We start from the raw sequence: 66419 nt of genomic DNA, 5'->3' as shown, positions 1-66419 counted from the left end.
CCCAGCCCTGCCGGTGCCCCTCACTCCCGACCCGCAGCCCCTGCTAGCCCGGCCCTGGGCTCCCCCCAGCCCCGCCGGTGCCCCTCACTCCCGACCCGCAGCCCCTGCCAGCCCGGCCCTGGGCCCCCCAGCTCTGTCGGTGCCCCTCACTCCCGACCCGCAGCCCCTGCCAGCCCAGCCCTGCCCCCCGCAGCCCCGCCGGTGCCCCTCACTCCCGACCCGCAGCCCCTGCCAGCCCAGCCCTGCCCCCCCCAGCCCCACCGGTGCCCCTCACTCCCGACCCGCAGCCCCTGCCAGCCCAGCCCTGCCCCCCCCAGCCCTGCCGGTGCCCCTCACTCCCGACCCGCAGCCCCTGCCAGCCCAGCCCTGCCCCCCGCAGCCCCGCCGGTGCCCCTCACTCCCGACCTGCAGCCCCTGCCAGCCCAGCCCTGCCCCCCCGGGGCTACATTAGACGGCGGGGCGGGGCGGGGCGGGGCCGGGGCAAACCCAAGAGTCCATCGCACCCTGTCCCCGGCGGGCAGAGCGCTCGGCCTCTCCTCCCCCACGGACCCCCCCGTCGCTGTCACTCACGGCGCAGCAGCCAATGGGAGCCGCGCAGGGGCCGCCCTGAGCCCGCCCCCGCCCCTGCAGCTGCGAGTGCAGCCGGCCGGAGCAATGCGGCAAAGCCGGGGGTGGGGGCGACAAGACCCCCCCGGGCTCCAGCCACGGACCCCCCCCAATCCGGCCCCCCGGTTCCAGCCACGGAGCCCCCCAGTCCGGACCCCTGGATCCAGCCATGGACCCCCCCCAATCCGGCCCCCCGGTTCCAGCCACGGAGCCCCCCAATCCGGACCCCTGGATCCAGCCATGGACCCCCCCAAATCCGGCCCCCCGGTTCCAGCCACGGAGCCCCCCAATCCGGACCCCTGGATCCAGCCATGGACCCCCCCCAATCCGGCCCCCCGGTTCCAGCCACGGAGCCCCCCAATCCGGACCCCTGGATCCAGCCATGGACCCCCCCCAATCCGGCCCCCCGGTTCCAGCCACGGAGCCCCCCAATCCGGACCCCTGGATCCAGCCACGGACCCCCCCAAATCCGGCCCCCCCGGTTCCAGCCACGGACCCCCCCAATCCGGACCCCTGGATCCAGCCACGGACCCCCATCCGGCCCCAGGATCCAGCCTCCGCCCCCCCAAATCCGGGCCCCAAATCCAGCCTTGGACCCCAAACAACCTCCTGGGTCCATCCTCTGCCTCCAGCATCCAGCCCCCCACCAAGATCCAGCCCCTGGCCCCCAAACCAACCCACTGCCCCCCACAATCCAACCAGTGACCCCCCAAGTGCCATCCTGTGCATCGCAATATCCATCCATCCATCCACGGCCACCACAGCCCACGCCCTGCACTCAGACTGCTCTGGCCCTGAGGCCCCCGGTCCATCCGTCCGCTGCCCATCCACTGAGCCAGCCACCTCCTGATCCCCAGACACCCCCTCATCTATCTATCTATCTATCCTCAGAAATATTCCTCTATCCATCCATCCACCCCAATGCTTTCAACACCCTACATCCATCCATCCACGGCCACCACAGCCCACGCCCTGCACTCAGACTCCTCTGGCCCTGAGGCCCCCGGTCCATCCGTCCGCTGCCCACCCACTGAGCCAGCCACCTCCTGATCCCCAGACACCCCCCATCTATCTATCTATCTATCCTCAGAAATATTCCTCTATCCATCCATCCACCCCAATACTTTCAACACCCTACATCCATCCATCATTTAGAGAGTCCAGTGGAGGGCAACGAGAAGAATTAGGGGGCTGGAGCACACGACTTATGAGGAGAGGCTGAGGGAACTGGGATTGTTTAGTCTGCGGAAGAGAAGAATGAGGGGGGATTTGATAGCTGCTTTCAAATACCTGAGAGGGGGTTCCAAAGAGGATGGATCTAGACTGTTCTCAGTGGTAGCAGATGACAGAACGAGGAGTAATGGTCTCAAGTTGCAGTGGGGGAGGTTTAGGTTGGATATTAGGAAAAACTTTTTCACTAGGAGGGTGGTGAAGCCCTGGAATGGGTTCCCTAGGGGGGTGGTGGAATCTCCTTCCTTAGAAGTTTTTAAGGTCAGGCTTGACAAAGCCCTGGCTGGGATGATTTAATTGGGGATCGTTCCTGCTTTGAGCAGCGGGTGGGATTCGATGACCTCCTGAGGTCCCTTCCAGCCCTGATAGTCTATGAGTCTATGATTCTATGATTTATGCATCTAACTCCTAAATAATCCTCCATCCATCCATCCACCTGCATACTTATCTGTCTGTTGATCTATCTGACTTTCTAGTGCTCATGCATACCTCTCTATCCATCCGTCCATCCAAGCCCATAAATTCCTATCTATGCATCCACTCATAGATCTGTTCCCACCCACTCTCCTGCATCTATCCATCCATCCATCTACCCCATATCCATCCATCTATCTCTTCCCATCCATCCATCCATCATCCATCTAACTGCTAAATACTGCTCCCTCCATCCACGGCCACCAAGCTGACCCATCCATCCTGCCTAAGTACACCCTATTTACCGTTCTATCCCACCGTCTCCACCTCTCTCCCCACCCAATATACCGCTCTTTATTTATCCCTCCAGCCATCCCAGCCCAACAATTCCCAACTCATCCATTCACCCCCACACCTCTATCCGTCCATCAATCCAAATATACCCCTTCCTCCCTCCCTCATCTGTGTACCCTCATACTTAACTCCACCTCCATCCATCCCCCCATATTGCTATCCACCCATCCCCCATACCTCTATCCATCCATCCATCCATCTATCCATCCATCCATCCACCCATCCACTGACACCATACTTATCCATCCATCCATCCCCCATACCTCTATCCATCCATCCATCCCCTGATCCCTCTACCCATCCATCCCCTCATTGCCCCATACCTCTAACCATCCATCCATCCATCCACCCATCCACTGACACCATACTTATCCATCCAGCCCCCATCCATCCATCCATCCATCCATCCATCCACTGACACCATACTTATCCATCCAGCCCCCATCCATCCATCCATCCATCCATCCATTGACACCATACTTATCCATCCATCCATCCCCCATACCTCTATCCATCCATCCATCCCCTGATCCCTCTACCCATCCATCCCCTCATTGCCCCATACCTCTAACCATCCATCCATCCATCCACCCATCCACTGACACCATACTTATCCATCCATCCATCCATCCATCCATCCATCCATCCATCCATCCATCCATCCATCCACTGACACCATACTTATCCATCCAGCCCCCATCCATCCATCCATCCATCGACACCATACTTATCCATCCATCCATCCCCCATACCTCTATCCATCCATCCATCCCCTGATCCCTCTATCCATCCATCCCCTCATTGCCCCATACCTCTATCCATCCATCCATCCCCACACCTGTATCCATCCATCTCTCCATACCTCTATCAACCCATCCCTCCCTCCCTCCATTCCAGGGATTCTCTGAGCCCAGTGGCCAGAAAACAATGGGGTCTCATTTTGTGGCAGGCCCCCAGAGCCCTCTCCCCTCTCTGTGGCTTGCACTGGGGGTGTCGGGCTGAAGCAGACCCCCCACCCTCACTGACTGCAGGAGGCTTGTGCTGCAGTGGGGGTGGGGCGGGGAGACCCTCGCTGGCTAGGAAACACCGCTGCCCCCCCCCGGTTCTCTGCAGCTCCCCCCCCCGCACGGGCCAGGTGAGCCCCCCCCCCGAGGGTGTCTCTGTCCCCTTGACACCCCGGCCGGCTTTGCCAATAATGCTCCGCGAACGACCCCACTGCGCGGGGGGTGGGGGGGGCCGCTGGCAGAGCTGGGCGCTGCGGGAGGGTGCGTGTGGGGGGGAATGACATGCAAGGGGGAGCAGGTTGGGAGAATTATGAACTGCGGGTGGGGGGGGGTCAATGCAACCTGCCGACCCTTGCAACAAGGGGTTTCTGTCCACCCCCCCGTCAATAATCGCTCCCCCCACACATTCCTCCCTGCTCTGCCCCCCCCAGCCCCCTCCTGCAGGCAGCTCTGCAGTGAACAGCCCATCCCCCCCAATACACAGCATCTCTGCACCGGACACGGAATATGGGCGCTGCGGGGGGGGATTTTCTCCACCGTCCCCCCCTCCAGCCCCTGCAGATCCATCCATCCTGCCAAGCGAGGGGGGTCCCCAATCCGGGACCCCCCCCAATCGCATCCGAGAGAAGCATCGAGAGCTGGCTACTTACCAGGCCATGCTGCAGCCGGCGCGGGGCGGGGGGGCGGGGGGGACGCTCCCGGCTTCCCCACGGCCGTGGGGCGGGGTCCTGTGTGGGGCCGAGGGCGCGGCAGGCTCCGGGATCCCCGCCTGGCTTTACATGGTGCAGCGATGGTGCGGTCCCCGGGGCTGGTCCAGATGCTGAGGCGGAGATGGGGGGGGCGGGGGGGCGGGGGGAGGAGCAGGTGACAGCGGCAGCGGAGAGGCCCGGTGCTTCCTCCTCCCCCCGCCCCACCCAGAAGGGGTCCCCGTCCCCCCCCGGAAAGAGAGGGTAGGGACCCCCCAGGCACTCCCGGCGCTGGGCCGGGGGCGGGGGGGCGATGGGAGGAAGGATGCTGCAGGAGGACTGGAGGCATCGCCCCCCCCGACAGCAAAATAGCGCCCCCTAGTGTCCGACACTGACCGCCAGGGCAGCCCCCCATCAGCCTGGGACCCAGGGGACCCCCCATTAACCTGGGACCCGGGGGACCCCCCCATCAGCCTGGGACCCAGGGCCCCCCCATTAACCTGGGAGTCAGGGGGCCCCCCATCAACCTGAGACCCAGGGGCCCCCATCAGCCTGGGTCCCAGGAGCCCCCCATTAACCTGAAACCTAGGGGCCCCCATTAACCTGAGACCCAGGGGACCCCCCATTAACCTGGGAGTCAGGGGGCCCCCCATCAGCCTGGGACCCAGGGCCCCCCCATTAACCTGGGAGTCAGGGGGTCCCCCATCAACCTGAGACCCAGGGGCCCCCATCAGCCTGGGTCCCAGGGGCCCCCCATTAACCTGGGACCCAGGGGACCCCCCATCAGCCTGGGTCCCAGGGGCCCCCATTAACCTGGGACCCAGGGGACTCCCCATCAGCCTGGGACCCAGGGGCCCCCCATTAACCTGGGACCCAGGGGACCCCCCCTTCACCATGTCAAGCGCGGCGAGCTCCCCGCTCTGGAGAAAGAAGGGGCCTTGGGGCACCCCAGAGACGGACACAAGGACGGGAGCAGAGGCCTCCGTGAGCGGCAGCCCCGCCTGGGACGGGGGACGGGGCAGGGGGAGCAGAGGGGGCAGATCCTGAAGGGGGGAAGGAGGGAAATGAAGGTGGGAGGCGGATAGGAACTGGGAAGGGACCATGGGGCAGGACAGGTGTCGACGTATGGACAGACAGACAGGGGTGTGTGCGGCTAGAGAGCGATCGGGATAGGGGACAAATGGAGGGAGGGAAACAGGGCTGTGGGGGGAAGGACGGATGGGCGGAGGGGGGATGGAGGGATGGAGGGAGGGATACAGGGCTGTGGGGGGAAGGACAGATGGGCGGAGGGGGGATGGAGGGATGGAGGGAGGGATACAGGGCCCTGTGGGGATGGAGGGATGGAGGGAGGGATACAGGGCTGTGGAGGGAAGGACAGATGGGCGGAGAGGGGATGGAGGGAGGGATACAGGGCTGTGGGGGATGGAGGGATGGAGGGAGGGATACAGGGCTGTGGAGGGAAGGACGGATGGGCAGAGGGGGGATGGAGGGATGGAGGGAGGGATACAGGGCTGTGGGGGGAAGGACGGATGGGCGGAGGGGGGATGGAGGGATGGAGGGAAGGAGACAGGGCTGTGGGGGGATGGACGGATGGGCGGAGTGGGGATGGAGGGAAGGATACAGGCCTGTGGGGGGATGTAGGGATGGATACAGGGTTGTGGGGGATGGAGGGATGGAGGAAGAGATACAGGGCTGTGGGGGGATGGAGGGATGGAGGGAGGGATACAGGGCTGTGGAGGGAAGGACAGATGGGCGGAGAGGGGATGGAGGGAGGGATACAGGGCTGTGGGGGGATGGAGGGAAGGAGACAGGGCTGTGGGGGGATGGAGGGATGGAGGGAGGGATACAGGGCTGTGGAGGGAAGGACGGATGGGCAGAGGGGGGATGGAGGGATGGAGGGAGGGATACAGGGCTGTGGGGGATGGGGGGATGGAGGGATGGAGGGAAGGAGACAGGGCTGTGGGGGGATGGAGGGAAGGAGACAGGGCTGTGGGGGGATGGACGGATGGGCGGAGGGTGGATGGAGGGATGGAGGGAAGGATACAGGCCTGTAGGGGGATGGAGGGATGGATACAGGGCTGTGGGGGATGGAGGGATGGAGGGAGGGATACAGGGCTGTGGGGGGAAGGACGGATGGGCAGAGGGGGGATGGAGGGATGGAGTGAAGGAGACAGGGTTGTGGGAGGATGGAGGGAGGGATACAGGGCTGTGGGGGGATGGGGGGATGGAGGGATGGAGGGAAGGAGACAGGGCTCTGGGGGGATGGAGGGATGGGCGGAGGGGGGATGGAGGGATGGAGGGAAGGATACAGGCCTGTGGGGGGATGGAGGGATGGATTCAGGGTTGTGGGGGCTGGAGGGAGAGATACAGGGCTATGGGGGGATGGAGGGATGGAGGGAGGGATACAGGGTTGTGGGGGATGGTGGGATGGAGGGAGGGATACAGGGCTGTGGAGGGAAGGACGGATGGGCGGAGGGGGGATGGAGGGATGGAGGGAAGGATACAGGGCTGTGGGGGGATGGAGGGAGGGATACAGGGTTGTGGGGGATGGAGAGATGGAGGAAGAGATACAGGGCTGTGGGGTGATGGAGGGATGGAGGGAGGGATACAGGGCTGTGGAGGGAAGGACGGATGGGCGGAGGGGGGATGGAGGGAGGGATACAGGGCTGTGGGGGGATGGAGGGAAGGAGACAGGGCTGTGGGGGGATGGAGGGATGGAGGGATGGAGACAGGACTGTGGGGGGAAAGACGGATGGGCGGAGCGGGGATGGATACCAGGGTCGGGCTGAGCCGTCCATGGCTCCAGGCCGTCTCCTGGCACCGGGCTGGGTCCGGGCCGGGTGCAGAGGCCCGAGGAGCCGGGTTCTGTGGGTCCTGGGGCCGGAGCCAGGTTCTCCCAGCCTGGGGCGCAGGCGGGGCCGGGGCCGGAGCCGTCCAGCTGAGCAGCCACGGGGCTGGGCGGGGGGCGCTGTTCCCTGGCAGGCAGGGACGGGCTGTGAGGAGTGGGATGGGGGCTCTGTGGGGGGCTCTGTAGGGGGTTCCGTGGGGGGCTCCCTGGGGTGGGGGGCTCGGGGAGGCACTGTGGGGCGTGGGGCTCGGGGGCAGTCTCTCTCTCTTTCTTCTGGTCCCAAACCCCGGCACCCGGCTCCATCTGCCCTTCGCGCTGGTTGCAATTTCGATGCTCGGTTCCCCCATCCCAGCGCCCAGGCCCCCCATCCTGGAAAAGTGGGGGGCTGGATGCCATCCATGGAGACCTGCCCCAGCCGGCCTGGCCCGCCCTGGGGCCGGGAGGGAGCCGCACCCCCCCAGAGAGGCCAGGCCCCTGCCCCACTCCCTGCCCCCCAAGCCGGCCAGTCCCACCCTGGGTCCAGGGGGGGAGGCGTGCCCCCCAGAGGGGCCAGGCCCCTGCCCCCTCCCGCAGACCCGGCCACGCCATGCAGGGGCGCAACAGAATCCGACGCTAAATAACTTTTATTCGCCGCTGTTCTCGGCGTGTCTCTTGCACACTTTACACACACAGTCACTACCGCCGGGGGGGGGCTGCCGGGGGGGGCAGCTCGGGGTGCCGGGGGGGTGAACTCTGAGGATGGCAGGGAGGTGCTGGGCACCCCATCCCACAGGTACCCGGCCGTCCGGACCCCATCCTGGGGGGCGCCCCCTCTCCATGGCCCGGCAGGCCCTGGCCACCGCTGCCCCAGCCTGAGGGAATCGGGCCTTGACATGGCTGGATCAGGGCCCCAGCTGGAAGAAGGGAAAACCCAGGAGGCCGAAAGTTGGTGCAAAGCAGGAAGTTTCCTGTCCCCGCGGGTCTTTGAAGAAGCAGGGCTGTAAATCCGCCCCCCCCCCCCCCAGCAACAGCTGCCCCCCATGAGTTCCGCGGCCACCCCCGTGGGGGCCATTTGGGGCGGGGGGCCAGCGGTGCTCTGCTCTCACAGGGGGCTTGCGAGGTGAGCGCTGCGGAATCGCACAGGAAACGTTTGTATTAATTCGTGCAGAACGGAGCGAGCTTTGTGTGCAGAGGGTTTGCCACATGGGGGCCGGGGGATTCTTTTGCACCAGCTTTGCACGATCTCCTCTTGTCTTTTCCACGTTTTTGCCTTTGCCAGATTTTCACAAGCCGCTTTGCGCATTTTGCACGATCGGCGGCCCTGTTTTCTGCAATATTTTCAGTGACTGTTTGCGACGTTTGGGCCAGAATTTGCCATTATGTTTCTTGTCAATGGTTACAGGCTGGTTTTAATATTTATTTCACCAGCTGTTTTCCGGTTTCTTCATGACTTTTGGGGGTGCCATTTTGTGCAGATCTTTGAGAGTTGGTGCAAGTTTGAAAATATTTTTAAAACCAATGTTTGCCCTTTTCTCTGTGACATTCTTGGGTTTTATCGCCAAGTTGTCACTGGTTTGCAAAACTGTCGAGCATTTTCACACACATGCATTCACTGCATTCAAGACTTTCTTCAAGCCATTTGCCATTTCCTGCGTGACAGCGTGAGCCATTCCCCCTTTCTCATCCAAATTTCTTCGTTTTCTTTTGCAATTTTTCCAATGACTTTTTTGCAAAGTACTTTTGTACTTTACTGCAAAATTTAATTTTTCGGAGGTAAAATTTTCTTGGATTTTCACTCACAATTACAGGGGGGTTGGTCTGGTTCTTGTAGCGAAGCTCATGCATGTGTACGCAAATGTCCGATGCACTTTTTGCACTTTTCTTCCTGACTTTCCTTTTTTTCAATCTTTTCATGCAAACGTGGCAGGACCTCTTTTGCAAAATTGTTACAATTTCCTCCATGACGCTTTTAGGGCAAAATATTCATGCAAATGTGTGTCCCCAAAATGTGCAATATTCTCCGTGGCTTTGGTGCGCCAGTTTCCTGGCCGCTTCTCGGCAATTTGCAAGGAAGTCAGCCAGGAAAATTCCCCTGCAGGCTGGTGAAGGGCTTTGGGTTTTGTTGCGACAATTGTGACAAATTTTCTCCATTTTTCACCCTCCATTTTCTCCCTGATGGTTTCAAGATTTTCTTTGTCAATTGGTTTGCAATTCTCTTGCAAGATTTTGTCACCTGCGGGGGCTTCCCCCGCCCCCGCCCAACTTGCAAAATTGTAACTGGTTTGGGGCCAAACCCTCAACCTTCCCATCCCGTTTGCATGACTTGGGGGGCAAGCGGTCCCGGGGGTGCTTGGGGCGGGGGGAGTTGGGGAACTTTCCAAGGATTGGCAGTAAGATCCCAGTGGCTCCGATCCTGCCGTGCTTTGAAACTACATGGCCGGGTCCCCACCTGCCCCCCAGCCCTCTGTGGGTTGAGTCGATGCCAACGGGACAATGCAGAGTCGCTGTGGGTGGGAGCTGAGTTAGAGCCGCTCCCCGTGGCACGGAGCCCCCCAGCATGGCAGGTAATGGGGCCACAGTGCTGGACCCAACAGGCCTCTGGTTTCCCCACTCCCTGCACCCCCAGGCCCCCTGCAGCCCCCTTCTATTCCCCCTACAGGTCCCCCAGCCCCCCTCCCCACTGCACCCCCACCCTGTCCCCCTCCCCACTGCACCCCCACCCTGTCCCCCTCCCCAGCCCCCTTATTTCTTGTAGTTGCCGAACTGGAGGGCCAGGCGGCCGGTGACGCAGCGGAAGGTGGCCGGCTGCACCTCCCAGTAGGGGACCGGGTTCCCGAAGAGGCTGATTCCACTGTAATAGGCTCGCTTCACCCCGAACCCCACGGGGCAGAAATCGTTCACCCCCACCTGCGTGATGTCATTGGCGTGCAGGTATACCACCTGGGGGGAGGGGAGACGGGGGGGTCAGGCAGCACCCCCAGGCCCCCCACCCATCACCCCCCCAGACTCCCTATCACAGCCCCCAGACCCCCATCATACCCCCAAACCCCCATCACAGCCCCCCAGCACCCCCGTCTCATCACAGACCCCCATCATATCCCCCCAGACCCCCATCACAGCCCCCCAGCACCCCTGTCTCATCACAGACCCACAGACCCCCATCACAGCCCCCCAGAACACCCCAACCCTCCCAGCCCTACTCCCCAGAACCCCCAGCCCCCTCAACCCCTCACAACCCCTCAGATTCCCCCCACAGCCCCCCAAAACCACAGAGCCCCCCCCATAAACCCTCTAATGCCCACCTGGGGCAAGGGATAGTGGGGGCTGAATAGGAGAGTTTAGCCAGCCCCCCTCAGAGCCCGCAAACCCCCCATCAGAGGGAGCGAGGAGGGGTTCATGGGGGGGCTCCCCCAGGCTTGTGGGAAGGGAGAGGGAGATTTTCCCATAAGCCCCCCCGTGTCGTTCCCACCTGCAGGAAGCGGAGGCCGGGCAGCCCGGGGGGCACGCGGGAGAGCCGGTTGTGGTCAAGGTGCAGCTCCCGGAGCGCCGGGACGAAGGTCAGGCTCCTGTTCTCGATCATCCGCATGGCATTGTGCCCCAGGCCCAGCCTGCGGGAGAGTGGGGCATGGACGGACGGACGGACGGAGCGGGGGGTGCCTGCGGGCTGGGGGCTGGGCAGAGGGGTGGGGTATCTACGGGGTGGGCAGAGGGGGTGGGGTACCTGGGATGTGGGGGGTCGGGTGGACGCAGACGAGTCACCTCACTTCATGCCGTGGGGCTCTGTGGCTCCCTCTAATGACTGGACCATGTGAAGTTACCTGGCCAGCTTCCCGTAGCGGATCAGGGGGGGCCGGGGGCCGTTGGGGGGCTGGGGGCAGTTACCTGGCCAGCTTCCCGTAGCGGATTGGGGGGGCCGGGGGCCGTTGGGGGGCCGGGGGCAGTTACCTGGCCAGCTTCCCGTAGCGGATCGGGGGGCCGGGACAGTTGGGGGGCTGGGGCCATTGGGCCGGGGCCGTTACCTGGCCAGCTTCCCGTAGCGGATCAGGTCTTCCTGCTCAATGGCCTGGATTTTGTTGTGGTCCAGATGCAGCTCGTTCAGGGTCTCGGGCAGGTCTGGGGGGCAGAGAAGGGGATCAGGGGCTGGGAGCCGGGGCAGGTGACGTGCACGGCCGACTCAGGAGGATCCCAAGGGTGGGGGAGTGGGGGGAGCTGGGTTCGATCGGGGGGGATTGCTGGGGGGCCACGGTGCAGGGGGGCTCCGAGGCCCTGACCTCCAGCTCTCCCCACCCTCCAGGCAGAGTGGTGAGGGGTCTCAGCACTCCGGGGAGTGGGGGGTCCCGGCCAGAGTGGGGTGTCTCTGGACCGCGGAGTGGGGGGTCCCAGCCATGGAGGGGGCGGCACAGGGGGTCCCCAGACACCATGGGGCCAGCCAGCGGGCTGGGGGGCCGTGTGGGGGTCTGGGGGGTCACCTTTGGGGATCCCCGTCAGCTTGGCCTCTGAGATGCGCAGGTAATTCAGCTTCAGGCCGTCGAAGGCGCCGGGTTCGAATCCGCTGTTCTCCAAGGGGTTGCCCCCCATCTCTGGGGGCAGAGAGACCGGAATCACTCACAGCTCATCCAGCCCGGGGGAACTCTCCCCCCATGGTCAGGGCCAGGTGCTGGGGGGCACCAGGGGGTGGGCAGTGGGGCAGGGGGTGCTCTCCCCAGGCTGTCGGGGCGGGCGCTGGGGGGATGGGCAGCAGGGCAGAGGGTGCTGGCGATCAGGATTGGGCCCCTGGGGGGCTGGCAGGCGGGATGCTGGCGTGATGGACCCATGGGGGGCTGGGAGGCAGGATGCCAGGCTGATGGGCACATGGGGGGGCGGGATGCTGGGGTAGCTGGGCCCCTGGCAGGATGGTGGGGTGACAGGCCCATGGGGGGCTGGCAGGCAGGATGCCGGGGCGATGGGCTGGGAGGCGGGATGCCGGGATAGATGAGCTGGCACGTGGGATGCCAGGGGATGGGCCGCTAGCAGGCGGGATGCCAGGGTGATGGGCTGGCAGGCGGGATGCCGGCGTAGATGGGCCCCTGGCAGGCAGGATGCCGGGGCGATGGGCTGGCAGGCGGGATGCCGGGGTAGATGGACCCCTGGCAGGCCGGAGGTTGGGGCGATGGGCTGGCAGGCGGGATGCCGGGGTAGATGGGCCCCGGCAGGCGGGATGCCGGGGCGATGGGCTGGCAGGCGGGATGCCGGGGTAGATGGGCCCCGGGCAGCCCGGAGGTCGGGGCGATGGGCTGGCAGGCGGGATGCTGGGGTAGATGGGCCCCGGCAGGCGGGATGCCGGGGCGATGGGCTGGGAGGCGGGATGCCGGGATAGATGAGCTGGCACGTGGGATGCCAGGGGATGGGCCGCTAGCAGGCGGGATGCCAGGGTGATGGGCTGGGAGGTGGGATGCCGGGGTAGATGGGCCCCTGGCAGGCAGGATGCCAGGGTAGATGAGCTGGGAGGTGGGATGCCAGGGTGATGGGCTGGCAGGCAGGATGCCGGGGTAGATGGGCCCCTGGCAGGCGGGATGCCGGGGCGATGGGCTGGCAGGCGGGATGCCGGGGTAGATGGACCCCTGGCAGGCCGGAGGTTGGGGCGATGGGCTGGCAGGCGGGATGCCAGGGTAGATGGGCCCCGGCAGGCGGGATGCCGGGGCGATGGGCTGGCAGGCGGGATGCCGGGGTAGATGGGCCCCGGGCAGCCCGGAGGTTGGGGCGATGGGCTGGCAGGCGGGATGCTGGGGTAGATGGGCCCCGGCAGGCGGGATGCCGGGGCGATGGGCTGGGAGGCGGGATGCCGGGATAGATGAGCTGGCACGTGGGATGCCAGGGGATGGGCCGCTAGCAGGCGGGATGCCAGGGTGATGGGCTGGGAGGTGGGATGCCGGGGTAGATGGGCCCCTGGCAGGCAGGATGCCAGGGTAGATGAGCTGGGAGGTGGGATGCCAGGGTGATGGGCTGGCAGGCAGGATGCCGGGGTAGATGGGCCCCTGGCAGGCGGGATGCCGGGGCGATGGGCTGGCAGGCGGGATGCCGGGGTAGATGGACCCCTGGCAGGCCGGAGGTTGGGGCGATGGGCTGGCAGGCGGGATGCCGGGGTAGATGAGCTGGCACGTGGGATGCCAGGGGATGGGCCGCTAGCAGGCGGGATGCCAGGGTGATGGGCTGGGAGGTGGGATGCCAGGGCGATGGGCTGGCAGGCAGGATGCCGGGGTAGATGGGCCCCGGCAGGCGGGATGCTGGGGCGATGGGCTGGGAGGCGGGATGCCGGGATAGATGAGCTGGCACGTGGGATGCCAGGGGATGGGCCGCTAGCAGGCGGGATGCCAGGGTGATGGGCTGGGAGGTGGGATGCCGGGGTAGATGGGCCCCTGGCAGGCAGGATGCCAGGGTAGATGAGCTGGGAGGTGGGATGCCAGGGTGATGGGCTGGCAGGCAGGATGCCGGGGTAGATGGGCCCCTGGCAGGCCGGAGGTTGGGGTGATGGGCTGGCAGGCGGGATGCCGGGGTAGATGGGCCCCTGGCAGGCGGGATGCCGGGGCGATGGGCTGGCAGGCGGGATGCCGGGGTAGATGGACCCCTGGCAGGCCGGAGGTCGGGGCGATGGGCTGGCAGGCGGGATGCCGGGGTAGATGGGCCCCGGCAGGCGGGATGCCGGGGCGATGGGCTGGCAGGCGGGATGCCGGGGTAGATGGGCCCCGGGCAGCCCGGAGGTCGGGGCGATGGGCCCGGCAGCCCCGTCTCACCGATGCAGTTCATGTTGTTGAGCCCCTTGAAGACGTCCTTGGGCACCTTGCGGATCTTGTTGTCGTGGATGCGCAGCTCGACCAGGGAGGGCGGCAGGTTGGGCGGGATCTCGGCCAGCTGGTTCTTGGAGATGTAGAGCTTCTGCAGCCGGTGCAGGGGGCTGAAGGCCTTTTCGTGCACCCGCGAGATCTTGTTGTTCACCAGCACCAGGGCCTGCGGGTGGAGGAGCACAAGGGTGACCAAGCCAGCAGGGGCTGCAGTACCAGCCTCTCCCAGCAGGGGGTGCTGCGAGAGTCACAGAGTGCTGGGGGGGCGGGGCAGGGGTACGCTGTCGATGCCAGGGGGCGCTGCGGGGCAGGGCAGGGCCGGGCCGTGGGGGCAGGGGGGGCGCTGAGGGCAGGGCTGGGCTGTGGGGAGGCGGGGGGGGCGCTGGGGGGCCGGGCCGGGCGGGGGGGGCGCTGGGGGGCCGGGCCGGGCCGTGGGGGCAGGGGGGGGCGCTGTGGGGCAGGGCCGGGCCATGGGGGCAGGGGGGGCGCTGAGGGCAGGGCTGGGCTGTGGGGAGGCGGGGGGGGCGCTGGGGGGCCGGGCCGGGCCGTGGGGGCAGGGGGGGCGCTGGGGGGCAGGGCCGGGCCGTGGGGGCAGGGGGGGGCGCTGTGGGGCAGGGCCGGGCCATGGGGGCAGGGGGGGGCGCTGGGGGGCCGGGCCGGGCCGTGGGGGGCGCTGGGGGGCCGGGCTGGGCCGTGGGGGGCGCTGTGGGGCAGGGCCGGGCCGTGGGGGTGGGGGGGGCGCTGGGGGGCCGGGCTGGGCCGTGGGGAGGCGGGGGGGGCGCTGGGGGGCCGGGCCGGGCCGTGGGGGCGGGGGGGGCGCTGGGGGGCCGGGCCGGGCCGTGGGGAGGCGGGGGGGGCGCTGGGGGGCCGGGCCGTGGGGGCGGGGGGGGCGCTGGGGGGCCGGGCCGGGCCGTGGGGGGCGCTGGGGGGCCGGGCCGGGCCGTGGGGAGGCGGGGGGGGCGCTGGGGGGCCGGGCCGGGCCGTGGGGAGGCGGGGGGGGCGCTGGGGGGCCGGGCCGTGGGGGCGGGGGGGGCGCTGGGGGGCCGGGCCCCGGGGGACGCACGTAGAGTTCCTGCAACCCCTCGAAGTCGTCGCGTCGCAGCTCCGTGAGCCGGTTGTTCTGCAGATCCAGCAGCCTCGTGTCGGGGGCGATGTCCTTGGGCACCGAGCTCAGGCCTGGGGGGAGACGGGGGGTGAGGCGGGTTCCCCCGCGAACCGGGGCTCCGAGACGCCCCTGCAGGGGGGAGCCCCACCGTCCCCGTGGAGAACCCAGGAGTCCTCGCCCCGGGGCCCCCCGCCCCCCCCCGCTGCGGGGCGGGAACCCCGGCGTCCGGCGTACCCAGGTCGGAGCACTGCACCACCCGCAGGTGGCAGCGGCAGCCGAAGGGGCACAGGCCCCCGTAGGCAGGGACGACGTCCTCGAAGTCGGGGGCCCCCGAGGTGGGGAAGACGCCCGAGGCCTCCTCCTCGTCCCGCTGCGCGGCCCCCTCGTCCATGGCGAAGTCCCAGAAGGCCGGCTGCTCGAAGGGCCGCGCCCGCACCAGGCCCAGCAGGGCGGCCAGCAGCAGTGTGCGCAGCATGGCGGGGCTGGGGGCGAGAGGGGGCACGGGGTTAGGGGCGGCCTGGGCGCGGGGGCTGCTGATACGGGACCCGGGCTGCGGCTGGCTCTGGGGTGGAGCAGGGGGCAGCCCCGCGGGGCCCTGCGCCCAGCAGGCAAAGGGTCCCTGGGGTGAGCCGGGGCCGGGCCACGACCCCACCGCTGCGGCCGGGAGAAAACAAGCTCCACAATGACAGGCCGGACTCCGGGGCCACAATTAGAGACTCCACAAGGGACCAGCCCCGAGCGCCGGGGCGGCTGGCAGGGCTCTGAACAGCCGCCCACAGACCCCACTGCCGGGGGGAGAGATGGGGGGCGGGGGGCGGCTGGCACGGCTCTGAACAGCCGCCCGCAGACCCCACTGCCGGGGGGAGAGATGGGGGGCGGGGGGCGGCTGGAACGGCTCTGAAGAGCCGCCCACAGACCCCACTGCCGGGGGGAGAGATGGGGGGCGGGGGGCGGCTGGCACGGCTCTGAACAGCCGCCCACAGACCCCACTGCCGGGGGGAGAGATGGGGGGCGGGGGGCGGCTGGCACGGCTCTGAACAGCCGCCCGCAGACCCCACTGCGGGGGGGAGAGATGGGGGGCGGGGGGCGGCTGGCACGGCTCTGAAGAGCCGCCCACAGACCCCACTGCCGGGGGGAGAGATGGGGGGCGGGGGGCGGCTGGCACGGCTCTGAACAGCCGCCCGCAGACCCCACTACCGGGGGGAGAGATGGGGGGCGGGGGGCGGCTGGCACGGCTCTGAACAGCCGCCCACAGACCCCACTGCCGGGGGGAGAGATGGGGGGCGGGGGGCGGCTGGCACGGCTCTGAAGAGCCGCCCACAGACCCCACTGCCGGGGGGAGAGATGGGGGGCGGGGGGCGACTGGCACGGCTCTGAAGAGCCGCCCACAGACCCCACTGCCGGGGGGAGAGATGGGGGGCGGGGGGTGGCTGGCACGGCTTTGAAGAGCCGCCCACAGACCCCACTGCCGGGGGGAGAGATGGGGGGCGGGGGGCGGCTGGCATGGCTCTGAACAGCCGCCCACAGACCCCACTGCCGGGGGGAGAGATGGGGGGGCGGCTGGCACGGCTCTGAACAGCCTCCCACAGACCCCACTGCCGGGGGGAGAGATGGGGGGCGGGGGGCGGCTGGCACAGCTCTGAACAGCCGCCCCCAGACCCCACTGCCGGGGGGAGAGATGGGGGGGCCGGGGGCGGCTGGCACGGCTCTGAACAGCCGCCCACAGACCCCACTGCCGGGGGGACAGATAGGAGGGGCGAACAGAGGGGGAGAAAGCTGGCTACAGGGGGTGCAGGGACCAGACCCCCCCCCCAAATCCTCACCCGCGGCCCCAGCACTGAGTCCCCCACCCTGGAGCCCAGTCAGCTCTGGGAGGGGAGGGGGTCTGGTGGGTCAGAGTGTGCGGGGGGCTGGTAGCCAGGACTCCTGGGTTCTGTCCTGAGAAGTGGGGTTCATCCCCCCACCATTCTGTGCCTCAGTTTCCCCCGCCATCTGGGAGTGAGAGGGGGCTGTGTCTGGGCCAAGGGGAGGGGGCCGCTGGCCGGGCAGACGCCAGTGGGGAGCGGTTACCTTGGGAAGGGAGCCGGGCATGACACCACCTGCCCATTGCCTCGCTTTTTCCATGCCCCCCCTGCCACCCGGCCGCGGCCACGGAGGGGTTCCCAGGCAGGGTTATGGGGGGGCACAGCCCCAGGAAGGCCAAAGGGCAAAGCAGAGACAGTGCCCCCTGCCGAGCCCCCCACAGCATGGCGCCCCCCACGCCCGGCCCTGGCTGCCGGGGAGAGCCTGGCTCCCTTCTGCCCAGGCCGAGCTCCCCACGGCTCTGGCTGTTTGTTGGCTTTGACTCGGTGCCGGGGCTGGGGGGGACTCAACTCACGTTCCATGGGGCAGCAGAGGGGAGCGGGGGGCAGGAGGCACGATTCAGGCCCAGCCCCAGAGCGCAGCAATCAGGGCAGGGCCCGGTTCAGAGCTCAGCTCCCCCAGGGCCAATCCGGAGTCACTCCTGATTGCGCTGGGGGCAGGACCGGTTCTGCTGCTCTGTACGTCCGGAGGATCCTGTCCCAGTCCAGCAGCTCGGGCCAGGACTCAGCCCCGGCACCAGCTCCAGCTCCGGGGATGCAGCCAGCAATTACAGCCGGCTGCTGTCCCCGGCCAAACCCATGCGGCCCCCCCAGCTCCATGGCCCCCCCCGGTGCCCACAATAGAGCCTTTGTCCCCGCAGCCGAGGCGTGTTTGCGCTCAGCGGCCGGAGCGGAATAAGGGGGTCACGCCTAGGGGTTTGGAACCGGCGCGGGGCTGGGGCCGAGCCAGGGACTGGGCTGGGCCCAGCAGACCACAGAGTTACTGCCACGGGGCAGGGGGGGAGGCGGGGGAGACAGGGCCTGTGCCCACGGGGGGGCGCTGGCTCCCATCCAGCCCCAGGGTCGCGGTCTGGGAGGGTCACTCAACTGACTGCAGGGGGTCAAGGCTGGATCCTGATTTCAATAACAGAACCCAGGTGTCCGGGCTCCCAGCCCCTTGCTCTGACCCACCAGACCCCCCTCCCCTCCCAGATCCGGAGAGAGAACCCAGGAGTCCTGGCCTCCCACCTCTAACCACCAGCCCCCACTCCCCTCCCAGAGCTGGGGAGAGAACCCAGGCGTCCTGGCTCCCAGCCCCCCTTGCTCTAACCCACCAGCCCCCACTCCCCTCCCAGAGCTGGGGAGAGAACCCAGGCGTCCTGGCTCCCAGCCCCCCCCCCCGACTGAGATCAGGGCCCCGTTGCGCAGGGCGCTGCACCGACCCCCGGGGGAGACATCCCCATCCTGAGAGCTGAACGGGCAAACGCAGGGTCATTGTCCGCAGTTCCCAGCTGCAAGCACCATGTGACAGCACCAAGGAGCCTGGGCTGGCGCCGGGAAGGGAACCCAGGCGTCCTGGTCGGGCGTGGAGAACAGATTCATCCTGGGTTCGACGCCGGGTACAGGGCCAGGGCTGCCGGCCCAGCAGATGCCACCTCACCAGCCCTTCTGCCAAGGTCTCCTGGAGGCTGTCGCTGGAGTGGGGCTCCATGGGCATGTCTATAGCCATTGGGAAAGGGATGGAGCAGCAGGGAACCCAGGAGTTCGGGAGTGCCCAGCACATGGGCTGCCTGGGAACACTCCTTAGCACAAGCCCTGCCAGGACTCCTGGGTTCTCCCTTGGCTCTGGGAGGGGAGGGCGGTCTAGTGGTCAGAGCAGGGGGCTGGGAGCCAGGACTCCTGGGTTCTCTCCCCAGCTCTAAGATCTAGGAAGGGGGCTGACTCGGGCGCACACCGATCCTGTGACTCGATTGGTTGGTCTCTGCTTGAAGCCAACCAAAGGGCTGCAAATGGAACCCAGGAGTCCTGGCTCCCCCACACCCCCTGCCCCACTCTAACCACCGGACCCCACTCTCGTGAGAGAACCAAGGCAGCCTGTGATTAAACCTTCCTTGCTGCCCCCCTGAAATGTCCCCTCCGGTGCCCCCAGCTCCGGGGGCCAGCAGGGACTGGGGGCCACGCAGCCTCAGCACTCGCCACCTCCAGCCCCGGCGTCTCCGCTCCACCAGGCCTCTGCCAGCCGTTGGGTTCCCACGTGGCACCGTACCCTGATGCCACTGGGTGGTGGGTGGCCCAGGCAGCCCCCCTCTCCAGTAGCCAGGACTCCTGGGTTCTCTGTCCAGCTCTGGGAGGGGAGCGGGGTCTGGTGGTTAGAGCGGGGGGGGGCCTGGGAGCCAGGACTCCTGGGTTCTCTGCCTGGCTCTAGGAGGGGAGCGGGGTCTAGTGGTTAGAGCGGGGGGGGCTGGGAGCCAGGACTCCTGGGTTCTCTGCCCGGCTCTGGGAGGGGAGCGGGGTCTGGTGGTTACAGCGGGAACCTGGGAGCCAGGACTCCTGGGTTCTGTGCTGCAGTGGGGTGACTCCGGATGACCAGCGCTGGATCTGGGATGTGATCCACCCTCTCCGGTCCAGAAAGCATCAGTCCAAGACAGCTTGTTTGCCGGCTGGGAATCCCTCCCGCTCGTTCCCCTGAGCGCCAGGGACAGAGGAAAAACCGACAGATCCTGTTTTCCATCCCCTCGGCGCCTGCCAAGACAAGCCAAGCTGGGAGCGCAGAACATGGGGCACAGAGGGGAACGTACAACCCCAAGGCAACAGTGCAAGAAGCCAGGAGTCCAGGGAGCTGCTCTGTGAGGGAATCACCCCCCTGCACTGAGGCTACAGCCCCCACCCCGCACCAAAAAAACAACAGAACCCAGGAAACCAATACCAGGGAATTTCCCCCCATGAATGGGGGCTGACGCCCCAGAAAAATAGAACCCAGGAGTCCTGGGACCTGATGCTGGAGGAATCTCTCCCACTGGATTGCGGCTGCCCCCCTGCCCCAATACAGAACCCAAAAGTCCGAGGAAGATGTCTGTTTTGGGACAGGTGAGGAGCCCCTACTCCACCCTCCCCAAAAAAATAGAACCCAGGAGTCCTGGAAGCTGATGCAGAGGGAATTCCACCCCCACCATGGGAGATATGCCCCCCCTAGAACCCAGGAGTCCAGTGAGCTGATGTGGGGAGGTCTATCTGCTTTGGGAGTGCTCCGTGCCCCGAAAAGTCACTCCAGCTTGCTGGGTCCAAAGCCGCCCCTGTCAGCGCCAGAGCCCTACCTTCGGGGGGATTCAGGTGGGGAATGCGGCCGTTCCCGGGGGTGTCTGCTCGTCTCCCCTTCCCGCAGGCTGGGAGCAGGACAGGACAGGGCGGGCAGCGCTGTGGGTCTGGCTGGGTGGATTCACTCCCTGGGAGCTGGATGCCGGATGCGCACACACAAGCCAGGCCCACATCTGGATCCCATCAGCCACCTGCCAAAAAGCCAGAGGCCGGGAAAGTCAAACCCACACAGAGATGGGGGGGCGCTGTGGGGCAGGAGGAGCTGGGGGGATTCTAATCCCCATTTGGGGCAGCATGGGATCTATGGGGGGGGCAAAGAGCTGGGGGGGAGACCTTGTATAGATGCAGCTAGGGTGTCTGGGGGGGTAGGGATGGACAGAGGGGTAGACGGAGGGGGGGTGTGTTTGATGAAGTGGGAACGTTCTTAATGTTTTCTCTGAATACTGGGTGGGTGCCTCAGTTTCCCCTATGCGTTTCTTAAGTATCTAGGTGGGGGAATAGAGGGCCCGTGTGATGCCGTCTGCACAGAGAATGGCTGACAGCCTGTCTCCTGGGCCCCCCTCTGCAAAGGTGCCGACTGAAGGGTGTGACAAAGTGCGAATGTTCTCTCTGAATGCTGGGTGGGTGCCTCAGTTTCCCTGGCGTTTCTCAAGTATCCAGGTGGAGGATCAGGGGGGTGATGGTCACAGAGCCCTGGGGGCAGCGTGATGGGGTCTGCACAGAGGATGGCTGACACCCCGTCCCCTGCAAGGTGCCGACTGAAGGGGCTGGGGAACAAAGAGACCAGGTGGCTCCTGGGCCGGGAAAGGGTCAAAGGCCAGAGGAGGGAGAGAGAGTTTCAGTTTGGGGCTGGCTGGGGAAATGTGGGGAGGCCCAGATGGGGCTCTGGCCTCCCTGCCCCCCAAGACGGACCCGGCTGAGGGGTCCTGGTCTCTGCACCTACAAGCTCTGTGTTAGACCCTGTTCCTGTCGTCTAATAAACCTTCTGTTTCCCCAGTGGGCTGAGAGTCCCATCTGACTGCGGAGTTGGGGGGCAGGGCCCTCTGGGCCCCCCCAGGACCCCACCCGGGGGGAACACGCTGCGGGAAGCGCACAGTGGGGCAGGGGAGCCTGGAGGCTTCAGGGCCAGACCCAGGACGGTGGAAGCTGGGGCAGCGTCTTGCCCTGGGGACAGTCGGTGCTGAGAGAGGAGGGTCCCCAGAGTCCTGCCCGGCTTCGCGGGGAGCAGGTCAGAGCATGGCCCAGGGACCCCATGACAGGATGGAGAGACGGATGGATGGAAGGGCGGGGGATGGACAGACAGATGGAGGGGGTGACGATGAGAGGGGTTCTCTTGGTTTTGTCAGTGGTTTGCACGCCGAGGGGATGACTCAGTTTCCCTGGGTGTTACGGGTTTAACGAGGGGGTGGGAGAGAGGGTTTGTGGGGACACAGGGCCAGCAAGGGAAAGTGGGACCCCCGGCCAATGGCCTGGGGAGTGGAGACCCCAGCAACTGGGGACCTGGAGCCTTAGCCGGGTCTGGCCGGGGGGGGACAGTGGGCTGCGGAGGGGGGACCCCGGTGACCGGACCAGCCGGGTCCAGCCAGAGGGGCCAGAGGACAGAGGAGAGGGGGCCCCGGTGACCTGTTTACCTGGAGAGAAGACAATGGATGGGGGGGGGGCTTGGGGGAGGTGTCATCAGATGCCCAGCTGGGAAGACCGGAGGGTGGGGGCTCAGAGAGGTGTGGCTCCAGGAGGTGGAGGGGCTGGACCCCCGAGAAGGGCTGTCACAGTGAAGGAGGTTCCCCCCAGGGACCATATGGGGCCGAGAGTCCGCACGACCTGTGAGTCCGTGATAGAGGGGCAGGGGGATGGACAGACAGATGGAGGGGGTGGCTCCTGGAGGGGAGTGGAGGCTGGTGGTTAGAGCAGGGGGGGCTGGGAGCCAGGACTCCTGGGTTCTTTCCCCAGCTCTGGGAGGGGAGCAGGGGCTGGTGGTTAGAGCAGGGGGCTGGGAGCCAGGACTCCTGGGTTCTTTCCCCAGCTCTGGGAGGGGAGTGGGGCCTGGTGGGTTAGAGCAGGGGGCTGGGAGCCAGGACTCCTGGGTTCTCTCCCTGGCGGGGGTTGAGGGCTGTTTTGCTCCCGCCTAGTCCCGTGTCTTGTCCCGTGTCGTGCTCTCCGATCTGCCGGGCGTCTTTGGCTCCGGTCACGGGGGGCCGCGGGCTCAGCTGGCCAGGACAGGAATGCGGGGAGAGGATGTGAGGCCGGGGGAGCGAATTCCTGTGCTGATCTCCGGCCTGAGCCGGCGTCTGGCTTCAACGGATTTGCCCAGCCCCAGCTCGGGGTGGTGCGGGGGGAGTGGGGCCTAGTGCTGAGAGCAGGGGGGCTGGGAGCCAGGACTCCTGGGTTCTCTCCCAGCTTAGGGAGTGGGGGCTGGTGGTTAGAGGTGGCCTGAGCACCATCTCCACCCCCCCACCCTGGAGTTTTGCAGATAAGACACATTCCTCAAATACCAGCGGAGGGGGGACTCCCCCAGCCCCCTTCCTGCCTGACCCCCCCCTCAGCCCCTCACGGCAGGACCTGATGGGACTCGCACCCAGATCCTTCCTCTGGGATAATCCCACTGTGCAGGGCAGCAGAATCCCCGGCTCCTCAGGCCCTGAGATGCAGCCCCCTCTGGGGTGGGGCGGGGTGGGGGGGCTGGTTATACAGGGACTCCCAGGAGTGCAGCCCCCTGCTGCTGATTGTGCCCCTACTCAGGCCCCCAGCTCTCTCTGGGGAGCATGTCCCCCTCCCCATGCTGTCCCTGCCCCCCGCTTTCTGCTGACGGGGCCAGAGCCAGCAGGGGGGAACCAGCCCTTTATCCTGCCTGGGGGGCTTGGATCCCCTGGCCTTACGTAACCGCAGTTGGGGGGCAGCTGGGCCCTGGACGCCAGCCTTGATCTGGGGTGGGATCCAGCCAAGCATGGGGCGCGTAGGGTAGACCATCCCTTGTGTGGCTCCCCCCACCTCTCCAGCCAGCTGCTCTGTCCCTCCCCTCAGCCCTGGGCTGCTCCCCCCCCATCCCTGCCCCCCAGCGGGACCCAGGCCTGCGGTGTTTTCACAGCTGCAGCCGGTACATGCCTTCCCCATCACATCAGCCCCCCATGCTCCACCCCCCTTCACCCTCGCCCGGGGCGGGGGCCGGTGGCACCCCCTAGGCAGGACCCCTTTGTCTCAGCCCAGCCCCCGGCTCCACCCCAGAGGGGCCACATCTCCACACTGGGACCCCAGATAACTGGCCCCATGCCCCACCCCATCAGACCAGGCCAGGGGGAGGCGATATGGCCTGGCCAGGGAGCTGACGACACATCGAGTGTGCATGGGCCTAGAGCCCAGCCCGGCTATATATAACCCTGGGCACGGCCAGCCGGGCCAGCCGCCGCAAAGCCGCACCCACCCGCCGGGACGCTGGCAAAGCCAGGGGCGGGGCGGGGCCGGTTACTGGGGTCCCTTCACCAGGCACCAGGACACGGCCCCTCTGCGGTGGGGAGGGGGTGTTATCGGGGGACACCTCGCCCGGTGCCAGCATGCGGCTGGCTCTGGGGTGGGGCAGGTTATCCGGGGACCCGCTCGCCCGGTGCCGACATGCGGCTGGCTCTGGGGTGGGGCAGGTTATCCGGGGACCCGCTCGCCCGGTGCCGACATGCGGCTGGCTCTGGGGTGGGGCAGGTTATCCGGGGACCCGCTCGCCCGGTGCCGACATGCGGCTGGCTCTGGGGTGGGGCAGGTTATCCGGGGACCCGCTCGCCCGGTGCCGACATGCGGCTGGCTCTGGGGTGGGGCAGGTTATCCGGGGACCCGCTCGCCCGGTGCCGACATGCGGCTGGCTCTGGGGTGGGGCAGGTTATCCGGGGACCCGCTCGCCCGGTGCCGACATGCGGCTGGCTCTGGGGTGGGGCAGGTTATCCGGGGACCCGCTCGCCCGGTGCCGACATGCGGCTGGCTCTGGGGTGGGGCAGGTTATCCGGGGACCCGCTCGCCCGGTGCCGACATGCGGCTGGCTCTGGGGTGGGGCAGGTTATCCGGGGACCCGCTCGCCCGGTGCCGACATGCGGCTGGCTCTGGGGTGGGGCAGGTTATCCGGGGACCCGCTCGCCCGGTGCCGACATGCGGCTGGCTCTGGGGTGGGGCAGGTTATCGGGGGACACCTCGCCCGGTGCCAGCATGCGGCTGGCTCTGGGGTGGGGCAGGTTATCCGGGGACCCGCTCGCCCGGTGCCAGCATGCGGCTGGCTCTGGGGTGGGGCAGGTTATCCGGGGACCCGCTCGCCCGGTGCCGACATGCGGCTGGCTCTGGGGTGGGGCAGGTTATCCGGGGACCCGCTCGCCCGGTGCCGACATGCGGCTGGCTCTGGGGTGGGGCAGGTTATCTGGGGACCCCTCACCTCGCCCTGACTGCGAGGGGACAGCGCCCACCACCGAGCCGCCTGCTCCCCAGTGCCCCTCCCGTGCTCCCGGGCAGGCAGCGGTGGGGGCATCAGCCATCCTGGCGCTAATTTGCCTTGACAGGTCCCAGCAGCTGGTGCTGCGGCCACACCCGGGGGTGCCTGGGGGCCGGGCGCAGGCAGGTGATCCTAATGGGGGCAGACGGGGCAGGTCAGGGGCCCAGGGAGGGGGGATGTGAGAGCCTGGCCATGGGGAGAAGCGGGGGAGGCCCTCAGCAGTAGGGGTGGGAAGGGAGTGCAAGCTCCCCTCCATCCCCCCAGTTCCAGCCACCCCCCCCATCCAACGCTTCCCAACTCCCATTATTGGGCCATGAGGAGCTGGGGGGACTGGCGGGGATGGAGGGCTATGGGGGGCTGGGGGCTCAAGCTAGGGGAGGGGGCAGTGCTTGGGGGCACTGGGGGGCAGGTCCCTGGATCCCGTATTTGGAGCACCGGGGGGCTGCGTAGGGTGGGGGGGCTGGGGGGCAGGCCCCGGCGCTGTCTGCCTCGGACACACTGCCCCTGGCCCATTCCTGCAGATGGGGGCTCAGCAAATGCCCCCCCGAGCCACATCGAGCCAGGAGGAGCCCCTGGGATAATGCCCAGCTGCCCCCCCCCACTAATCACAGGCACTTCCTGTTGTGGGGCGGCTGGGGGGCAGCTGTTGTGCTTGGCCGGCCCGGGGGCCGCTGGGGCTGGCCGCCGTGTTTATCTAACCCCGTCCTGCTGCCAATTGGAAGCAGGCAGGGCGCGGAGCGACGCCAAGCCGGGGCCGCACCCGGGGGCTGGCTGGGCAGCACCAGCGCCTGGCTCTGGGGTGGAGCGGGGGGCTGGTTACCTGGGGACCCCTCGCCTGGCGCCGAGAGGCAGCTGCCTCTGGGCTGGGGCGCAGGGGCTCTTGACCAGCCCCACAACAACATTTTAACCCCTCACCGTGGAGCTGCGCCTCTACCTCCAGGCCGAACCCGGATAGGGGCCCCTGCCCGGCCTGCTGCCCCCCAGGGGGCAGATAAAGCCGAGCATGCCCCTGGCTGCAGGTGGGGCAGACAGAAAAGGGGCAGGGAGCCGTCTCCGTCTGCTTCGTGGTGCCTTGTGCCCTGGCACCCTTGAACGCCAGTTTGCCCAGAGATTGTAGGCATGTTGGCACCGGGCGAGGGGTCGCTGGTTAAGCAGCCCCCTGCCCCACCCCAGAGCCCCATTCCCGAGTTGTAGGGAAAAGCCTGGCGCTGGGCAGGGACATGCCCCCACGCCCACCCCTGCCAGCCTGGGAGAACAGCAGTGCTGGCCGGACGATCCCCCAGGCCAGGAAACTGAGTCCCGATGCCGCATGCAGCCCCAGCAGCGAAGCCGGGCACGGAACCCAAGCGTCCGGGGGCCTGGCCCAGCCTGCAAACCCCTGTGACAAAGTGGGAATGTTCTTAATGTTCTCTCCGAATACTGGGTGAGTGCCTCAGTTTCCCTAAGCATTTCTCAAGTATCCAGGTGGGGGATATGACGAAGTGGGACTGTTCTTGATGTTTCCTCTGAATATTCTGGGGGTGCCTCAGTTTCCCCTAGGCAGTTCTTAAGTATTTAGGGGGTGGGTAAGAGTGTATGATGGTTGCAGAGCCCTAGAGGGCAGGTGTGTGCAGGGGTCTGGACACAGAGAATGGCCGACACCCTGTCTCCTGGCCACTGATGGCCTGGGCCCTTCCCCCTGCCAGGTGAGAGCTAAAGGGTTGGAGAACAAAGGGATCCGGTGGCCTCCTGTCCGGGAAAGGGACAAAGGCCGGAGGAGGGGTGGGAGGTTATAATAAACCTTCTGTTTTCACGTCTGACTGCGGAGTTGGGGGGCAGGACCCTCTGGCCCCCCCAGGACCCTGCCCGGGGGACGGGCTGCGGGAAGTGCCCGGTGGGGCAGGGGAGGCTGGAGGCTCCGGGGCCGGACCCAGGACGGTGGAAGCTGGGGCAGCGTCTTGCCCCGGGGACAGTCGGCGCCGAGAGGGGAGGGTCCCCAGAGTCCTGCCCGGCTTCGCGGGGAGCAGGTCAGAGCATGGCCCGGGGACCCCGCGACACCCCCCTCGCCCACACTTGGCACAAGTCCACGTGTCGAGCCTCGGCCACCGCGCCCGGCAGCTCCGTTTATCAGCCAAGCAGACAGGAGTCTGGTTACAGCAGCAGGGGCCCCTCCCGCCTTATTCCCAGCACGCTGCCCCCCAGCACTAGCGGGGCAGGCCTGGGGGGGTGCTCCAGGGCTGCAGAGAGACCCCCCCTTGCCTGAGTGACAGACAGACAGATGGGGGGTGGGAGGGATGAATGGGGGTGGAGAGGTGCAGGGAGGGACGGACAGCTGGACATAGGGGCATGGATGGGGCAGCAGACGCTCAGCCAGCTCACCGAGCACGGCCTTGTGGGGGCCCCCCAGCCCCAGGGTCCCGGCGCCCCTAGGCCACCGGGGGCGGCCCCAGGCTGTGACAGGCCCCAGGTCCCGGCGCCCCTAGGCCTGGCCGCGCTGCGGGGGCGGCCCCAGGCTGTGACAGGCCCCGGGTCCCGACCCCCCTAGGCCTGGCCGCGCTGCGGGGGCGGCCCCAGGCTGTGACAGGCCCCGGGTCCCGACCCCCCTAGGCCTGGCCACACTGCGGGGACGACCCCAGGCTGCGACAGGCCCAGCGGGGGCGGCCCCAGGCTGCAACAGGCCCCGGGTCCCGACCCCCCTAGGCCTGGCCCCGCTGCGGAGACGGCCCCAGGCTGCGACAGGCCCCGGGTCCCGACCCCCCTACGCCTGGCCGCGCTGCGGGGGCGGCCCCAGGCTGTGACAGGCCCCGGGTCCCGACCCCCCTAGGCCTGGCCACACTGCGGGGACGACCCCAGGCTGCGACAGGCCCAGCGGGGGCGGCCCCAGGCTGCAACAGGCCCCGGGTCCCGACCCCCCTAGGCCTGGCCCCGCTGCGGAGACGGCCCCAGGCTGCGACAGGCCCCGGGTCCCGACCCCCCTACGCCTGGCCGCGCTGCGGGGGCGGCCCCAGGCTGTGACAGGCCCCGGGTCCCGACCCCCCTAGGCCTGGCCACACTGCGGGGACGACCCCAGGCTGCGACAGGCCCAGCGGGGACGGCCCCAGGCTGCGACAGGCCCCGGGTCCCGACCCCCCTAGGCCTGGCCGCGCTGCGGGGATGGCCCCAGGCTGCGACAGGCCCAGCGGGGCCGGCCCCAGGCTGCAACAGGCCCCGGGTCCCGACCCCCCTAGGCCTGGCCGTGCTGCGGGGACGACCCCAGGCTGCGACAGGCCCAGCGGGGACGGCCCCAGGCTGCGACAGGCCCTGGGTCCCGACCCCCCTAGGCCTGGCCACACTGCGGGGACGACCCCAGGCTGCGACAGGCCCAGCGGGGGCGGCCCCAGGCTGCAACAGGCCCCGGGTCCCGACCCCCCTAGGCCTGGCCGTGCTGCGGGGACGACCCCAGGCTGCGACAGGCCCAGCGGGGACGGCCCCAGGCTGCGACAGGCCCTGGGTCCCGACCCCCCTAGGCTGGCCGCGCTGCGGGGCCGGCCCCAGGCTGCGACAGGCCCCGGGTCCCGACCCCCCTAGGCTGGCCGTGCTGCGGGGGCGGCCCCAGGCTGCGACAGGCCCCGGGTCCCGACGCCCCTAGGCCTGGCCGCGCTGCGGGGACGGCCCCAGGCTGCGACAGGCCCAGCGGGGACGGCCCCAGGCTGCGACAGGCCCCGGGTCCCAACCCCCCTAGGCTGGCCGTGCTGCGGGGCCGGCCCCAGGCTGCGACAGGCCCCGGGTCCCGACCCCCCTAGGCTGGCCGTGCTGCGGGGGCGGCCCCAGGCTGCGACAGGCCCAGCGGGGACGGCCCCAGGCTGCGACAGGCCCCGGGTCCCGACCCCCCTAGGCTGGCCGTGCTGCGGGGGCGGCCCCAGGCTGCGACAGGCCCCGGGTCCCGACGCCCCTAGGCCTGGCCGCGCTGCGGGGACGGCCCCAGGCTGCGACAGGCCCAGCGGGGACGGCCCCAGGCTGCGACAGGCCCCGGGTCCCAACCCCCCTAGGCTGGCCGTGCTGCGGGGCCGGCCCCAGGCTGCAACAGGCCCCGGGTCCCGACCCCCCTAGGCTGGCCGTGCTGCGGGGGCGGCCCCAGGCTGCGACAGGCCCAGCGGGGACGGCCCCAGGCTGCGACAGGCCCCGGGTCCCGACCCCCCTAGGCCTGGCCGCGCTGCGGGGACGGCCCCAGGCTGCGACAGGCCCCGGGTCCCGACCCCCCTAGGCTGGCCGTGCTGCGGGGGCGGCCCCAGGCTGCGACAGGCCCCGGGTCCCGACCCCCCTAGGCTGGCCGTGCTGCGGGGGCGGCCCCAGGCTGCGACAGGCCCCGGGTCCCAACCCCCCTAGGCTGGCCGTGCTGCGGGGGCGGCCCCAGGCTGCGACAGGCCCCGGGTCCCGACCCCCCTAGGCTGGCCGTGCTGCGGGGGCGGCCCCAGGCTGCGACAGGCCCCGGGTCCCGACGCCCCTAGGCCTGGCCGCGCTGCGGGGACGGCCCCAGGCTGCGACAGGCCCAGCGGGGACGGCCCCAGGCTGCGACAGGCCCCGGGTCCCAACCCCCCTAGGCTGGCCGTGCTGCGGGGCCGGCCCCAGGCTGCAACAGGCCCCGGGTCCCGACCCCCCTAGGCTGGCCGTGCTGCGGGGGCGGCCCCAGGCTGCGACAGGCCCAGCGGGGACGGCCCCAGGCTGCGACAGGCCCCGGGTCCCGACCCCCCTAGGCCTGGCCGCGCTGCGGGGACGGCCCCAGGCTGCGACAGGCCCCGGGTCCCGACCCCCCTAGGCTGGCCGTGCTGCGGGGGCGGCCCCAGGCTGCGACAGGCCCCGGGTCCCGACCCCCCTAGGCTGGCCGTGCTGCGGGGGCGGCCCCAGGCTGCGACAGGCCCCGGGTCCCAACCCCCCTAGGCTGGCCGTGCTGCGGGGGCGGCCCCAGGCTGCGACAGGCCCCGGGTCCCGACCCCCCTAGGCTGGCCGTGCTGCGGGGGCGGCCCCAGGCTGCGACAGGCCCCGGGTCCCGACCCCCCTAGGCCTGGCCCCGCTGCGGGTGCAGCACCACGCTGTGGTAGGCCCGGATGCAGGAGAAGGCCGTGGGCGGGATGCGCCGCGGGTCGATCAGGTTCTGCTCCAGGCGCATGGAGACCAGGCTGGAGTCCTCGGCCACCCGCGTGTCGCACACCGAGTTCAGCGGGACCTGCCTGCGGGGAAACGGGGTGAGTGGGGTGGGGGGGAAGCCCAGACGCCTGGGTTCTCTCCCTGGCTCTGGGGACCCAGTGGGGGGGGGGGGGAAGCCCGGACGCCTGGGTTCTCTCCCTGGCTCTGGGGGCCCAGTGGGGATGGTGGCAGCCCAGACGCCTGGGTTCTCTCCCCGGCTCTGCGGGCCGAGTGGGAAGCCCGGACGCCTGGGTTCTCTCCCTGGCTCTGGGGACCCAGTGGGGGGGGGGGGAAGCCCGGACGCCTGGGTTCTCTCCCCGGCTCTGCGGGCCGAGTGGGAAGCCCGGACGCCTGGGTTCTCTCCCTGGCTCTGGGGGCCCAGTGGGGATGGTGGGAGCCCAGACGCCTGGGTTCTCTCCCCGGCTCTGCGGGCCGAGTGGGAAGCCCGGACGCCTGGGTTCTCTCCCTGGCTCTGGGGGCCCAGTGGGGATGGTGGGAGCCCGGACGCCAGGGTTCCCTGCCCTACCTGATGAGGTTGTGGCTGAGCCGCAGGACCTGCAGCCCCTTGAGGCCCAGCAGCCCCCGGGGCACAGCCTGCAGCTGGTTGTGGTCCAGCAGCAGCTCGGCCAGGGACCGGCCCAGCCCGGTGAAGGAGGTGGCGTGGACGCCCTCGGCCCGCAGGCGGTTGTGGGACAGGCTCAGGAACTCCAGCCCTGGGCGCAGGTGAGCGAAGACGTAGCCCGGGACGCGCTCGATGCGGTTGTGGTGCAGGGTCAGCTGGCGCAGCCGGCGCGGCAGGAAGGACGGCACGTGCACCAGCCGGTTGTAGGAGAGGTCCAGGGACTCCAGCTTCCTGCAGGGGTGGAGGGATGGGGTTGGGACGCCTGGGTCCTCTCCCTGGCTCTGGGAGGGGAGCGGGGGCTGGTGGGTTAGACCCAGGACACCTGGGTTCTCCGGCACCGCAGGGTGACTCACGGCAGGTCAATCCAGGCCCGCGGCGCAATCCGATCCTCCTGGAGCTTGTTGTTGCTCAGAACCAGGACGCTGAGGTTCAGGGTCTTGTTGAGCAGCCCCTCCCGCACCTCCTCTATGTGATTGGAGTCAAGATGCAGCTCCTGGGGAAAGCCTGAGATTACAGCCCCCCACAGAGATCCCTTCCCCTTAACTCTGCCCATCAGAAACCCCCAGCACCTTCGCCTTAACTCTGCCCGCCAGAAACCCCCAGCACCTTCACCTTAACTCTCCCCCACAGTGACCTCCAGCACCTTCATCTTAACTCTGCCCCTCAGAAACCCCCTGCAGCTTCACCTTTACTCTGCCTCAAAGAGGTCCAACAAGTACCTTAAATCCACCCCAGAGAGACACCATCCAGTCATCTTAACACTCCCCATAGACACTCTAACACCTTGACTTTAACTCTGCCCCAGAGAGCCCCCCCAGCACTTGAAGGCTGCCCCATGGAGACACGGGCTGGGGCGGGGGGCCGGGGCTGACCTGCAGGGAGGGGGGCAGGCCCGAGGGGATGGCCCGGAACCGGTTCCGATCCAGCCGCAGATAGATGAGGCTGCGCAAAGGTTTGAAGGAGGTTGGGATCACGTTCCCGTCATGCAACTCGTCCCCTTCCAGCTCCAGGGTCAACAGCTTATAGAGCCCTGCCAAGAGATGGGGGGCCTCGGGGTAAACCCCCAGAACACGCCTGCCCGAACTGGGGGAAAACCCAGGAGTCCTGGCCCCCCGTCCCCCTGCTCTGACCACCAGACCCCGCTCCCCTCTCAGACCCGCGGAGAGAACCCAGGAGCCCTGGTGTGACAAAGTGGGACTGTTCTTAATGTTTTCTCTGAATCCTGTAGGGGTTCCTCAGTTTCCCCTAGGCATTTTGTAAGTCTCTAGGGGGTGGGATAAGGCAGGGGGTGTGATTGTTGCAGAGCAAAGGGCCAGGGTCCATAAATGGCGACACTCTGTTTCCTGGCCACTGGTGGCCTGGGCCCTTCCCCCTGCCAGGTGAGAGCTAAAGGGCTGGAGAACAAAGGGATCCGGTGCCCTCCTGCCCGGGAAAGGGACAAAGCCCAGGGGAGGGGGGTGTGACGATGTGACTCAGCAGGGGGGGGAGTGTTGACCTGGGAATGTGCCCTGGGGAGGGGAGACCTGAGAGCCTGTCACCTGAGCCAGGAGGGGGAAGGGGAGGTGACACCTCTGCCCAGGAATGTGGACGGAGGCTGCAGCAGGGAACCTGCTGGGGGGGTTTAGTTTCAGTTTGGGGCTGGGGGGAGGAACACAGGGAACCCCAGGGCTGGGGTCTAAGCTCCCTGCTCCCCCAGAAGGACTTGACTGAGGGGTCCTGGGTGTACCCACAAGCTCTGTTTTGGACTGTGTTCCTGTTGTCCAATAAACCTTCTGTTTTACTGGCTGGCTGAGAGTCTCAGTGGATCCCAGGAAGAGGGGTGCAGGGCCTGGACTCCCCCACACTCCGTGACAGGGGGGCTGGAGGGAGTTTCAGTTTGGGGCTGGCTGGGACATGGAGTGAAGGGCAGACGGGGTGTCTGGCTCATTGCCCCCCAAAATGGACCCAGCTGAGGGGTCCTGTTCTCCGCACCTACAAGCTCTGTGTTAGACCCTGTTCCTGTCGTCTAATAAACCTTCTGTTTCCCCGGCTGGCTGAGAGTCCCGTCTGACTGCGGAGTTGGGGGGCAGGACCCTCTGGCCCCCCCAGGACCCCGCCTGAGCGGACTCGCTGTGGGAAGCGCCCGGAGAAGCAGAGGAGGCTGGAGGCTCCGGGGTCAGACCCAGGAAGGGGGAAGCCGGGGGAGCTGTGTGTCCTGCAGACAGGCTGCTCCCCGAGAGGAGACTCCCCCAGAGTCCTGCCCGGCTTCGTGGGGAGCAGGTCAGAGCATCGCCTGGGGACCCCGTGACACCTGGCCCCCCGCCCAGCCGCTCTGACCACCAGACCCCGCTCCCATCCCAGAGCGGGGGAGAGAACCCAGGCGTCCTGGCCCCCCGCCCCTTGCTCTAACCCACCAGCCCTGCTCCCCTCCCGGAGCTGGGGAGAGAACCCAGGAATTAGCTCATTACCGGGCGAGGGGTCCCCAGATGACCAGCCCCTGCCCCCAGGGGCTGTCTCACCTCGAAAGCTGTCACTCTGCAGGCTCTCGAGCCCATTGTCGTTCACTTTTAGCTCCAGCAGGGACGGGGGCAGGGACGGGATCCTCGTGAGCCGGTTCCCATCTAGATTCAGCCGCTTCAACTTGGTCAGGTTCTGGGGGGGGAGAAACTGCATGGGGAGGGTCTGGTGGTCAGAGCAGGGGGTGCTGGGAGCCAGGACTCCTGGGTTCTCTCCCCGGCTCTGGGAGGGGAGTGGGGTCTGGTGGTTAGAGCAGAGGGGGCAGGGAGCCAGGACTCCTGGGTTCTCTCCCTGGCTCTGGGAGGGGAGGGGTCTGGTGGTTAGAGCCAGGGGAGCCTGGGAGCCACCTGGGTTCTCTTCCCAGGGTACTCTATGGGTGAGAACCCATCGGGAGTGGCAGGGCCGGGTTCACCCACCTGGAAGGCCTTGGGGTGCAGGCCCCCGGAGTCCAGCTGGTTCTTGCTGAGATCCACCCACTCCAGGTTGGGGAGCCCCGCAAAGACCCCGCGCGGCAGCCGGGAGATCTCGTTGTCTGGGGGATGCGGACAGGCAATTAGCACCTTTCCTGGCTGACTTCTTGCCTGGCCCCGGAGCTGGGGGGTGTCTGGGGATGGAGCCCGGATCCCATGGCCAGGCAGGAGTGTTGTAATCATCGGGCCTGACCCCCGTCCGGCAGGCCAGAGATCAGCCTCCCATAAGCCCTAGCACACGTCAGCTGGAGACCCGCCTGCGCCCCTCGAGGAACTGGCCAAGGTGAATGTGCCTCACTGCTAAAAATGGACCCCTCATCCCCGGCCCCAGCCCTGGCCCTGGCCCCTCATCCCCAGCCCTTCGTCTCCAGCCCTGGGGGACACATGGACGGGTTCATGGGGGGGTGATGGATGGTTGGACGGACAGACGGGGCACGTGGCTGGGGACAGATGGACAGGTTCATGGGGGGGTGATGGTGTGATGAAGTGGGACTGTTCTTAATGTTTTCTCTGAATATTGTGGGTGTGCCTCAGTTTCCCCTAGGCAGTTCTTAAGTCTCTAGGGGGTGGAGTAAGGGGGAAGGATCGTTGCAGAGCCCTAGAGGGCAGGTGTGTGCAGGGATCTGGACACAGCCAATGGCCGACACCCTGTTTCCTGGCCACTTGATGGCCTGAGCCCTTCCCCCCTGCCAGGTGACAGCTAAAGGGTTGGAGAACAAAGGGATCCGGTGACCTCCTGGCCCGGAAAGGGACAAAGCCTGGGGGGCGCGGGGGCCTGGGAGGGTGAGTCAGTTTGGGGCTGGCTGGGACATGGAGTGAAGGGCAGATGTGATTGTCTGGCTCACTGCCCCCCAGAATGGACCCAGTGGAGGGGTCCTGTTCTCTGCACCTACAAGCTCTGTGTTAGACCATGTTCCTGTCATCCAATAAACTTTCTGTTTCCCCGGCTGGCTGAGAGTCCCGTCTGGCTGCGGAGTTGGGGGGCAGGACCCTCTGGCTTCCCCAGGACCCCGCCTGGGCAGACTGGCTGGGGGAAGCGCCCGGCGGGGCAGAGGATGCCGAATGCTCCGAGGTCAGACCCAGGAAGGGGGAAGCCGGGTGAGGTGTGTGTCCTGCAGACAGGCTGCTCCCCGAGAGGAGACTCCCCCAGAGTCCGGCCCGGCTTCGTGGGGAGCAGTTCCTGAGCATCGCCTGGGGACTCTGTGACAGATGGATGGATGGACGGATCGGGGACGTGGCTGGAGACGGATGGACGGGTTCCTGGGGGGGTGATGGGTGGATGGACGGATAGGGGACATGGGGTGATGGATGGAAGGGGGACGTGGCTGGGGATGAATGGAGGGGGGACAGATATGGGTGGGGGGATGGAGGGAGGGGCGGTATGAGTGTACAGTGGATGGACTGGCTCTGCCCCCCATACCCGGCTGCTCCCCCACTGCCCGGCCGCCCAGTCCCCCCCCGGCCGCGGTGTTCTCACCTGCCAGGTAAAGCATTTTTAGCCCGGCGTCGCTCAGTGCCGGCACCTGCTTCATGTGGACGTTTCCGCAGGCGATGGCCGAGTCGGAGAGGAGGCAGGCGGTGGGCAGCGAGGGCATGATGGGTCCCCCCTCGGGCCGCGCGCCCGGCCGTGCTCTGCCCGCCTCCAGCCGGGTGGCATTGCTCTGCCGGGGGGGTGGCCCCTTCCCCAGCACCTGCTGCCCTGCGGAGCAAGACAGAGGGTCATCCATGGGGAAGGGACCCCTGAGAGGGGGGCACCCTAGGGGACAGGATCGCCGGAGAGGGGGCACCCTGGGCAGAGCTGATTTTTGGGGTTCTGGCACTTCCAAAAAGCGTTTTTAAAATATCGTTTTGGCCCAAATCCAAAAACGGGGGGGAACGTCGGCAAACGGTGAAACGCCAGACTGGGCGAGGGGGGACGGCTGAGGTGCATGCGTCAGGCGGGGGGCCGGAGTGGCCCCTGGCGAAGGAAATTCTGGCTCCTGGAAGGAAGAGAGAAGGCGGGTGCAAGGGACCGGGCCAGGAGCTGCTTCCCGGCTATTTACCTGGTGTCTTCGGCCACGCCACGCGGCTGGCGCGCGTTTGAACCGTTATAAAGCTTCTGCTTATCTGCCCCCCCTTGCCTGGCACCCCCCTTTTCTCCCCACAATAGCTGAAATCGATAAAGGTGCAGAAGAACCAGCAGCGAGCTCCGAAGGATAAAGCAGGACAAAGCCGCCCGGGCCCGGCTCGCTGACTTTCTCTTCGTTTTCATCCATTTGAACGATCTCCATTGTGCAAACTGATGAGGGCAGGGCGGGGGTGTCACAATCCCGTGTCGAGACCCCCCGCGTCGTCTCGCTTTGCCTGGCTGGCCAGTTCCACGCTCAGCGTTGCTGGTTTACGTCTCCCCTCAGTGGTCACCAACAGACACCAGACCCTTCCCGGCCCGGCTCCGGGACATCGGCCCGGCTCCGGGACATCGGCCCACGGGCCCCACTCGGCAAACCCGCGCTCTCCCCCCGGCAAGCTGGCATCACCGCTACGCAGGGGGCCGGCCAGAAGTTACACCAGGCGTTCTGGGGGGTTGCAAGCCACCCCCTCGTAACACGAACGCAGGAGCCGCACTGAGGGCGGACACCAGCGGGGCCGGGGCCGGGGCCGGGGCCGGGGCCGGGGCCGGGGCCAAGGGGGCCAGTGGTTCGCGGGCCCAGCCCGCCGGCAGCTCCGGTTCTCTCTCCCACTCGAACGGCGCCAGCCAGCAGCGGGGGGGTTTGAACCCGGGTCGCCCGCACCCCAGCCGAGAGCCCTAAGCGCCAGGCAGGAGGCGGCTGCGGGCGGCCTGGGCCTGCTGGGCGAGGGGCACTGGGGTAGTGGGAGCCCACAGCAGGGGACGTTCTGGGTAGTAGGGACCAGATCCCCCCCAGATGCCGGCCTCCCTCCCCGCTTTCCCCCACCTTTCCCAGCTCTCCCGGAGACCCCGGCATCCTGGGCTGTGCCAACACTGTGTCTGCTGTTCCTGGCAGTGGCGGGGGGCTCCGACCTGGCCTTGGCACCCGGTGCCTTCCCGGCAGCTCTGGGGGGCCCCGTCTCCTCGCCAGGCAGGGACCCCCTCCGGGTCCCCAGGACCTTGGCCCCGTCCCGCCGCGCCTCCTGGGCCGCTTTCCCTCGCTCGGGCGCCCCACGGCGTCCCTCCGCCTTCCTCCGGCTGGGGCCTGGAGAGGGGAGGGGGTCAGCGAGGGAGGGGGAACAGAGGTGGCTGGGGGGGGGCGTTAAGCCCTTCAGGCCTCCCCTCGCTCCAAGGGGTGAGATACAGAATAGGGCAGGGACAGCTGCCTGCCCCCCTCCAACCCTTCCCATCTGCCTGCCCCCCTCCCCGTCCTCCTGCCCCCCTCCGCCCCTCCCCATCCGCCTGCCCCCCATCCCCACTCCTGCCACACACCCTCTTCTATCCCTCCATCTACCCCCACCCCTTCTCTCTGCTTCCCTAACCCCCCATCTACCCACCCTCAGACTCACCCTCTGTGGGGCTCAGTTGTGGGGCTGGATCCTGGGCACTCAGCTGCTCTAGGGAGCCGCCTATGAGGGCTGGGTCCTCGGTGAGGGGAGCAGATGGGGAGCTGTGGTTTTTGGGGCCCAGAGCAGATGGGGGGCTCAGCACCTTGGAGGGCATCTTGGGGGCCCCCCTCCTGGCACCCTCGAGCTGAACCCACAGGAAGAGGGCCAGCAACAGCACCAGTTTCATGGCTGCAGCCAGCCAACTCCCCTGCCAGCAGCCGACTGCCGGATGGCCCAGCCCGGGGGCCCGCCCCCCATGCTCCCCCCTTGGCCACACACCTTAGCCCATAAGCAAACACCGCCCCCCAAGCCGGATCCCCCCACGCCCCACTGCTGGTGTAAATCGGCCTTGACTCCTCCCCAGGCCCAGCTGCCATGGGCGCTGCAGGCTGGCAGGGATCTGGCCCCGGAGAGACAGGGCCCTTTTGTCCAGGGCCCGGGGAGCCTGGAACCGGCCCTCTAGCCTTGGCCAGGCCCAGGGGAATTGGGATGAATGGGCCCTCTGTCTGTCCGCACACAGCCAGCCACTGTCAGGGAACGGGCCCTGGGCCGCAGGGAGCCCCCTGTACACCCTGGTCCCCCCTGGGGCCGGGCCAGGAACAGATCCCTGGCTGCGGTGAGCCGGCATTGACCCCGCATCGGCTAGGCCAGAAATGCCAGAGGGGGAAAGTGACAGCCAGAGGCCCCCACGTGGTTACAGACCACCCCGTTCTCTGACCCCCAAGAACTCCCAGAGCCAGGGCAGAACCCAGGAGTCCTGGCTCCCAGCCCGCTGCTGGCTCTAACCCACTAGGCCCCAGTCCCCTCCCATGCCTGGGGAGAGAACCCAGGCGTCCTGCAGGTGGGCCCCTTGTGTTTACAGCAGGATTTCTGCTTTCAGGAGCAAAGTGCTGTTAAACGTGACCGACAGACACTGCTGGGGGCTGCCGCAAGCCTGAGCCACCCGCCGCAAAGGGGGGAAGCTGCCCACAGCTGAGATGCAGCCACCTCTGGGGTGGGGCAGGGGCTCGGTTATAGGGGGACACCTTGCCCAGTGCTAAGACATGGCCCCAGCAGGGTGGGCACGGGGGCTGGTTATAGGGGGATGTCACGGGCTCCCAGGTCGTGCCCACTCTTGGCCCATGCGGTCCCTGGGGGGAACCCCCATCAGTGCAAGAGCCCTTCTCGGGGGTCCAGCCCCCCGCCTCCTGGAACCGCACCGCTCTGAGCCTTAGCACGCTTGTCTCTGCCGTGGGCCCCTCAAGGAGACCCCCGGGTCCTCCACCCCCAGAGGGAATAAGGCCCCCCCCGAGCTCCCCACGCCCAGAGAGAATAATGCCCCCCTGTTCTCTAGACTGGAGTGACACTCAGCCGGCATAAAGCAGCAGGGTTTATTGAGCGTCTGAACCCAGCATAGGAAACTCTCTGGGCCTCAGGCCTGGCCCGCCTCAGCCCAGCACATCCCAGTCTCCCCTGCATCCAGCTGGGCTCTGCCTGCTCCCTCTCTCCAGCCCAGAGCCCCCCTGCTTCCCAGCTGGGCATCTGATCTCACCGGCCCCAAGTCCCCCCTCTGTCCATTGTCACCTGGTAAACAGGGTTGCCTGGGCCCCTTCTGGCTGGACCGGTCACCGGGGTCCTCTCTCCGCAGCCCATTGTCCCCCCACTGGCCAGACCCAACTGGGACTCCCAAGCTGGGGCTGCCGATCCCCAGTCGCTGGGGTCTCCACTCTCCAGGCCATTGGCCGGAGTCCCACGTTCCCTCGCTGGCCCTGTGTCCCCACAAACCCACTCTCCGACCCCCTTGTTAAACCCGTAACACCCAGGGAAACTGAGTCCCACCCCCTCTGCATGCAAACCACTGATAAAACCAAGAGAATCCCCCACTTTGTCACAGGGGACCCCACGCCTGATGCTGGGACCGGCCTCTCCAGCTGGCATCACTTATACAGGGACCCCTTGCCTGGCACAGAGACATGGCCCCTCTGTCTGGGGCTGGTTATAGGGGCCCCTTGCCTGATGACAGGATAGCCCCCCAGTCTGGTTCTAGGGGGCCCACACCTGATGCTGGGATGTAGCCCCCCCGGCTGGGCTGGTTACAGGAGCCCCTGGCAGGAGGCTGGGGCAGACCAGCTGGTGAGCAGTTGGACGTTATGTAAGACAGGAAGTGCAGCCAGTGAGATCCAGCTGAACGGTGATCTCCGCTCCCCCCGGGGTTGGTGGTTAGAGTGGGGGGAGGGGTGCTCACAGTACTCCTGGGTTCTCTCCCCAGCTCTGGGAGAGGAATGGGGCCTAGGGAGCTAGAGCAGAAAGCGGGCTGGGAGCCAGGATTCCGGGTCATAGCCGCTGTGTAACCTTGGGGGAAGTCACACCCCCTGTGCCTCAGTTTCCCTGCTCACCCTTACAATCCCAATACAGGGGCTGCAGAGGGCCAGGTCAAGGGGAGCTGCGCAGCACTCACCCCTATAGCCCCCCCAGTTGGGATCTGCACAGCAGCCAGCCTGACAGCACCCACCCCCATCTCATTCCTATTCCCAGCCAGGTTTGAGTCACTGCTTCCCGTGCCAAGGGCCCGTCTAGACCAAGCCAGCCCCAGGCGGGTCAGATTTTCATTTCCTCTTCGGTAAGCCAGGGGCCCAGGCAGGGGGGTGGAGTGGGAAGGCTGGGAGGCAGGACACCTGGGTTCTATCCCCACCTCTGCCACAGACCTGCTCTATGAGCGAGGGGCAAGGATGGCCTCCCTTGGGCCTCAGTTTCCCCCCCTTTGTCTGCTCCAGGCCAGGAGCTCCTGCAGGCAGGGACTGTGCCACGCCCAGCCCACACTGGGACCCCCAGCTCAGGCAGGGGAGCCATGCAGCACCCAGCACAATGGGGGGCCCTGATCTCAGGCCCAAGGGTCTATGGGGGACCCCATACAAGAAGAGGACTCCAAGCACCAGGGGTGGGAATGTAGCACTCCACACAATGTGGGCCCTGACCCAGCTGTGGCATGGGAGGCTGGAGGCGTATGGGGTGGTCAGTACAGTGGGGATCAGTGCAGCACCTGGCACTTCAGGTGGGAGGCCGAAGCAAAGACCCCCCCAGCCCCTGCTAAAGCCAGCATGAGGTGCCCTCACAGCCAGCCTGCCACCCAAGCTCCCCCAGCCCATCCACTCTGATCCGCCCCCCCCATCCTACAGTCGTGGGGTGCGTGGCACGGGCCACACAGCGCCGTCGCCCACCCCCCGACTGGAGTTCCAGGCCCGAGAGGAGACAAAAGCTGTTTAATTAGAGGCAAAGTAACCAGGCCCCGGTCACATGTCTGACCCTGGGGGATACACAGAGCAGTCCACACAGTGCATGCCCCCACCCCCCGGGTACCCCCCCCGCCACTCCCCTGAGATCGCCAGCTCTAAGTGCAAAATGGTGCAGTGAGAAAAGGGGGTAGTGCCTCGAAAGTGCAGGCTGAGGGCCTCTGAGCGCCAGGCCCGGCCCCACACCGAGACGCCCCTGCCCTGTATGTGTGGGTGTGGGGGGGGGGTCTCTGAGCACCAGGCCTGGCCCCTGCCCTGCAAGTGTGGGACCCTGAGCCACCCCCATGAGGGCAAGAGGAGGAGGAGGTCTCCCGCAGCAAGGCAGAGACACCGGCCAGTGCTCCGCCCCCAGCCCCCAGCGGGCCGGCTGGCTACACCCTACCTAGCCCTGAGCGGTTAAGGCCCGGCAGCCGCCCACTGGCGGGGGCAGCTGCGGCAGAGGTCAGGGGTCTGTCGGCAGTTTGCAGCATTGAAGGCACGAGCGGTGAAGGGCGGTGCCGGTCCCGGGGCTGGCTCTGGTTGGCACCGATCCTGCATGTTTCTCTGCGAGGCCGCTGAGGTCTCAGTGCTGCGTGGGAAAAACCCAGTTACCCTCGGAGCAGAGCAAAGGGGATACCCCCACAACCCACGGCACCGATCCCTGCCCCGCAGGCTGGCACCGATATCAAGGGGAGATGGCCTGGCCACCTCACAGCTTAGCCCCACTGCCCCCTCCCTGCCTGGGGGGCAGAGACCAGCCAGGGCACAGGCCCCATGGCTGGACAACCGGTAGCCAGGGAGGTTTGCCTGAGTCTGCAGAGAGCCTGAGCCCTTCACTTCAAGAGACAGAAAGAGACACCTCCAGGCACCTGAACTCCCACCCCAGCAAGGGGCTTTGTTGGGGGTCAGGAGCACAGGAGCCCATGCCCCCCAACTGCTGGGGACCCAGGCTGCCACCCTTGGGGGCAGGGGATGAGGGACCCCCTCCGGCCCCAAGGTCTGGAACAGGACCGTGGCTGTGGGATGCAGCCAGGCCCTCCAAAGCCCCATCCTGGTTCTGTGCCACCTGGAGGTGCCCCTGGGAAGCCAGGAAGGGGGCAGGCTAACAGGCTGGGGCTGGCCTGTGCCATACCGCGGTGCTCCTGGTGCTGCGCGGTCTGGCCCGGGTGCCGTGGGCCGGGCTCTCCAGGCTCTCCAGGCGCTGGGTGAGAGCCAGCTTCTGCTGGATGGCCATGCGCAGCAAGGAGCTGAGCGTCTTCTTCTCATCCTCCGCCACGGCCAGCTGCCGCTGCATCTCGTCCAGCTGGGAGACGTACTGGTCACACCTGGGGGACACAGGGGGGTCAGGCTGGGGGTTCCGCCTGCCCCGGCTCGGTCCCCTGTGGCTAGCCCTGCCCCCTAAGTAGCCCCATCCCCACCCAGTAGTCCTGCTTCCTGGCGGGCAGTTCCAGCCCTGTGCCCATCGGGGGCTCCCCTCACCGGCTGGCAAACATGGCACGTAGGGAGGAGAAGGTGGTGGCGTCCTCCTTCAAGGCCTTCAGCTCGCGGCGCAGCTTGAGCATGGTGTCCGACACCAGGGCTTTCTCCCCCTCGTACTGCCCCTTCAGGTTGGAGAGCGCCGCCTCCGCTGTCTGGGAGGAGATGGGGGTGAGAGCCGGGTGGGCCCATGCCCCCCCCCCGCAACCCCACCCTCTGCCCGCTGGGGGAGACGGGAGGTGGGAGCTGGACGGGCCCGTGGCCCCCACTCCCGCAACCCCACCCTCTGCCCTCTGGGGGGAGAGAGCCGGAGGGCCCGTGCCCCCCCTCCCGCAACTCCACCCTCTGGGGGGAGAGAGCCGGAGGGCCTGTGCCCCCCCTCCCGCAACCCCACCCTCTGCCCTCTGGGGGAGACGGGAGGTTGGAGCTGGACGGGCCCGTGCCCCCCCTCCCGCAACCCCACCCTCTGCCCTCTGGGGGGAGAGAGCCGGAGGGCCCGTGCCCCCCCTCCCGCAACTCCACCCTCTGGGGGGAGAGAGCCGGAGGGCCTGTGCCCCCCCTCCCGCAACCCCACCCTCTGCCCTCTGGGGGGAGAGAGCCGGAGGGCCCGTGCCCCCCCCCCCGCAACCCCACCCTCTGCCCGCTGGGGGAGACGGGAGGTGGGAGCTGGACGGGCCCGTGGCCCCCACTCCCACAACCCCACCCTCTGCCCTCTGGGGGGAGAGAGCCGGAGGGCCCGTGCCCCCCCTCCCGCAACTCCACCCTCTGGGGGGAGAGAGCCGGAGGGCCTGTGCCCCCCCTCCCGCAACCCCACCCTCTGCCCTCTGGGGGAGACGGGAGGTGGGAGCTGGACGGGCCCGTGCCCCCCCTCCCGCAACCCCACCCTCTGCCCTCTGGGGGGAGAGAGCCGGAGGGCCCGTGCCCCCCCTCCCGCAACTCCACCCTCTGCCCTCTGGGGGAGACGGGAGGTGGGAGCTGGACGGGCCCGTGCCCCCCCTCCCGCAACCCCACCCTCTGCCCTCTGGGGGAGACGGAAGGTGGGAGCTGGACGGGCCCGTGCCCCCCACCATGCAACAAGGCGGTGTGGGGAGGGGAGAGCCGGATGGGCCCACACCCCCTGCATGCAATCCCCATCCCCCACCCACAACCTCTGCCCTCTGGGGGGAGCTGGGGGGTGAGAGCCGGAGGGCCCACACCCCCACGCATCCGGACACACCCACAGACGGCTGTGGAGACGGGGGTGAGAGCCAGCTGGGCCCGCAGCCCCCACCCCCACCCAGCCTCTGCCCTCTGGGGGGCGAGACCCGGACAAGCCCATGTCCCCGGACATGCCCACAGCCCCCCCATACAGAGAGCCTCTGCATCTCGGAGTCAGTTGGGCCTGCGCCCCCCACATACACAGCTCCCACTGCAGCCACAACCCTCCCCCCATTAAAGGAGATGGCTGACTGGATCCAGACAGGCTGCCCCATGGCCCCTTAAAGGGAGGGCTTAAGGTGCCCGGGGGCATGGACGAGCCCCCCGCAGCGCGCCCACCTGCTTGTTGGCCTTGAGCACAGTGCGCAGTGTGGCGATCTGCTCCCGCTTGGTGCTGAGCAGGGAGCGAAGCTTCATCACCTCTTCAGCCAGCACCTCCTTGTCCTGCTCCAGCTCGGCGGCTGGCGGGCCCTGCCCGGGGGGCCGCTGCCGCCACAGGACCAGCGCCCCCTGCAGGTGCCCCAGCTGCTCCCGCAGCACCACCGCCAGGTTGGAGACATTGAGGGGCTCCCCAGCGGGTGACTGGTCCTCACAGGGCCCCGCCCCTGGCTCCGGCTGGAGATGGGTCTTGCCCGCCGGCTCCCTCTTGCCCAGCAGCCTCCTGGTGCCGCGCCCGTCCCGGTAATAATCCAGCACCACCCGCTGCGGCGTCAGGCCACGCCAGGCGCAGACCTGGTGGTAGAGGGTGGCCAGTTCCTCCGTCAGCCCCAGCAGCTCCTCCTGGGCCTGGGCCAGCCGGGCCTGCAGCTCCCCTGCCAGCTTCCGGGAGGCCCGCAGCTGCCCCTCCAGCTGCGCCACCAGGTCCTGCCAGGGCTGGGGCTCCGGGGATGCTGGCCTGGCCTTGAGCTGCTCCAGGAGGAGGCCATTGCGCTGCTGCTGATCTGTCAAGGCCACCCTGGCGCTGTCCAGCTGCCCCCGGGCCTCCTGCACATCAGCTGCCAGGGAGGCTTTCTCCCGGTCCACCTGCAGAGAGAGAAATGGCAGGCCTGTGAGCATGGGGTCTTGTGTGTTAGAGTGGCAGGGGTTGGGGGGCGGGGGGGCTGTGATGAAGCAGAACTGTTCTTAATGTTTCCTCTGAATACTGTAGGGGTGCCTCAGTTTCCCCTAGGCATTTCATAAGTCTTTAGAGGGTGGGATAAGGCAGGGGGTGTAATTGTTGCAGAGCAAAGGGCCAGGGTCTATAAATGGCGACACTCTGTCTCCTGGCCACTGATGTCCTGGGCCCTTCCCCCTGCCAGGTGAGAGCTAAAGGATTGGAGAACAAAGGGATCCGGTGACCTCCTGGCCCGGGAAAGGGACAAAGCCCAGAGCAGGGGGGGGCTGGAGGGAGTTTCAGTTTGGGGCTGGCTGGGGACATGGAGTGAAGGGCAGACGGGGTTGTCTGGCTCACTGCCCCCCAAAATGGACCCGGCTGAGGGGTCCTGTTCTCTGCACCTACAAGCTCTGTGTTAAACCCTGTTCCTGTTGTCTAAAAAGCCTTCTGATTTATTGGCTGGCTGAGAGTCCCGTCTGACTGCGGAGTTGGGGGGCAGGACCCTCTGGCCCCCCCAGGACCCTGCCTGAGCAGACTCGCTGTGGGAAGCGCCCGTAGGGGCAGGGGAGGCTGGAGGCTCCGGGGTCAGACCCAGGAAGGGGGAAGCCGGGGGAGCTGTGTGTCCTGCAGACAGGCTGCTTCCCGAGAGGAGACTCCCCCAGAGTCCTGCCCGGCTACGTAGGAAGCAGATCCAGAGCATTGCCCGTGGACCCCGTGACAGGGGCTGGGAGCCAGGACTCCTGGGATCTCTCCCCAAACACCCTCAGAGGGTTGAGGAAGGGGAGCAAGGGGTTTCGTGGATTAGAGCAGGGGGGGCTGGGAGCCAGGACTCCTGGGTTCAATCCCCAATTTGGCACAGATTGGCTGTGACCTTTGGCACACCTCTCTCCCCTCCCCCCGTGGTTCCAGTTCAGGGACTTGGTGTGTGCGCCAGGCGCCAGTCTCCATGGGGGGGAAGGGGGCATACGGCACCCAGCACACGATGGGGGGGCTCCCGGGCCGTGTCTCCGGGTGCTGTGCGGGTTCGGCGGGAAGCCAGAACAGCAGCGTTGTGGCTACCAAGCACAAGGGCGTGTTGTGGAAAGCCCCAGGGGGCTGGATGGTTACAGCACCTGCTTGCCAGGGGCTCGGAGATCTGCTGGGTGCCAGAGACAACTTGGGGGAGGGGGCTCCGCAGAAGCCAAGCCAGAGCTGGCATGGAGGCCTGGCGCAGCGTTAACCTGGCAGGGCCCAGGTGCAGCCACCAAGCGAGACAAGATGCGCTCTGCGGGGGGCCTGCTGCTGCAGGATGTGGGGTGTACCAGTGGCTTCCTGCCTTGCTCCACCCCCTCAGCAAGGGCGACCGCGCAGGCGAGAGCCAGCTGCGGGCGACGCTGGGAGACAGGCCCGAGCGCAAGGGATTCCCAGTTCACACCAGCTGGAAGCCAGCCCCGCTGACTTCAGTCTGTGACATTCCAGGGGCAAAATGGGTGGGGGCAGGGAAGGCTGCTTCCTGGTTACTGAAGTCTTAATGGCCTCATTAATGTGCAGAGAAGGGGGGTTGGCAATGAAGGGGTTAACTGATGACACATTCCTCCCCCCCGCCCCGCAGCTGCTCCTGCCAATCGGGCTGCCCATTGCTACTGGCTAGGCCCCTCTTCACCCACCTAATGGGCTCAGCCCTTCATCCACTCCTGGATCTGAACCGGGGTCGGGTACAGGGCAGGAGACACCAGGCCACCCTCCCCTGGCACAAGACCCCCACCGCGAGGTGCTCAGCCGCCCCATACCCTGCCCTGAGCCTCCAGACCCCCTCCCCCTAACACAAGATGCTCCGGGATCTTCCCTTACCCGGAATGGCTGGAACCCCGAGACCTGCCCCAAGCTACGCCCCAGGCCCTGCCCCCACCTTGAGGCAGCAAGAAACCCCCATGCCCCCACCCACAACCTGGAGCAGGCCGCGCCCCACTGACCAGAGCAGCAGGGAACCCCCCAGGCCCCGCCCCTGACCTGGAGCAGCTGCTGCCGCAGCTTGGGCACCTCGGCCAGGCTGAGCTCACTGAAGAGGTCGGCGACGAGGCTGGGCGCAGGGCGGGCGTGGGGAGTGGACGCCCGCTCCCCGAAGTCCCCCACGCTGGCGCTGCCATTGGCAAAGCCGCTGTCCAGCTCCTCATCCTGGCTTAGCTCCTCCAGGCCGGCCTGCAGGCTGCCCAGCGAGCCGGGGCGGCCCCCGGTGCAGGCCGCCAGCTCCCGCCGCAGCTCCCGCCGCTGCTCCCGCTCCACCGCCAGCATCTCCAGCGCCTCCTCCAGCTGCCGCTCCGCCAGCTCCCGCAGCCGCCCCAGCTCCTCCAGCTGGGCTCCGGCCAGCACTGCCTCCTCATCCCGGCACCGCAGCTCGTGCTTCAGGGCCTCAAACTCCACCTGCCGGGGGGGGGCGTCAGGACTCCTGGGGTCTCCCCTCAGCTCTGAGAGGGGAGTGGGGGCTAGTGGGTTAGAGCAGAGGGCGCTGGGAGCCAGGACTCCCGGGTTCTCTCCCTGGCTCTGAGAGGGCAGTGGGGGCTAGTGGGTTAGAGCAGGGGGCGCTGGGAGCCAGGACTCCTGGGTTCTCTCCCCAAACACCCTCAGAGGGTTGAGGAGGGGAAGCAAGAGTTAGCACAGGCCACATAAGCGGTTTCCTCGCCCTCTCCTGTCCCAAGTGAGGCACAATCAGCCCCTCCAGCACAGGGGCCCCAGGCGATCTTCCCGCCATCCCGAGAGGCTGGGGGCGAGGTACCTGGTTGCCCTTGAGCAGGGACACCTGCTTCTGCAGGGAGATGTTCTCCTCCTCCAGCTCAGCGCAGTCCTGCAGCTGCCGCAGCTCCCGGCTCTTGTACTGCTTCAACTCCTCCCGCAGCTGGGCCTTCTCTGCCTCCAAGGCCTGGCACTCCTGGGGTAAAGGGGCACCATTAATGCCCCCAAGGAGCAGGAGAGGGCCCACCCAGGATCCCTGGGGGAAAGGAGAGAGCCTGGGGACCCAAGCTACGGCACAGCCCACCTCAGGGGCATCGCGGGCCCCGAGTGCTCACTGGCCTAAGGGGGGAGTTTGGGGGGGGGCAGAGACAGAACCTGCTGTAACACTTGGTATGAATCCTGCGTGCGCCTCACTTTCCCCAGCTGGTAACTAGGTGGTGGGGAAAGGCTGCTCGCTCTCGGGGAGGTGGGAATGGCACCTGGCTGTCCCAGGTTTGGGGCCCAGGCCAACATGTAGACAATGGCAAATCCAATCACCGGGCCATTTACTACCTAGCAACTAAGGACCACACACATCCAGCCACTGCAAGCAGCAAGGGAACCAAGAGCTATGGGGGGGGGGAGGGGGACAGGTGGGATGGGACAGAGGAGAGAGGGACAAAGCAGGAGCCAAGGGGACACCCTTTGGCTGGGCTCTGTGTAACCAGGCCAGGCCAGGCCGTAACTTCCTGTTCTCTGTGCTAACCAAGGACCATCTACGCTGGGTCCAGACACCCAATAACCCCCTGTTGAGAGCCGCTGAAGGGGGCAGTGCTCTCTCTTGGGGTACAAGCCTCCCACAGGTCTCAGCGTAGCAGCCATGTTAGTCTGTATTCGCAAAAAGAACAGGAGGACTTGTGGCACCCGAGAGACTAACCAATTTATTTGAGCATGAGCTTTCGTGAGCTACAGCTCACTTCATCGGATGCATTTGGTGCAAAATACAGTGGGGAGATTTCTATACAGAGAGAACATGAAACAATGGGTGTGACCAGACACACTGTAACCAGAGCGATCCCTTAACGTGAGCGGTTACCAGTGGCGGGGGGAGGGGGGGCGGCTTTTGTAGTGATAATCAAGGTGGGCCATTTCCAGCAGTTGACAAGAATGTGAGGAACAGTGGGGGGGAGGGGGGGAATAAACATGGGGAAATAGTTTTACTTTGTGTAATGACCCATCCACTCCCAGTCTCTAGTCAAGCCTAAGTTAATTGTATCCAGTTTGCAAATGAATTCCAATTCAGCAGTCTCTCTTGGAGTCTGGTTTTGAAGTTTTTTGTTGAAGTATTGTCACTTTTAGGTCTGTAATCGAGTGACCAGAGAGACTGAAGTGATCTCCGCCTGGTTTTTGAAGGTTATAATTCTTGACGTCTGATTTGTGTCCATTTATTCCTTTACGTAGAGACTGTCCGGTTTGGCCAACGTACATGGCAGAGGGGCATTGCTGGCACATGTCACACTGGTAGACGTGCAGGTGAACGAGCCTTGGTAGCGTGGCTGATGTGCTCAGGCCCTACGATTAGCCTCCCACAGGCGTCCCATTGAGGTGGGCTCGCTGCAGGGAGCGTCCAGCATGAGGCAGGGGTGCGGAAGGCTCCGAGGGTCAGTCCCAGGAGGCTGGGGAAGCCAAGGGGGAAAGAGGGCACAGGGGACCGCAGGGCACTCACCTGGCGCAGGCCCTGCAGGGCGGCACGCAGCCGCTCGCTCTCAGCGCCCGCGTTGCTCAGCCGGCATTGCAGCTGCCTCAGCTCCCCCTGCTGCTCCCCCAGGCGGGCTGCGAGCTGGGCCTCGCTGGCCGCAGCCTCACGCACCAGGCTCTCCTCCCGGGTCTCCCCGGCCACCGCTGCCCGCCGGTGGCTGCTGTGGCACTCAGCCAGGGCCTGCCGGACGCAGGGCAGAGAGAGGTCACTGGGGAGGAGGTGTCCGGCACGCGACGTGCTCTGCAGAATGCTGGGTGCAATGGGCACACACAGGGCGCTGGGCCAGGGCATGTGGGGGGCTCCCCCTGGCAGTGCCCAGGCTGACCCCATTCTGGGCACACACACAGGGCGCTGGGCCAGGGCATGTGGGGGGCTCCCCCCGGCAGTGCCCAGGCTGACCCCATTCTGGGCACACACACAGGGCGCTGGGCCAGGGCACGTGGGGGGCTCCCCCAGCAGTGCCCAGGCTGACCCCATTCTGGGCACACACACAGGGCGCTGGGCCAGGGCACGTGGGGGGCTCCCCCCGGCAGTGCCCAGGCTGACCCCATTCTGGGCACACACACAGGGCGCTGGGCCAGGGCACGTGGGGGGCTCCCCCCGGCAGTGCCCAGGCTGACCCCATTCTGGGCACACACACAGGGCGCTGGGCCAGGGCACGTGGGGGGCTCCCCCCGGCGGTGCCCAGGCTGACCCCATTCTGGGCACACACGCAGGGCGCTGGGCCAGGGCACGTGGGGGGCTCCCCCCGGCAGTGCCCAGGCTGACCCCATTCTGGGCACACGCAGGGCGCTGGGCCAGGGCACGTGGGGGGCTCCCCCCGGCAGTGCCCAGGCTGACCCCATTCTGGGCACACACACAGGGCGCTGGGCCAGGGCACGTGGGGGGCTCCCCCCGGCGGTGCCCAGGCTGACCCCATTCTGGGCACACACGCAGGGCGCTGGGCCAGGGCACGTGGGGGGCTCGCCCTAGTGGTAACTGGGCTGACCCTGTTCTGTGCCTGCCAGCCCCTTACCTCCTTCATTTGGGACAGCTCCGAGCTCAGCCCCTCCAGCTGCCCCTCCAGCTCCCCGCAGCGCTGCTTGAGCTCCCCGTTCTCCTCCAGCACCGCCAGCCCGTACTGGGCGGCCTGGACCTTCTCCTGCGTCGCCTCCTGCAGCTCGGCCGCCAGGCGCCCCAGCTCCGCCTGCAGCTGGGCCAGGTCTGCGGGCGCTTGCACCAACTCCATGGTGGGCACCGGGGGGCAGGGCTGGGTCCCGGCGGGGGGCAGCGGGCACGCCTGTGGGCGGGGAGAGGCTGTAACCTCCTGCAGACACCACACACCTGTGCCCTAGCCCCCTCCCGTATGCGGCCCTGAAGCGGGGAGATGCAGACCTACCACTCCATGGGGAGGCAGGAGGGTGCAGGGGGAGGGGCAGGCGCCCTACCCCCAGGGGTGGGGGGGGAGGGGCAGAGGGGGCCCCCCAGGGGTGGGGGGGAGGGGCAGAGGGCCACCCCGGAGTGGGGGGGAGGGGAGGCGACGAGGGGGGAGGGGCAGAGGGGGCCCCCAGGAGCGGGGGGGGCAGCGACAGGGGGGAGAGGAGCGGGGGAGGGGCCGGGGCAGAGGACCCCCCAGGAGCGGGGGGAGGGGCTAACGGTCCCCACGAGGCGGTTGGCTCTGTGGCTCCCCTCGCGCCCGGCGCCCTGGAGCGGCGCGGCCGCCCCCTGCCCCTCGGCGCTCACCCGGCCTCTGCTCCGCGGCCACCGCCAGGCCCGGCCCGGCCCCGCCCCCCGCCTCTATATACGCCCCGCCCCGCCCCGCCCCGCCCCGTTTGAAATTCCTCGCGCGCCTCACGGAGCGCACGCCCCGTCCCTGTTCTGATTCGCCGGGCAGCACCTCATCCCGCCCCCTTCCCCCTCTTCCGATTGGTCGCTGCCTTTCTTTCTCTCAGCCGATAGGCCGAGCTCTTAGGTAGCCCCGCCCCGCCACGCCTTGCGTGCTTGGCCGCCTTGCGGCCTCTACAGTACCTCCTTCTCATTCGATTGGACGAGCTCCGTCTAGCCCCGCCCTTCCTCTCTCCGGGGTCTCTGATTGGTCGTTTTCTCCCATCCTTCCCGCCTAACCCACGAAGCGCGAGGCTTCCCCAGGGCTTCGTCTCCTGATTGGCTGGAGCTTCCCTTCGCCCCTCCAGACCCGCCCATTAGTCGGAGGAGGTCGAGAAGCTCTGGATTGACAAGGCCAAAGCCAATGGGAACGAACCTCCTTGGGGCTGGCCCTCTCTGCCATTGGCTCAGAGATAGCCAGAGGGGCCCACGCTTCCCTCTGCCGCCAAACATAGCCCCCAGGAAACGCCCCCCGCCCAGGGGCTGATGGGAGTGACGCCAACGGCCCTGCCCCCGGGGCTGATGGGAGCGACGCCAACGGCCCTGCCCCCGGGGCCGACGGGAGTGACGCCAACGGCCCTGACCCCGGGGCCGACGGGAGTGACGCCAACGGCCCTGCCCCCGGGGCTGACGGGAGCGACGCCAACGGCCCTGCCCCAGGGGCTGACGGGAGTGACGCCAACGGCCCTGCCCCAGGGGCTGACGGGAGTGACGCCAACGGCCCTGCCCCCGGGGCTGACGGGAGTGACGCCAACGGCCCTGCCCCAGGGGCTGACGGGAGTGACGCCAACGGCCCTGCCCCCGGGGCCGATGGGAGCGACGCCAACGGCCCTGCCCCAGGGGCTGACGGGAGCGACGCCAACGGCCCTGCCCCAGGGGCTGATGGGAGCGACGCCAACGGCCCTGCCCCCGGGGCTGATGGGAGTGACGCCAACGGCCCTGCCCCAGGGGCTGACGGGAGCGACGCCAACGGCCCTGCCCCCGGGGCCGACGGGAGCGACGCCAACGGCCCTGCCCCAGGGGCTGACGGGAGCGACGCCAACGGCCCTGACCCCGGGGCCGACGGGAGGGGTGCCGAGCGGCTGCCATGACTGTCCCCCCTTGGCCCGAGCGACGCCAACGGCCCTGCCCCCAGGGCCGCTGGGAGCGACGCCAACGGCCCTGACCCCGGGGCCGACGGGAGCGACGCCAACGGCCCTGACCCCGGGGCCGACGGGAGGGGCGCCGAGCGGCTGCCATGACTGCCCCCCTTGGCCCGAGCGACGCCAACGGCCCTGCCCCCAGGGCTGATGGGAGCGATGCCAACGGCCCTGACCCCGGGGCCGACGGGAGGGGCGCCGAGCGGCTGCCATGACTGCCCCCCCTTGGCCCAAGCGACACCAATGGCCCTGACCCCGGGGCCGACGGGAGCGACGCCAACGGCCCTGACCCCGGGGCCGACGGGAGGGGCGCCGAGCGGCTGCCATGACTGCCCCCCCTTGGCCCGAGCGACGCCAACGGCCCTGCCCCCAGGGCCGCTGGGAGCGACGCCAACGGCCCTGACCCCGGGGCCGACGCCAACGGCCCTGACCCCGGGGCCGACGCCAGCGACGCCAACGGCCCTGACCCCGGGGCCGACGGGAGGGGCGCCGAGCGGCTGCCATGACTGCCCCCCCTTGGCCCGAGCGACGCCAACGGCCCTGACCCCGAGGCCGACGGGAGGGGCGCCGAGCGGCTGCCATGACTGCCCCCCCTTGGCCCGAGCGACGCCAACGGCCCTGCCCCCGGGGCTGACGGGAGCGACGCCAACGGCCCTGCCCCCGGGGCTGACGGGAGCGACGCCAACGGCCCTGCCCCCGGGGCTGACGGGAGCGATGCCGAGCGGCTGCCGTGACAGCCCCCCTTGGCCTGAGTGATGTCAACAGACAGCCCTGCCCCCGGGGCGCATGGGAGCGAGAGGAGCACTGAGGGCCCCCCTAAGCATAAGCCCGGGCTGAACCTCTCACGCAGGGCCTGTGCGGGCCCTGAACTGCTCTATCCAGGAGCCTGCTGAACAGCAGCCAGCCCCCTGCTCTGCTTCCCGTCACAGAGTCACACCAAGCCAACGCCGTTAAACCTTTTATTTGGAAGCGTAGGTGAAGGGAAGCCGCCCTGTTGGCACGGCAGCAGCCGGCCCCGTAAGAGAGATGGGTTTGGTCGTTTCGAACACTGACCGAGCCAGGGGAATGGATCACGCCAGGAACGTTGGGGTAGCAGCTTAAGACACGGCGCTGCTGCATTAATGGGGGTCTCCTTCCCCAGGAGCAGAGCAGGAACAGGACCGCCCAGAGCAGAGCGCAGCTACTGGACAAAGCCTGCACCGCACCAGCTTCAGGTAGGACGGGTACCGCTTGGTCCATCGCAGTGCCTGTGAACACCTACTCCCCACTATCTACCCCAGGGCAGAGGTGCCCCTGGCCATGGGGAGAGGGAGCCTCGCCTTGCCCTGAAGAACCCCTGCCCTGGTGGCTGATGGGAGCCATGGCAGGCCGTGCTTAAGCTACTCATGGGTTAGCAAGGAATGTCTTCGGCCCAGGGCTCCTCGGGGGTGTGGCTGGAAGTTGCTCAACCCGCGCTGCTAGAGAAATAACCAGCGGGACTTGGGCAAGTGGGTGAGTCATGTCCCAGCCCTGGGGGGAGGAGGAGGGGGATCACAAGCCCCGGAGACCTGATCGTAGCAGTTTCGGTCACATTGAGCAGGAAGTTAGTAGAAAGAACAGAGGTGGGGGTGGAGGACAGAAAAGCAACTGGTTCTCCTCGCCCTAGACATGGACGGAGCGTTAGTTGGCAAAGGTGCTCTTCACAGCTGCTATGATGTTCTTGGCGTTGATCCCGAAGAGGTCCAGGAGTTCGGCCGGTTTGCCACTCCGGGGCACACCAGACACCGCCAAGCTTTGGAGCACTATGCCAGGCTCCCCGGACACGGCCGCGGCCACTGCTTCCCCGAGCCCACCTAGCAAAGAGACAGAAGGGTCACACTACGTGGGACTAGCTCTCCTTTCCAGAGGTGTCTCGGTTGCTTAAGATGCGCTAGTCACAGCCCCTCCGTGAGATGTGTCACTTGGTCAGGACAGGCTTGCAGGACACCTGGGTTCCATTCCAGCTCTGTCACCAGGCCCTGGCTTTTCCCAAGCCAGCCCTGTGACCCAGGAGATCCCTTCCAGTCCTTGCCCAGACAACCTGTCACAATCCAGCTTCCTGGCAGATTCTCCCCCCACCCTCCCCTTGGGATTCTGTTCCAGACCCTCCCTCTGATGGCTGGAAACCTTAGTTCCAGTGTCAGTCGATCCTTGGCCAAGTTCACGCCCCTTTGTTCTTGGGCCAGCATCCTCCTTTGGTTTCAACAGCTCTTCTCCCGCTGTATCCAGCGGGCGCCCAGACCTGTCCGGTTTGTAATTTAGGCTACACAACGCAAGCTGTCGGTCCCCTCTGCCCCATCCCAACCCTTCTCTGCACCCATCCCAGCAGAGATTCCTCAACACCCTAGTCTTGCTGGGGTTGCCCAGCGCTAAAATGGGAAATAACCCTCCTACTCGGGATTCCCCAGCTATCCAAGGCTGGCTTCGGCCCATGCTGGGAGCAAGCAGCCAGCCGGCCGTTGCTCCCCAATCCCGCACAGGCGTTTGGGAGCCCCCGGCCAATAGCCTCCTACCCTCTCTGTAATGATCCTCCACAGTGATGATGCGCCCTCCAGTAGCCCTGGCACTGGTGATTATGGTGGCTGCATCCAAGGGCTTGATGGTGAAGGGGTCGATGACACGGATGCGGGTGCCTGGAAGGGACAGAGGGTCAGAGGAGGAAAGGGGCAGAGGAGTGAGCTCATGGCCATCCCCTGACTGCTGGTTACCTTGCTTGGCGAGCTCGTCAGCAGCAGCCAGGGCCTCATGCAGCGTGACCCCGGCTCCGATCACCGTGACCCTGTCAGCGTCACTGTTACGCACCACCTGGGGACAGAGACGTGAGTTACCAACACTGGAAGGCCAGACCCATTCTTGCAGCCAAGGGTCAGGCCTCCCAGTCCTTCCCTTCCCTTGACAGGTGGGTCCCTGCACTCCCTCAACCCACTGGCTTAGCAGGCACCTTCCCCCTCCTTGCATTAAAATCTTTCTTTGGATCTGCTCACCAGACCCCACTCCCCTCCCAGAGCTGAGGATTTCTGGCTGAGACTTCATGGAGTCTCCTGCCACGTAGTGGCAGATTCAGGGCTATCACAGTCACCGGGTCTGGTCTCTGCCCTGGCCTGGGGCCAGTCTCCCGGGAGTGACCCCTTTAGCAAACCGGGCCCCAAGGCCCCACATAGTTGCACCGGGGGAAGCCCATGGGTCTTCGGCACCAGTGCTCCCTGTCCCTCTCCGGAGAGAGTCCAGCCCAGCCAGCCCTCTGTGGGAGGCTGGTTCAGGCCGCCTGGCTTCCCAAGTGTAGGGACAACCACAATGGCCGCCTTTGCAGAACAAGGAGCCAGGTCACCTGGCCAAGCTGCTGCCCTCAAGGGCCACCCAAACTGAGATTGCTCCCGGCCTTAGCTCCCTCTTTCCCCCATTCTGCCCAAGGGAGGGCTCCAAATCCCTCCCAAGGGCAGCCCTTTTCCCTGTCACCCAACCCCTTCCCCCGTGGCTCTCCAGCCCTGTTCCCATGTCCTGCCTGCTCCAGCCCGCCGCCCAGGTCTTGGAGCGTTTCTGGCTGGAGTCCCACTTGATTTTCGGCCTGGTCTGTAATGGCGCAGCCAGCTGCTGACGCCTGCCCACCCACAGCTCGTTCTGCCCTGGGAGCAGGCCTGGACTAGGTCTACACGGAACCCACTACAGCAGGCCAGCGTAGACACTCCCTGCTGCACTGGGAGGGGCTCCCCACCACTGTGGTAAATCGCCCTGCCCCGAGAGGAGGTCTCTTCTCCGGGCCACCTAGCTGTGTCTGCCTGGGGACATGGGTCAGCCCAGCTATGGAGAGCAGGGGGAGGGGGAGATTCCCCCCCGCCCTGAGCGACGTAGCTGGGTTAACGTGATTACCTAGTGTAGACCAGCTGAGCTCTTCCCCCCCCACTGGGTTGCCATGGAAGGCGGAGAAGGAAACCGAGGCATGCAAAGGAATCATGTTACAGATGCTGCCCAACACACCAGCAGGGGCTGGCACGGGACACCTCTGTCCCGCTTGACTGGACTCCCCTGGGCTCCAGAGTCCTGCCAGACGCCGCTGCCCTCAGCACGCTCACCCCTCCTTTAAAGACTAACCACTTCACGCTCCCACCCCGCACAGGAGCAGCTTAGGAACAGAGTGGAGCCCCTTTCTGCTCTGGCCCAGGGCCAGACTGGAACCCAGCATGCCTGGGCTCTCTGCAACGACCTGCCAGGTAACCTTGTGCCTCAGTTTCCCCTCCCACCCCACCTCTAGACTGTAAACTCTTTGGGTCTCTCCCCAGCTCCCTGTGCCCCCGATCTCCCTCGGTCCTTAGCCTGGGAACCCTTCGCCCTGAGGCATTTGGGAGGCAGCTTTGCCAGCGTCCCCCCACAACTGGCCTGGGCAGACAGGAGCGGGGCCAGTTCCCTGCACTGCCACAGGCCCAGAGCGGAAACAACGCCTCCCACCCCCGTAGGGTTGTGCAAGAGAAGCACCCAGAGGCTGGCAGAGCAAGGACCCTGTGCTGTGCCAGGTGCTATCTAGACCCCCACCCCCCACTGGACTGGGCACTGCCCAGACAGCTCCTGGCACCCCGGGGCCCTGAGCTCCACACACGCCCTGCCCCCTCTCCCAGCATTGGGTGAGGCCCCGTCCCCAGAGAGCCTCCAATCCAGACAGGGCAGGAGGAAAACGGAGGCACGGAGTGAGGCCACCATTCAAGGCCCCCCACATTCCTCCCAGCCCCTTGCCTTGGCCTGGCCGATCTCAAACTTCTCCTCCGGCGGGTAGACAACTGGGGTCTCTGGGCGGCTGGTCCGGATGAAGCAGATGCCCTAGGGAGCAGAGGTGGCGGCCGAGGAGCCAGGCAAGGCAGGTCACAGGCAGGCTCAGAGCTTTGTGCCAACAGGCAGCTGTGTCCCTTGCTGACCCCCAGCCACGGTGGGGCTCTGTGATCCCACACACAACCGGGCAGGTCACCCAGGAGGCCGATAGACCTGGGCTGGGTGACCCAGCAGAGCTTTCAGGCCGAGCCATCGACAGCCGCTCCCCCCGAAACGCATGCAGCACCCACCCAGGACAGCTGCAGGATTCCCAGCATGCCGTCAAATGACTGGCAAAGGGACCCTACAAGGGGAGGAAATCCAAGGTCGCGCAGATCCGACGATAGAACCCAGGAGTCCTGGCTCCCAGCCCCCCTGCTCTGACCCACCAGACCCCCTCCCCTCCCAGAGCCGGGGAGAGCACCCAGGAGTCCTCCCTCTCTCTCGGGGGCAGGCGAATCGAAGGCGGGATAACTGGCATGGCCAGGCCCAAGGACAAGGAGTCCACCATCGGTGCCACCCAGAGCCAGAGCCCGCAGCTGGCCCCCGAGGACGCCCCACAGACCCCACTCCTGAGGCAGCAGCGCAAGGAGCCCCCCAGAGCCGTTACCTTGGTGTTGGCAGCCAGGCAGACAGCGCGTTCAGCAGAGACGGCGTCGCTGGGGTAGAAGACAGTGCAGCCGGGAATGGCTCGGAACATGGCTATGTCCTCCAGGGCCATCTGCGAGGGGCCGTCCTCCCCTGTGGGGAGCCAGGAGAGGAGCCGGGCTAGAGAGCAGGCTCGCTCGGCAGCACTGGGGGCCAGCGGCCTACTCCCCCGGCCACGCAGCCTCCCGGAGCCCTGACACCTGGGTTCCGCTCCCAGCCCTGCCACCAATCTGCACGTGGCCCTCCGGCAACGCAGCCAAGGCGCCAGGGCCTGGGGGGTTCACAGGGCAGCACAGCGTCCCCCCATGCCTACCGATGGAGACCCCGCAGTGGGAGCCACACAGGTTGAGGTTGGTCCGGGAGATGGCGCCCATGCGGATATGGTCGAAGGCCCGGGTGAAGAAAGCAGCGAAGGTGCTGGCGAAGACCACGGCCCGGTCCCTGGCGGCGCAGCCCAGAGCCACGCTGACCTGGGGGGATAGCGCATGAGAGCCGGCCCCAGAGAAACCCCCCGCCCCCCCCACAGCCCCCAGCCCTCACCATGTTCTGCTCGGCGATGTAGCACTCGATGTAGCGCTCGGGGTGCACCCGCTTGAACAGCTCGGAAAAGGTGGAGTTCTTGGTGTCACCGTCCAAGGCCACCACACGCTCGTTGGCACCACCCAGCTTCGCCAGGGCCACGCCGTAGGCCTTCCGCGTGGCCACCTGCAGGGCGGGAGAGCGTCATTTCCCTCCCCTCTGGCAACCCTGGGAGGCTATGATGGGGTCAGTCCAGACCCCCTTCCCCTAGCCCCCCGCTCTCCCAACCCTGGGCGCCCACCTTGTCCCCAATGGCGTATTCCGGCGGCGAGGGCATGCAGATGCCGGCGATGCTGATCTGTGGGACGTCCTCAATGGGCGGCTGCGGTACCAGCACCTCGTGGGTCTGGATCCGGCTCTGGATGGCACCGATGATGGACTCCACCTTGTCCTTGGGCATGGGCTTGCCATGCCAGTTCTCCGCATCCTCCACACCTGGCACAGAACCACCCCCGGGGAGTGAGCAGAAGTGAGACAGGACTCCTGGGTTCTCTCCCCCGCTCAGAGAGGAGCAGGGTCTGGTGGGTTAGAGCCAGGGGATGCTGGGAGCCAGGACTCCTGGGTTCTCTCCCCGGCTCAGAGGGGAGCAGGGTCTGGTGGTTAGAGCCAGGGGAGGCTGGGAGCCAGGACTGCTGGGTTCTCCCCCCGGCTCTGAGGGGAGCAGGGTCTGATGGGTTAGAGCCAGGACTCCTGGGTTCTCTCCCCAACTGTGGGAGGGGAGGACCTCTCCTGAGGTCCCTACTCTGTCACACCCCACAGTAGCTGTCAGCACGAGAGAAAGAGCCACTGAACACTCTCCCCGCCCCCCCGCCTGGCACTCCTTCCCACCAGGCCTCACCAGCCAGGGAGCCAGCCATGGGGCCCCTGGCCAAGGCCTGCAGCACTCAGAGCCGAGGGGGACACTCACCAGGGATGCCCCGTCCCTTGTAGGTCTTGGCCACGATAGCCGTGGGCTTCCCCTTCACCTGGGCCGCCTGCCACAGGGCCTCGTCCAGCTCCTCCACGGCGTGGCCGTCCACCACGTAGGTGTTCCACCTGCCAAGGAGGGAGGGGTCAGCCGGCCCCAGGGCCACCCCCACCCCACCCACGGCCCCGCCCCCACGACACTCACCCGAAGGCCTCACAGCGGCGGCGGTGCACGTCCGTGTCGTGGCACAGCGGCGCCGCCTCGCTCTGGCCCAGTCGGTTGACGTCCACGATGGCCACCAGGTTGTCGAGCCGGTAGTGGGAGCCGAAGGCCAGAGCCTCCCAGACGGAGCCCTCCGACGCCTCCCCGTCACCCAGCAGGCAGAACACCCGATAGCTGGCCAGAGGGGTGGGATCACTGCCAGACCACGCCCCCGAGCTCCCCCCCAGCTCAGAGAGGGCGGGGTCGCCGCCAGACCACGCCCCCGAGCTCCCCCCAGCTCAGAGAGGGTGGGGTCGCCGCCAGACCACGCCCCCGAGCTCCCCCCAGCTCAGAGAGGGCGGGGTCGCCGCCAGACCACGCCCCACCAAGCTCCCCCCACAGCTCAGAGAGGGCGGGGTCGCCACCAGACCACGCCCCCGAGCTCCCCCCAGCTCAGAGAGGGCGGGGTCGCCGCCAGACCACGCCCCACCAAGCTCCCCCCGCAGCTCAGAGAGGGCGGGGTCGCCGCCAGACCACGCCCCCGAGCTCCCCCCAGCTCAGAGAGGGTGGGGTCGCCGCCAGACCACGCCCCGCCAAGCTCCCCCCACAGCTCAGAGAGGGCGGGGTCGCCGCCAGACCACGCCCCGCCAAGCTCCCCCCCAGCTCAGAGAGGGCGGGGTCGCCGCCAGACCACGCCCCCGAGCTCCCCCCAGGTCAGAGAGGGTGGGGTCGCCGCCAGACCACGCCCCCGAGCTCCCCCCAGGTCAGAGAGGGTGGGGTCGCCGCCAGACCACGCCCCCGAGCTCCCCCCAGCTCAGAGAGGGTGGGGTCGCCACCAGACCACGCCCCCGAGCTCCCCCCAGCTCAGAGAGGGTGGGGTCGCCACCAGACCACGCCCCCGAGCTCCCCCCAGCTCAGAGAGGGCGGGGTCGCCGCCAGACCACGCCCCCGAGCTCCCCCAGCTCAGAGAGGGCGGGGTCGCCGCCAGACCACGCCCCACCAAGCTCCCCCCAGCTCAGAGAGGGCGGGGTCGCCGCCAGACCACGCCCCCGAGCTCCCCCCAGCTCAGAGAGGGTGGGGTCGCCGCCAGACCACGCCCCCGAGCTCCCCCCAGCTCAGAGAGGGCGGGGTCGCCGCCAGACCACGCCCCCGAGCTCCCCCCAGCTCAGAGAGGGCGGGGTCGCCGCCAGACCACGCCCCGCCAAGCTCCCCCCCCAGCTCAGAGAGGGCGGGGTCGCCGCCAGACCACGCCCCCCGAGCTCCCCCCCCAGCTCAGAGAGGGCGGGGTCGCCGCCAGACCACGCCCCACCAAGCTCCCCCCCCAGCTCAGAGAGGGCGGGGTCGCCGCCAGACCACGCCCCCCGAGCTCCCCCCCCAGCTCAGAGAGGGCGGGGTCGCCGCCAGACCACGCCCCCCGAGCTCCCCCCCCAGCTCAGAGAGGGCGGGGTCGCCGCCAGACCACGCCTCCCCGAGCTCCCCCCCCAGCTCAGAGAGGGCGGGGTCGCCGCCAGACCACGCCTCCCCGAGCTCCCCCCCCAGCTCAGAGAGGGCGGGGTCGCCGCCAGACCACGCCTCCCCGAGCTCCCCCCCCAGCTCAGAGAGGGCGGGGTCGCCGCCAGACCACGCCTCCCCGAGCTCCCCCCCCAGCTCAGAGAGGGCGGGGTCGCCGCCAGACCACGCCTCCCCGAGCTCCCCCCCCAGCTCAGAGAGGGCGGGGTCGCCGCCAGACCACGCCCCCGAGCTCCCCCCAGCTCAGAGAAGGCGGGGTCGCCGCCAGACCACGCCCCCCGAGTTCCCCCCAGCTCAGAGAAGGCGGGGTCGCCGCCAGACCACGCCTCCCCCGAGCTCCCTCCGCAGCTCAGAGAGGGTGGGGTCGCCACCAGACCACGCCCCCGAGCTCCCCCCAGCTCAGAGAGGGCGGGGTCGCCGCCAGACCACGCCCCCGAGCTCCCCCAGCTCAGAGAGGGCGGGGTCGCCGCCAGACCACGCCCCACCAAGCTCCCCCCAGCTCAGAGAGGGCGGGGTCGCCGCCAGACCACGCCCCCGAGCTCCCCCCAGCTCAGAGAGGGTGGGGTCGCCGCCAGACCACGCCCCCGAGCTCCCCCCAGCTCAGAGAGGGCGGGGTCGCCGCCAGACCACGCCCCCGAGCTCCCCCCAGCTCAGAGAGGGTGGGGTCGCCGCCAGACCACGCCCCGCCAAGCTCCCCCCCCAGCTCAGAGAGGGCGGGGTCGCCGCCAGACCACGCCCCCCGAGCTCCCCCCCCAGCTCAGAGAGGGCGGGGTCGCCGCCAGACCACGCCCCACCAAGCTCCCCCCCCAGCTCAGAGAGGGCGGGGTCGCCGCCAGACCACGCCCCCCGAGCTCCCCCCCCCAGCTCAGAGAGGGCGGGGTCGCCGCCAGACCACGCCCCCCCGAGCTCCCCCCCCAGCTCAGAGAGGGCGGAGTCTCCACCAGACCACGCCCCCCCCCAGCTCCCCCCCCAGCTCAGAGAGGGCGGGGTCGCCGCCAGACCACGCCTCCCCGAGCTCCCCCCCCAGCTCAGAGAGGGCGGGGTCGCCGCCAGACCACGCCTCCCCGAGCTCCCCCCCCAGCTCAGAGAGGGCGGGGTCGCCGCCAGACCACGCCTCCCCGAGCTCCCCCCCCAGCTCAGAGAGGGCGGGGTCGCCGCCAGACCACGCCTCCCCGAGCTCCCCCCCCAGCTCAGAGAGGGCGGGGTCGCCGCCAGACCACGCCTCCCCGAGCTCCCCCCCCAGCTCAGAGAGGGCGGGGGTCGCCGCCAGACCACGCCCCCGAGCTCCCCCCAGCTCAGAGAAGGCGGGGTCGCCGCCAGACCACGCCCCCCGAGTTCCCCCCAGCTCAGAGAAGGCGGGGTCGCCGCCAGACCACGCCTCCCCCGAGCTCCCTCCGCAGCTCAGAGAGGGCGGGGTCGCTGCCAGACCACGCCTCCCCAGGCCCCCCCACAGCCCCAGAAGGTGGGGGAGGGTCACAGCCGGGCCACGCCTCCCCCAGCTCCCCTCCCATGTTGCCAAGCAGTTCTCCCCAGCCACCTACCCCAGGCTGAGGGAGCTCCCCCCACCCCAGGGCACTCACCTGGCCTTGTCGAAGTACTTGCCTGCGTAGGCCATCCCGCAGGCCGCGCCCAGGCCCTGCCCCAGTGAGCCCGTGGCTACGTCCACGAAGGGCAGCCTCTGGTGGGGAGAGTGGCCACGTGACAGCAGGGAGCCATGGGGAGACCTCCACAGCCCCTCCCAGCCCCACCACTGGGGCACCCCTCAGGACCATTTATCCCATTATCAGCAGTCCCCCCGCTGCCCGCACTCCCAACTGTGGGTCCCCAGCTGGGATGGGCCCTGTGGCCTTCCACCCCACAGGGAGCAGAGAGGGAGAGGTGGTGTCACCGAGTGTGGGGGAGTCCAGGCCCTGCACCCCTCTTCCTGGGATTCACGGAGACTCTCAGCCAGCCGGGGAAACAGAAGGTTTATTAGACGACAGGAACAGGGTCTAACACAGAGCTTGTAGGTGCAGAGAACAGGACCCCTCAGCCGGGTCCATTTTGGGGGGCAATGAGCCAGACAACCCCGTCTGCCCTTCACTCCATGTCCCAGCCAGCCCCAAACTGAAAAACTCCCTCCAGCCCCCCCCTCCCCTGGGCTTTGTCCCTTTCCCGGGCCAGGAGGGCACCGGATTCCTTTGTTCTCCAGCCCTTTAGCTCTCACCTGGCAGGGGGGAAGGGCCCAGGCCATCAGTGGCCAGGAAACGGGGTGTCGGCCATTCTCTGTGTCCAGACCCCTGCACACACCTGCCCTCTAGGGCTCTGCAACGATCATACACCCTTACCCCACCACCTAGATACTTAAGAACTGCCTAGGGGAAACTGAGGCACCCCCCACACTATTCAGAGGAAACATTAAGAACAGTCCCACTTCGTCACAGGTGGCAGGCTGGTATCCCGGGGAGCCCCACACTCACCGGGGTGGGGTGTCCCTCCAGGTCACAGTCGATCTTGCGCAGATTCAGCAGCTCTGGCTCCTTGAGGAAGCCAGCCTCGGCCCAGGCCGCGTACAGCAAGGGGGCAGCGTGGCCCTGTGGCCAGGGGGCAGAGTTAGACCCCAACTCCCCAGCACCTCCACGGTCCAGGCCATCCACCCAAGTGGAATAAGAGGGAGACTGCAGAGGGGAAGCCGCATGCCCATCCCCCATAGGCCAGCCACGGGGACCCCTCCCCCAGGCCAAGAGGGGACCCCCCACCGATCTCCCCCATAGCCCAGCCACAGGGACCCCCCCACCAATCCCCCCCGGTAGCCCAGCCACAGGGACCCCCCACCAATCCCCCCCGGTAGCCCAGCCACAGGGACCCCTCCCCCAATCCCCCCCGGTAGCCCAGCCACGGGACCCCTCCCCCAATCCCCCCGGTAGCCCAGCCACGGGGACCCCCCCACCAATCCCCCCCGGTAGCCCAGCCACGGGGACCCCCCCACCAATCCCCCCCGGTAGCCCAGCCACGGGGACCCCTCCCCCCATCCCCCCCGGTAGCCCAGCCACGGGGACCCCTCCCCCAGGCCAAGGGAGACCCCCCACCGATCCCCCCATAGCCCAGCCACGGGGACCCCTGCCCCACCTTGGAGAGCACAAAGCGGTCATTGCTGGGGTGGGCCGGCTGGCTGGCCCGGTAGCGCATGGCCTGGAAGAACAGCACCGCCAGGATCTCGGCAGCGCTGCAGCAGGAGGTGGGGTGGCTGTGGGGGAGAGGGGGCAGAGTCAGCCGGCGCCCCCCTGCGGGATCCCAGCCAAGCCCTCCCCCAATCTGCTCCCGCCCAGCCCAGGCCCCGCCCCCAGCAGCCAAGCCCCACCCCTCCGGGCCAGGGGCGGGCCACAAGGCTTGAGCAGCCCCCATGGAGTGACACTGGGCCCAGCCAATCAGAGCAGTGAGCAGCTCACTCCCCTCACACGCCCCCACACCTGAAAGAGGGGCGACCCCCCCCCACCCCCGCGCCCGACCTGCCGGGAGGGGGCTTAACCCTTGACAAACCAGCGTCCCGCCCCCACCCCAAGCAAGAGAAGCGCTCTGAGACTCCCCCCGCCCCCAGCGATTCCCGCCTCCTCCCCCCCAAGGGTAAATGCCCACCCATTAGAGGCTGGGCATGCACCCCCACGTCCACCGGTCCCCCCCTTGCAATGCCCCCCCCGGGGAGAGGGGCGGGCGCGGAGGGCCCCCCCCCCCCGGGGAGAGGGGCGGGCGCGGAGGGGCCCCCCCCGGGGAGAGGGGCAGCACCGAGGGGCCCCGCGCGCAGGCCCCGGCCCCGCTCACCCCGAGCCCGCCGCGCACGTGGCCCGCAGCGATCGCACCCGCAGCCGGTTCGCCGCATCGCGCAGGGCCTGCAGCCGGGACGGGCCCGGCCGGGGCTCGCCGCTCATCCCCGCCCTGTTCGAGCCGGCCCGGTCCGCGCCGAGCGTCCGCCCCGGGAGCGAGCTGCTGCCTGCGGCTCCCGGCGTCCCTGGGCGGGTGCAGGGAGCTCGCGGGGGGCGGAGCTCAGCTCAGAGCCCAGCCCTGCCCCCGTGGCCATCTGGACTGACTCCGGAGTGACCCCCGGGCAGCTGCGCTCAGAGCCCAGCCCTGCCCCCGTGGCCATCTGGACTGACTCCCGAGTGACCCCCGGGCAGCTGCGCTCAGAGCCCAGCCCTGCCCCCGTGGCCATCTGCGCTGACTCCGGAGTGTTCCCCGGCGGAGCTCAGCTCAGAGCCCAGCCCTGCCCCCGTGGCCATCTGGACTGACTCCGGAGTGACCCCCGGGCAGCTGCGCTCAGAGCCCAGCCCTGCCCCCGTGGCCATCTGGACTGACTCCCGAGTGACCCCCGGGCAGCTGCGCTCAGAGCCCAGCCCTGCCCCCGTGGCCATCTGACCTGCCCCCGTGGCCATCTGCGCTGACTCCGGAGTGTTCCCCGGCGGAGCTCAGCTCAGAGCCCAGCCCTGCCCCCGTGGCCATCTGGACTGACTCCGGAGTGACCCCCGGGCAGCTGCGCTCAGAGCCCAGCCCTGCCCCCGTGGCCATCTGGACTGACTCCCGAGTGACCCCCGGGCAGCTGCGCTCAGAGCCCAGCCCTGCCCCCGTGGCCATCTGCGCTGACTCCGGAGTGTTCCCCGGCGGAGCTCAGCTCAGAGCCCAGCCCCTGCCCCCGTGGCCATCTGGACTGACTCCCAAGTGACCCCCGGGCAGCTGCGCTCAGAGCCCAGCCCTGCCCCCGTGGCCATCTGCGCTGACTCCGGAGTGACCCCGGCGGAGCTCAGCTCAGAGCCCAGCCCTGCCCCCGTGGCCATCTGGGCTGACTCCGGAGTGACCCCGGGGGAGCTGAGCTCAGAGCCCAGCCCTGCCCCCGTAGCTATCTGGGCTGACTCCGGAGTGACCCCGGCGGAGCTCAGCTCAGAGCCCAACCCTGCCCCCGTGGCCATCTGGGCTGACTCCGGAGTGACCCCCGGCATAGCTGAGCTCAGAACCCAGCCCTGCCCCCGTGGCTATCTGGGCTGACTCTGGAGTGACCCCGGGGGAGCTCAGCTCAGAACCCAACCCTGCCCCCGTGGCTATCTGGGCTGACTCCGGAGTGACCCCGGCGGAGCTGAGCTCAGAACCCAGCCCTGCCCCCGTAGCTATCTGGGCTGACTCCGGAGTGACCCCGGCGGAGCTGAGCTCAGAACCCAGCCCTGCCCCCGTGGCAATCTGGACTGACTCCGGAGTGACCCCGGCGGAGCTGAGCTCAGAACCCAGCCCTGCCGCCGTGTCAATCTGGGCTGACTCCGGAGTGACCCCGGCGGAGCTGAGCTCAGAACCCAGCCCTGCCCCCGTGGCCATCTGGGCTGACTCCGGAGTGACCCCAGGGGATCCGAGCTCAGAGCCCAGCCCTGCCCCCGTGGCAATCTGGGCTGACTCCGGAGTGACCCCGGGGGATCCGAGCTCAGAACCCAGCCCTGCCCCCGTGGCAATCTGGGCTGATTCCGGAGTGACCCCGGCAGAGGTGAGCTCAGAACCCAGCCCTGCCCCCGAGGCAATCTGGGCTGATTCCGGAGTGACCCCGGCGGAGCTCAGCTCAGAACCCAGCCCTGCCCCCGTGGCCATCTGGGCTGACTCCGGAGTGACCCCGGGGGAGCTGAGCTCAGAGCCCAGCCCTGCCCCCCGTAGCTATCTGGGCTGACTCCGGAGTGACCCCGGCGGAGCTCAGCTCAGAGCCCAACCATGCCCCCGTGGCTATCTGGGCTGACTCCGGAGTGACCCCGGCATAGCTGAGCTCGGAACCCAGCCCTGCCCCCGTGGCTATCTGGGCTGACTCTGGAGTGACCCCGGGGGAGCTCAGCTCAGAACCCAACCCTGCCCCCGTGGCTATCTGGGCTGACTCCGGAGTGACCCCGGCGGAGCTGAGCTCAGAACCCAGCCCTGCCCCCGTAGCTATCTGGGCTGACTCCGGAGTGACCCCGGCGGAGCTGAGCTCAGAACCCAGCCCTGCCCCCCGTGGCAATCTGGACTGACTCCGGAGTGACCCCGGCGGAGCTGAGCTCAGAACCCAGCCCTGCCGCCGTGTCAATCTGGGCTGACTCCGGAATGACCCCGGCGGAGCTGAGCTCAGAACCCAGCCCTGCCCTCGTGGCCATCTGGGCTGACTCCGGAGTGACCCCGGCGGAGCTGAGCTCAGAAACCCAGCCCTGCCCTCGTGGCCATCTGGGCTGACTCCGGAGTGACCCCGGCGGAGCTCAGCTCAGAACCCAGTACTTCAGGGCGCAGATGCGTGCAGACTGAGCGCTCCCATGCGTGTGTGGACCCCACATGTGGCTGGGGCCCTGGGCTTTGCAGGCTCCAGGAGGCATGGGGGGTGGGCGTGCGGTGCTGGGGTGCTG

At 67.8% G+C, this 66419-nt stretch overlaps 4 protein-coding genes across 5 annotated transcripts; all 4 read right to left on the bottom strand.

Moving 5' to 3' along the window:
- Positions 1–9863: 9863 nt before the first annotated feature.
- On the bottom strand, positions 9864–23433 carry BGN (biglycan). 2 transcript variants are annotated; one of them, XM_077840247.1, is made up of 8 exons: positions 23420–23433; positions 15279–15505; positions 15003–15115; positions 13892–14105; positions 11591–11701; positions 11141–11234; positions 10591–10729; positions 9864–10061 (listed from the first exon to the last, which is right to left on the bottom strand). In XM_077840247.1, the coding sequence occupies exons 1-8, from the start codon at positions 23431–23433 to the stop codon at positions 9864–9866; spliced, it is 1110 nt and encodes a 369-aa protein (XP_077696373.1). The 2 variants fall into 2 exon arrangements, with proteins under 2 accessions (XP_077696373.1, XP_077696374.1); XM_077840248.1 differs by lacking the exon at positions 23420–23433 and having other exon boundaries at positions 15279–15519.
- Positions 23434–29676: 6243 nt separating this feature from the next.
- Positions 29677–37113, bottom strand: LOC144278730 (extracellular matrix protein 2-like). The gene is made up of 9 exons (XM_077840057.1): positions 36888–37113; positions 36326–36583; positions 34870–35091; positions 33339–33454; positions 32925–33057; positions 31299–31456; positions 30780–30919; positions 30331–30657; positions 29677–29848 (listed from the first exon to the last, which is right to left on the bottom strand). Exons 1-9 carry the CDS (start codon positions 37111–37113, stop codon positions 29677–29679), a joined length of 1752 nt encoding a protein of 583 aa, XP_077696183.1.
- A 3170-nt stretch (positions 37114–40283) lies between these two features.
- On the bottom strand, positions 40284–50155 carry LOC144279072 (protein bicaudal D homolog 1-like). Its single transcript, XM_077840513.1, has 9 exons — positions 50110–50155; positions 49403–49666; positions 48355–48567; positions 46693–46845; positions 45930–46340; positions 43187–43870; positions 41654–41805; positions 41307–41499; positions 40284–40763 (listed from the first exon to the last, which is right to left on the bottom strand). The coding sequence occupies exons 2-9, from the start codon at positions 49613–49615 to the stop codon at positions 40758–40760; spliced, it is 2025 nt and encodes a 674-aa protein (XP_077696639.1). The 5' UTR covers positions 49616–49666; positions 50110–50155; the 3' UTR covers positions 40284–40757.
- A 2180-nt stretch (positions 50156–52335) lies between these two features.
- TKTL1 (transketolase like 1) lies at positions 52336–64050 on the bottom strand. Its single transcript, XM_077840670.1, has 14 exons — positions 63847–64050; positions 63157–63274; positions 62508–62621; positions 61629–61726; positions 58543–58734; positions 58339–58466; positions 57673–57866; positions 57393–57557; positions 57166–57322; positions 56815–56945; positions 56133–56216; positions 54116–54212; positions 53921–54040; positions 52336–53221 (listed from the first exon to the last, which is right to left on the bottom strand). Exons 1-14 carry the CDS (start codon positions 63951–63953, stop codon positions 53049–53051), a joined length of 1878 nt encoding a protein of 625 aa, XP_077696796.1. The 5' UTR covers positions 63954–64050; the 3' UTR covers positions 52336–53048.
- Positions 64051–66419: the final 2369 nt, after the last annotated feature.

This window comes from Eretmochelys imbricata, chromosome 23 (assembly GCF_965152235.1).
Source record: "Eretmochelys imbricata isolate rEreImb1 chromosome 23, rEreImb1.hap1, whole genome shotgun sequence".
Classification (NCBI taxonomy): Eukaryota; Metazoa; Chordata; order Testudines; family Cheloniidae; genus Eretmochelys; species Eretmochelys imbricata.
The sequence above is the reverse complement of the archived record's forward strand: the minus strand, read 5'-3'. Positions and strand labels throughout refer to the sequence as shown.

Excerpts from the sequence above, each read along its gene's own strand:
- BGN (XM_077840247.1), bottom strand. Across the intron at positions 15,116-15,278 it reads GGTGCAGTGCTCCGACCTGG|GCCTGAGCTCGGTGCCCAAG; the intron begins GTACGCCGGACG and ends GTCTCCCCCCAG. Across the intron at positions 11,702-13,891 it reads CAACAACATGAACTGCATCG|AGATGGGGGGCAACCCCTTG; the intron begins GTGAGACGGGGC and ends CTCTGCCCCCAG.
- LOC144278730 (XM_077840057.1), bottom strand. The coding sequence starts at position 37,113 with ATGAAACTGGTGCTGTTGCTGGCCCTCTTCCTGTGGGTTCAGCTCGAG. Across the intron at positions 31,457-32,924 it reads GCAGAGTGACAGCTTTCGAG|GGCTCTATAAGCTGTTGACC; the intron begins GTGAGACAGCCC and ends ATCTCTTGGCAG. Across the intron at positions 29,849-30,330 it reads CTCAGCCACAACCTCATCAG|GCAGGTCCCGCTGAACTCGG; the intron begins GTAGGGCAGGGA and ends GTTTCCCCGCAG.
- LOC144279072 (XM_077840513.1), bottom strand. The coding sequence starts at position 49,615 with ATGGAGTTGGTGCAAGCGCCCGCAGACCTGGCCCAGCTGCAGGCGGAG. Across the intron at positions 46,341-46,692 it reads CCCTGCTCAAGGGCAACCAG|GTGGAGTTTGAGGCCCTGAA; the intron begins GTACCTCGCCCC and ends CCCCCCCGGCAG. Across the intron at positions 41,806-43,186 it reads TGCTCAAGGCCAACAAGCAG|ACAGCGGAGGCGGCGCTCTC; the intron begins GTGGGCGCGCTG and ends ATCTCCTCCCAG.
- TKTL1 (XM_077840670.1), bottom strand. The coding sequence starts at position 63,953 with ATGAGCGGCGAGCCCCGGCCGGGCCCGTCCCGGCTGCAGGCCCTGCGC. Across the intron at positions 57,558-57,672 it reads AATACGCCATTGGGGACAAG|GTGGCCACGCGGAAGGCCTA; the intron begins GTGGGCGCCCAG and ends CCCGCCCTGCAG. Across the intron at positions 54,041-54,115 it reads TGACGAGCTCGCCAAGCAAG|GCACCCGCATCCGTGTCATC; the intron begins GTAACCAGCAGT and ends TGTCCCTTCCAG.